The 67,341-nt window shown below is 45.2% G+C and overlaps 3 protein-coding genes and 1 long non-coding RNA gene across 14 annotated transcripts; 2 read left to right on the forward strand and 2 right to left on the reverse strand.

The window, feature by feature from the left end:
• Positions 1–11,202: 11,202 nt before the first annotated feature.
• LOC124653510 lies at positions 11,203–18,545 on the reverse strand. 9 transcript variants are annotated; one of them, XR_006987930.1, is made up of 14 exons: positions 18,319–18,545; positions 18,175–18,227; positions 17,982–18,029; positions 17,754–17,846; positions 16,839–17,013; positions 16,566–16,645; positions 16,437–16,476; positions 16,214–16,279; positions 16,032–16,090; positions 15,513–15,617; positions 14,111–14,248; positions 13,961–14,022; positions 12,998–13,811; positions 11,203–11,590 (listed from the first exon to the last, which is right to left on the reverse strand). It is a non-coding gene; the product is annotated as an uncharacterized LOC124653510 (long non-coding RNA). The 9 variants fall into 9 exon arrangements; XR_006987932.1 differs by having other exon boundaries at positions 12,998–13,037; positions 13,754–13,811; positions 16,437–16,645; XR_006987937.1 differs by lacking the exon at positions 13,961–14,022 and having other exon boundaries at positions 12,998–13,037; positions 13,754–13,811; positions 16,437–16,645.
• A 3,812-nt stretch (positions 18,546–22,357) lies between these two features.
• LOC124653995 lies at positions 22,358–26,140 on the reverse strand. 3 transcript variants are annotated; one of them, XM_047193042.1, is made up of 6 exons: positions 25,635–26,140; positions 25,179–25,200; positions 24,890–24,991; positions 24,552–24,613; positions 24,381–24,461; positions 22,358–24,025 (listed from the first exon to the last, which is right to left on the reverse strand). In XM_047193042.1, the coding sequence occupies exons 1-6, from the start codon at positions 25,742–25,744 to the stop codon at positions 23,977–23,979; spliced, it is 426 nt and encodes a 141-aa protein (XP_047048998.1). In that variant the 5' UTR covers positions 25,745–26,140; the 3' UTR covers positions 22,358–23,976. The 3 variants fall into 3 exon arrangements, with proteins under 3 accessions (XP_047048998.1, XP_047048997.1, XP_047048999.1); XM_047193041.1 differs by having other exon boundaries at positions 22,358–24,061; XM_047193043.1 differs by lacking the exon at positions 24,890–24,991 and having other exon boundaries at positions 22,358–24,061.
• A 7,672-nt stretch (positions 26,141–33,812) lies between these two features.
• On the forward strand, positions 33,813–34,466 carry LOC124651551 (osmotin-like protein). The gene has a single exon (XM_047190619.1). The coding sequence runs from the start codon at positions 33,813–33,815 to the stop codon at positions 34,464–34,466; it is 654 nt and encodes a 217-aa protein (XP_047046575.1).
• Positions 34,467–49,809: 15,343 nt separating this feature from the next.
• Positions 49,810–50,457, forward strand: LOC124651879 (osmotin-like protein). The gene has a single exon (XM_047190900.1). It carries the CDS (start codon positions 49,810–49,812, stop codon positions 50,455–50,457), a length of 648 nt encoding a protein of 215 aa, XP_047046856.1.
• Positions 50,458–67,341: the final 16,884 nt, after the last annotated feature.

The raw sequence follows: 67,341 nt of genomic DNA on the forward strand, positions 1-67,341 counted from the left end.
GGAGATAAAAATTATGAATGCCAATAGAAGGCGCTTGAGTAGCGGAATTTGTTTTAAGATGCTCACAAGAGGTTCGACATATCGAGCATAAACTGCACGAGGTGTACGAAAAAAGGATTATGTATCGACAACTCTCTCGGTAGGATTAGCCTAAGGTAGGGGATCACAACACAAAGTTTTTCGAGAATAGGGTATCACAAAGAAGAAGGAAGAACACGACCGAGGGTTTCAGAAGGCCAGATGGATCCTTGTGCAAGACCCATGATGAGATGGTGAATTGGCATAGTTTTTTAACCACTCCCTATATTCTTCAGAAGGCTCGAGCAACGATGATTGTCCTTAATATTATTGCTGAATAAATTAATGAAGATATTAATCAAGCATTGAAATAGAGGAGGCACTCTTACAAATGGGGCCAACAAAGGCCCCTTGGCCGGATGGGCTCCCAACTCTTTTTATCAAAGACACTGGTCGTTTTTAAAGGGTTATGTTTCCAAAGCTGTCCGAGATTTCTTGGATGGTATAGGGTGCCCTGATGATTTTAATGATACAATCTTGGTCCTATTTGCTAAAGTTAACTCATGAGAGTTACTTACTCAGTTCCGTCCAATCAGTCTTTGCAATGTACTGTACAAGATTACATTAAAAGGGGTTCCTAATAGTCTGGAAAAGATTTTACCCATTATTATCTCGGAAGAGCGGAGCGCCTTTGTTCCCAGACGGATGATTACGAATAACATGTTCACTGCTTATGAATGTGTATATACGATCAGGATGAGGAAAAGGAAAAAAAAACGTTGTGCGCCATCAAGCTGGATATGATAATAGCATAGGAGGGAGTTTTTGAGATTAATGTGGTTGAAGATGGAGTTTTCAGAGACTTGGGTTAGTATAATAATGAGATGTGTTATGTTGGTAAGGTTTTCGGTCAAGCTAAATGGCGTGGTGTCAGATCTATTTACACCATCTAGGGGGGTCTGTTAAGGAGATCTGTTGTCCTCGTATTTATTCTTGTTTTGTGTGGAAGGCTTCTCTGCTCTTCTCCCACAAGTACAAAGAGATAAGGAGTTGGGAGGTGTAAACTTAGGAAAAGAAGGTCCAACAATTACACATCTCCTGTTTGCACACAACAAGGTCGTGTTCATGGAGCCTAGTCAAACTAGCATGACTGCCCTTAAAATGGTGTTGCAGAAATACAAAGTATATTTGGGCAAAAGAAAAAAAATTAGAAATCCTCCATTTCTTTGAGAACGGTTGCAACGAGACAGCTCGTACTGATCTAAAGTCTACTATTGGTATAACATGTAGGGCTCTCTCTGAGAAATATCTTAGTCTTCCTACAATTGTAGGATGATCAAAAGATAGAGCTTTCAAATCTCTGACAGACCTATCAAGAGGGAAGTAGGTGGATGGCAGGGCCAGGGGCTTTCCAAGGAGCGGAAGGAAATATGCCATGGGCGGGAATGGAGTTTTGGCACATGGGAGCATATGCTCCCTTTATTTTGAAATGCATGTTAGATACATTTTGAAATTTTAAAAAATTGAAACGAAAAATTCGAACGTACATCTTCACGTGCTACGCGCTCACAAAGTTGTTTCATAAAAATCCAACTTGTCGTGTGACATGTGTAAAAAAGACAAAATTCAATGCTGAAAATAAGGCTTTTCAGGAGATAAATTTTCTCTTTTTCACATAGACCACAAAACATATTGGTTCCTCGCGAAACTTGACGAACGTACGTATATTGTGGTGATGTACATGTAGAATTTTTTGTCAACATTTTTCGACATTTCAAAATATAATTTTTTGATAGAGGGAGCATATGCACCCGGGAGCCGAATTGAATTTCCGGCCATGGGCTGCTTTCAACTTTCAATAGTTAAATTCCATGAGCTCATATTGTTTTCTTCACGCTTCCAGTGGGAGCTATGGATCATCAGTGCAAAATTCATTAGGTTAGCTGGCAGGTATGGGTGCAACGAAGCATATTAGGGGCATGGGTTTCAGGGATTATGCACATTTTAACCAAGCTCTCTTAGAGCAAGTACAATAGAGTCCAGTCAGCTGACTATAAGATATTAAATAATATATTTTAGATGATTTGGAGGAGAGCAAAGGGGAGAGAGAGAAGAGAGGTGGGCTTTTAGAGCAATTCCAATAATATAGCCAACTGCTGGTTATAACAAGATGTCATGTCATTTCTAGTTATCATATACTACCTCCGATCCAAGGAATAAGGCGCACGCGTATTTCAAGACGAACCTTGACCATAAAAATTGGGCAACAAAATCTTGATTATATTATATGTAATTAGTATCGTTGGATTCGTATTAAAAAACACTTTCTAATTATGTTAATTTTATACAAACAATCTTTATATATTTGAAGTAATATTTAGTCAAACAAAAAACACGTAAAACGAGGGCGCCTTATTCCTTGGGATGGAGGTAGTAGCTAACATGTATAATAGTTGGCTATAATAATGCCTTACTTTACTAACATATGACCCACATTTTACTCACACAAAGTACCTAGGAGCACGTGCAAGATCTGGCTATTGCATAAGAGCAAGTACAATAAGGTACAGTCAGCTGGCTATAAGAGATAAAATATTATAAGTTTGCTTAGTTGGAGGAGAGAAATTATGAGAGAGAAGAGAAGTGGGCTCTTATCTAATAGCCAGCTCTAGCACGTGCTCTTAGGCACTATGTGAAACTAAAAGGTGGACCATGTATTGTAAAAGTACTACACTTTTATAGCTTACTATTGTACATGCTAGCTATAAGTTGACTATAGATAATGTGGCAAATTGTTATAGCCGGCTACCGGCTACACTATTGTTCTTGCTCTAAGGCTGGTCATAGTGGGGAGTAACTTAGACTAGTAACATATACCATGTTACTAGTCTAGGTTACTACCTTCATAGTGGGTAGTAACTTATATGTGATGTCATGCATTGTGTCATTTATTATGTTGTAGACTCATTTTGCTTTGGGGTGTGTGATGTTATGGTAACATAGCTACTTACCACCTCACTCTCTTTCTTCATTTATTGACATGCCATGTCACCAAAATACCTTGAGATGTGTGATGTTACTACCTATGTTACTCCCGCTATGAGCAGTCTAAGAGCCCACATTCCTTCTCTCTCCCCTTCTCTCTCCTCCAACTCATCTAAAATATATTATTTAATGCCTTATAGTCAGCTGACTAGACTCTATTGCACTTGCTCTTATGCAATAGCCAACTCTTGCACGTGCTCCTAGACACTTTCTGTGAGTGAAAGGTGGGTCATATGTTAGTAAAGTACTTCAATCTTATAGCCAACTATTGTATATGTTAGCTATATGGTGACTATAAATGACATGACATCTTGTTATAGCCAACAGTTGGCTATACTATTGGAATTGCTCTTAGCCAAGCAGGCATGGAGAGTTGTCACACACCCAGACTTACTTTTCTCTAGAGTCTCCATGTGAGGTACTTCAAGGATGACGATTTCTTTTCGGCAAAATGCCCTAAGAGGGTGTCTTATACATGGAGAAGCATCTTGCATGGGAGATAACTATTGAATGAAGGTTTAGTGTGCAGGATTAGGGATGGCCAGAATGTGAATGTTTGGGAGGATAATTGGATCCCAAGGAATTCTACAAAGAGACCACTTGGCCATTGATTTGACAAGAAGGTGGTCAAGGTTAGTGAGTTTCTGTTAGAGGTTGGGAACTTGGGATGATGAGAACATAAAAGAAAAATCGTGTTTGGCTGACTATCTTGCATGGAGTTACACTAAGAATGAGATCTTTAGTGTCAAATCAGCATATCACCTCAAAACTCAGTTGAAACACAACTAAGCAGACAACCCGAGATCGTCTAATAATTACGATGAGCATAGAGGATAACTGTCTCTTTGGGCTGTTGATGTGCTAGATAAATTGAAGGCCTACTACTGGTGTTTTTGAAGTCAAAATATTAATGAAAGGATACGATGTGTGGTTCGCAACATAGATCAAACCCCGAAGCACATGTTTTGGGTATGCCCTCACACGAGGAGATCATGAGAACCGATCTATGAATCCTCTAGGTTGAAACCGCACGCCCCTCCCTCTGTAACTCATGGCATCGAGATATGCAATGTTGGATTTTGGACATGTTGGGTAACTTGGGCGATGAAGCGCTGTCACCTCTGGTTTGCAAGAAATGATGCTAGAGATACTGGTTCGATCAACAGAATACGGCTCGAAGAACGTTGTTTCTACTAGAGTGGAGAGCCTCCAGGTATGAACCGGTGGTTACTTCGACTATCAAACATGGACACATGTATGTGCCGATTCTGGGATGACACAAAATTAATGCCGATGGGGCCTTTCCTCGTAATTCGATTCATGGAGGTGGTGGCATGGTCCTTAGGGATCACCATGGCAGATTCGTGTCGGGAGCCTATCATTTTTTTCCCTTTCGTGATCGACGCAGAGATGGAGGAGATCCTAGCTTATCGGCAATGGATTCAACTAGCAAAGGAGGCAAGCCCCGCCCAAGCGGCCGTGCGCCACGCGCCGCAGATCAGGTGCTCGACAACCTTCTCGAGAATGTGCTCCTGTTCCTCGCCGCCTCCCTGGCCCGCGCCGCTCCCATCACCTGCTCCAGCCCTCGTCGCCGTCCGCAACGTCCTCACAAGCATTAACATATCAAGCCCCTGATTCTTGAGCCTGACGTTGCTCAACAGATTTTCAATTTCGTTCGCATCTTTCTTTTACCTTGCAGGACGTGGGGATGGAAACGTTGCTTTAAGCCAGCGTGGAGCTGTTGGTCGTTCCTCTCCTCATGCACTTGTCCTTTTGGGCATTCCTGTTAGCCAATACTATGAGGGTCTGTTCGGTTGTAGAATTAGGTGGAATGGAATGGAACCATTCCATTCCTCGGAGCCATTCTCGCGTTCGGTTCAGGGATAGGGTGGAATGGAACCGTTCCTCGAAAGGGAATATTCCGCCTAGATGCGGAACGAACCCGTCCGGGCAAATCGGCCGGACGAGGTGGAATGTCTCGATCTGCGTGCTAACTCCTTTCTCTCCCCTGTGCTAACCTCTCTCTCCCGTGTCTCCCTCACTGCGGGGCAGGCGGCGACGGTGGCCACCAGGCCGGGCCAGGCACACGGTGGCGGAGCAACGCGGGGCCGTGGCGACCAGGACGGCCCTCTCCTCCTTCGGCAGCCAAGACGGCCCTCTCCTCCTTCGGCGGCCAGGCGGCGGCGGGGCAGGGGCGGCGGCGGCCATGCGCGACGGAGGCGGCGGCGGGCGTCGTCCTGCTCCGGCCGTGCGGGCTCGCTGCCCTCCTCCCCGGCCACGGCCCGAGCGCGGCGGCGCGGATGCGACCGGCCCACGGCCCAAGGCGCGGCCGCCGGCGGACCGGAGCGGCGGGGGCCGGCGGCGCGGGTTGGCGGGCGCGTGGGCGCGACGCGGAGGTCGCCGGGCGCGACGCGGAGGTCGCCGGGCGCGGGCGGGGGTCGCCGGGCGCGGAGTTCTTGGCCTCCAGGTCGATGGGCAGCGAGGACGGCGCGTCCAGGAACTCCTCCACTGTGTTCTTCTGGTTTTGGGGAATAATTAAGTTAATTAAGTATTTAAATTAAATTAGGGTCTAATTAATTAAATGTTTAGACTAATTATATTCTCTTCCATTCCACAGCTTCTGAAATCAACCGAACACCTAAATGAGATGGAATGGAATGGGATGAGATGGAATGGAACGGAACCATTCCATTCCATTCCACTACATCCAACAACCGAACACACCCTGACTGATTCCTCCTGCTCAAGGACCGCCGGCAGCCGGAACACCGGCCGCGGCTGCGCCGCTGCGGGAACGCCAGACAACCAGTCGCGGTGATTGGATCGAGGACCGTCGGCCGCAGGCGCGGGTGCGTCCACGGGAATGCCGTGGAGTGACTCAAGGACCGCCGGCAGCGGGAACATCGGGCGCGGCCGCTGGAACATCGGGCGACTGGTCGCGGTGATTTGCTCGAGGACCGCCAGCCGCTGGCGCTCCTCCTCCACCCAAGCTCCAAGGCCGTGAGGTGCCCTGAGCGTCGTGGTGCCACGCCGGAGCTCCAAAGCCGCGAGCTGCTCCGATTGTGTTACTCCTCCCCCACTCGAGTTCTCCGGCCGCGGTGCTCCTCCGGCTGAGAGCTCCAAGGCATCAAGCTTCTTCCCCCGTCGTGTTCCTTCGCGGAGCTTCTTTGTCCGCACTGCACCTCCGGCCGAGCTCCGAGGCCACGAGCTCCTCTACAGCCGTACTTCTCCTCCGCGAGCTTGTGCTGATGTTGTTCTTCTCTGGGATCTATTTGACTCGTTTTTTTTCTAATTTGGATGTTCTGTGAAGAAATATATAGCGCTTGTTCTTGACTTCTTGGTGGATTCTACCACAATTATTTTCACTATCTGGATTAGTACAGATTCTCTTTATTTCTCTTTTGATTTGAGTTGTAATCTAAATGAAGCAAAATGTTCTATTTGGATTAGTACAGTGTCACATTTTCACTATCTGCACCACTAATACAAAGTGTTTAATTTAAACTATGACAAAATCACATGTTTAACTATCTGCAACATTAATACAAAATGTTCAATTTAGATTATAGAAAACCATACTTTTGACAATCTACACCATTATCACTAAATGTTCAATTTAGACTAGCTAGTACAAAATCTGACCGTGTGCACCTTTTAGTGCAAAATGTTTAATTTGTTACCTTTTTTTTCTATCTACACCATTGATAAAAAAATGTGTTCAAAACTTTGATTCACAAATGTTTAATATGTTACCTAGTTATTTAAAACCATTCACTGCAGATTGCTAAAAACAAAGTCCTACCGTGCATTGCATAAGAGCATCTCCAGTCGCGTCCCCCAAATGAGGTTTGGGGGACCGCGGACAAGAAATGGGGAAAAAAGTTGTCCAGTCGCGTCCCCCAAAGCTAATTAGCGCCTCATTTTGTGTCCGGCGCCCCGGTAGAGACTCTATACATAGAGTCTCTACCGGGGACGCCTGACACATAAACAGCGTCCACATGCATGCATGCAGCCCTAGTCCCGGATGCTTAGTCTCTTTCCCACACTTTCTCTCACCTACTTTTCCCACATGGGGTGGTCCCCTCTATTAAAATGCATGCATCCGGACGCTGTTTGAGGGACGCGGCTGGGAAGGGTCTCTTTTTTTACAGATTTTTGGTCTCTTTTTGTCCGGCGTGGTCCCAAACGTGCCCCAAATCATTTGTGCCGGACGCTTTTTGAGGGACGCGACTGGAGATGCTCTAATATAGCCAAGAACATTTAATGTTTCTGCACCCTGCACTGAAATCACAGTTAAAGCAGCCCGTATGCATACGTGTCACGGATGTATACACATGTGCATTAAGCTGACCAACACAGATAAAGGATTCGTATAGACTGCTGGCTATATTACATGCTAATCTCGCGGCGGTAATCAACGCCTGGGATGTCGACCTCGCCCGTTGCCAGGTTCCGAATGTCCGGATCGACGCTCATATGTTCTAATTTAATTAGTGATCATGTATTTTCAGGGTATTAGGTATTTATGTGGACTTTAGGAAGTTGTTAGTCCGAGATTTTGCGCCACGTAACTAGCAGTGGAACGCTTCCTCTTGAGTTGACGTATAAAATGTCAGCTTATATTTTTCTGCGTCTGTCCCAGATTTATTAATTAGCAATGTTTAAGTTGTTTCATAGAAAGTACGAAAGTATGTACAATAAAGTTCTAAGTAATCTGTTTATTAGATAAACTAGCATGGTGGCCCTCGCAATTGCGAGGGAATCATATTTTGTATGACACAAGTGTTTGATAAATAATACGATAACTTTATGTGTATTCATGTTATGTGATACTAGGAAGTAATTAATATGGTTTCATAGCCAATTTAATGTGATTTGTGCTAAATGAAATATAACTTGTGGTTGATTACATCAGTTAAAAACAACCCATATTAATGACCATCTGTGTCATTTGTACATGGTTATAACAGTATATCAAATTATAGTATTCCTGCTAGCTTTTTATGTGACATTTGATCATATGAGATTAACTATCAGTTTGCTAGTCATGATACTAATCAGATGTGTAGTTACAAAAATATGTTTATTGTGGTCCAATTAATTTTTTTTGATTCACTTACATTATCAACATGATGTTTCAATGATCTTTTGAATGGAATAGAATGATAAGTTTTCTTACTTTTGTAAAAAAAAAATGGATGCTAGTTAAATATTAAGTGTTTTTATTTCACCTTCTTAGAACATATTAAAGGGGAGGAGATATATACACTAAATGTATGTTTTCCGTTGGTTATAAATATATGGTATTTTTGAGTCAGATTTTAAGTTTGTGAGATGCAGCTTAGTTTCTATATTAATATACCACTACATAAAAAACAATACTCCCTCAAGTTCTAAAAAAATCGTCGTACTTTTTTCTAGATACGAATGAATCTATAGCTAAAATATACCTTTGTATCTAGATAAAGTTGGAAAGTTTTTTTTAGGAACGGAGGGAGTATACGATATAACATTTTTGGACTATAACATCATTTTTTATTGTGGCAATTAACAATTTAGTAAATCTCTCTCCCTCGTATATCCCCACTATTCAGTCTAATTGTTCTTCTCTCTCGCTCACACCAATTTACCATATCTCTCTCGCGTAAGGTAATGTAGTTTGACTACGCCAGCATTGGCGATATAATTTTGATATCTTAATCGATCATCGATTTTACTATATTATTTTAGGACACACCCTATTAAATATTTGAGATCTAGAACCCCTTTAACATATTTATCTGACATTTTAAAATGGTCGTTGTGTGTATTATTGGTGGTCCAATTAATAATTAGGTACTGAAGTGCACATTACTCAATTTACTTTGTAGTCCGACAAATAATTAGGATGCACCATGTAATAGTGTTGTAAGGTTTTATATATGTGAGTTCTAGGAGTTGCATTTGTGATCGGATATCAGATATAAATATTATAGTTAGTATTGATGTTAGGATAAATTATATGCCTAGCATGTGTTAGTTTATATCAGTTAAATATGTATGTTTGAATCAGCAGCATGACCGACTTTTTTTTTTGAACCAAGAAAGGACCCGGTGCCGCTTATCCATTCATTAAGAACTGCATACATAAAGCAAGTAGGAGGACATCAAAGAAATACAAAATTCTACATAGGTCCCTGGATATTACACAAAGGACACTGAAAAGGGATAGTAAAAATCAATCCGGTCCGACTTAGTTACTAATTTATGGGGATGCCAAACACAATATTTTGCATTGTTGTGTGTAATTTCTCACGGTAACTTTTCTAATTTTCTTGAAACCTCTTTAAAAAATCCTATTGATGTGGATCCCACTCCCGTGTTAACCATGGACTCTACCAATTGATTGTTATTTCTTTTACGTAACGAATATGTGGCTGTGTGCGTAAGTGAGAACATGTCACGTTATTGTTTTTTTTCCCAGGGCATGTCATGTATTGTTAGGTGATTGCTTCATATATGTACATGCTCATGGTCCACCAAGTAGATTAGGGGATTTATTTTTAGGGAAGTAGATTAGGAAACTTAACATATATCTAACTAGTATTTTCATGTACACTTTCCAACATGTATCGTGTCAGACCGGAACATAACATGTTTACGTAAAATAATAAATCTTGGTCACATATTTAAGATCTAACTGTCAAAATAATTAAGATGATGTGGATTAACCTTATGTCCCTATTTTAGACCTCTGTATTTTACTTTTAGTATATACTAGATAGATAGATTGTGCATGTTAATGATTTTATGCATGTGCGCTTACATAATTATACGCGGACAAAAGAAAATATTTTGTTATTAGAGTTAATTAGATAATACAGTTATATTGTAACGTTATATTAACTTAATATGTATGGTTCTAGTGGTACAGTTATGTTAATTACTTATTATGTGATTTGAAAAACTGTGATGCCATAGGTGCCAGGTGGCAGACGAGGCAGATGGAAGATTCCACCGGGGAGGGTGTCCGCTTGATCTACGTCATCCTACCGCCACGGGCAGGGGCGACAAGGCCCACCAGTCTCCGTCGCCGTCTAACGTGCCACCAAGGTCGACAACGGTAGCCCATGTTGCCACAGTGGATGACGGCAGGTGCCACACGTGGCTTGACGTGCCGCCACACCACTCTTGCCAATTCCTTTCACGTGTGGTCCTTTTCTCAACTAGATTTTAATGTGCGCCTTGGCGCACGATCCCGTGAAGTTTGTGACAATTTTCATTATGTAAACATCGATAGAAGTTAAGCAATTAATGAAGAGTGAATAATTATACCTTTAATTCTCCTTAATAAAGGGAAAAATTATTAGAACATAACATATCATGTGGATTAAACACAACAGTAAATTAGAAAAATGCACTACATATAAATGTCAAAGTAGGAAAATATTATACACAAATATGAAAACATGGTCATCAGAGAACGGTAGTTAAACATAGGGAAACATCAAAGAGTTTGCTTGGCCGCAGGAAAACCAAATCTGATCCCGGGTGCATATGCACCCGGTATGTATAAAACATATTTCTAAACCATAAAAAATTTAGGAACAAATTTAGCATGTAGCGGGACATGTTCTATGTGTGCACGTAAATTTTCACATAAAACCAGAAAAATAATGCCTCGAAAAACAGACTATTTAAGCACCTAAGATTTATCTTTTTTGCACAAGGCATGAAACATATTGGTTTTTTGCTGAAACAACTTTGTAACATTGTAACATGTGAAGGTATACACAAAGAATTTTTATTTGTATTTTTGTAACATTTTTAAATATATTTAATATGCGTTTCAAATAAAGGGTGCATATACACCCGGGTGTAGAAAAGGACGAGGGTTGGAGAAACTATGTAAAAATGATATAATATAATTTTGCTCCCAAATTAATTAGTCTTCTTCAACAACATGATGCGTGTACATAGGGCATGTGTCTTAGTGGAATGATAAAATTCACACCAATGTGATTTGTGTACGTTGGGCATGTGTCTTGGTGCACGATCCGGTAAAATTCATACCAATATACAGTTTCTATAACATTGATAAAAGTCAGGTGATAAGATGATAATACGATTTTTCGATTTTACAGAACAGAGACAATAGCATAAAATTAGGATAAAGCCCATGAAATAATAAATATAGTAGCACACGATTTATGTACAATCAGGAAAATAGAGGAATGTTCTAAGGCTCACAGACCCGGTAATCAAATATTAAATAAGAAAAACTACCCGATGGGTGAAACACTATGTAACTGGTCACCAGTACAACATGTCTTACTACAGGGTGTTGACTGTATACAGTAGTTAATAGCCTATACACTGTTTGCTTGATGGATAGCCAGAATTTTCCAACAGATTGATGTATATGACATACCAATAGAGGAAGGTCACCGTCACTTCACACTTTGTGGGTATAGTGTTGTACAATGGATCTGGAAGCTGCCATGATCAAGACCCTGGATGAAATCTCAACGACAACCATGGCTTAAACCTGGTAAGAAAGGACGGGGTATCATATTAACCAAGGTTGCATTGTACATAAAGAATATTTGTGCTTTCTTGGTTGTAGTCCGAGAAAGTAAATCTTTTTTTCGATTGATCCATCAGTCCGTGACCGTCTGTATTTTAATTTCCGAAAGAGTCTGGTGGGAAAAGCAAGAATATATCTCACAAAGGATATGTAAGGGAACATAATAATATACATGCAAGCCATTGATTTGATATTTCTGTCAACCACTATTTTCTGGAAAATTTCACCAACTTTTCGAAAGGTATGCAGTTTTTAACCAGTTCATTGGTGTGTGCATTCTTTTGATCTTCTTGATATGAATTTTCACCATCGAGTAGAATGAAAAAAATATAGTTAATCTTTCTCTGGGAAACATTGTCTGATATCTCACATTCAAATTTCCACGAACAATTGTGTCATCTCTGAGTGTGAGTAAAAAAAATAGCTATAAATATTATAGAAACACCATGTGAAAACCATGTCCATGGAGGCATACCTATTATCCAAACATATATCAAATCACCACTTCATAACATAGACATTCAGAAAATAGCAACGTTCCTAAGACTAAGTAAAAAGTGTCCATCCGAAGTTGTAAAGAAGTTTATTGTCTATAGAAGAACTATATTCTGAACAGATCAATAAACTGGCCGCTATTTGAATGTGTCCAACCAAATTGCAAACATAAATATTATATGGAAAGTCTGGAACATGGTCTACAATTTTTATTCAGGGTGTGCCTCAAAATTATGCTTGTAGAAATAAAAGACTTAATTCTAAACTCACTGCGCCAAACAGCCCAAGGAGAACCTTAATAGAAGATGTTCGAACATCAGCACTGAACAGGCTAACACTTCTGAACCTTAACTCTCAATGTTGGCATGCACCCGTACTAATTTTCCAATTGTTACTGTAAACTAAACAACATGTCCATCTTTTCATTTACATTGTAATTCCAGAAATGGACACTTGTTTGGTTGCCACATGAATTGTAAATGACAGTAGAATTCAATATTGAATTTATTTGGTTGCCACAGGAATTGTGAATGACAGGTTTTAGCTCGGAATTGTGATTACGTATGGCATCATTTTGCTGGATTTCCCAAATGAAATGAGGGCCCAGTTTTGTGGCAACCAAACAGCCCACCTATGGAATTTCAAAATGAATTCCAGGATTCCGGGCTCAAATGATGGATACCAAACGACCTCTAGGGAATTCCAACTCTGATTTGTCTCTTCAATGGAGTATAGGGACAGAGAAGAAACAAAACATAGCTTAGCAAACCCAGCTAATTAACCATTTTTATCCCATCGTAAATCCATCTATTGGCCAGATGCTTTGGTTCTACCGAGAACCAGACACAACAAGGGAATGCTAAGATAACAGACCTTATGCCAAGATGGAGGCCGGCAACCTGTACTCCAGCAGCTGCGGCGACCCAATGACAGCGGAAACATATTTCAGCATAAGCAGTGACTCAACAGGAAATGTTGCTGAAATGAATAATAGAAACATCGTACAAAACATGACCTATGGGTTATATACTTTAGAACAGCATTGGCAAATGTTTGAAGGATATATGAATAGGTAATATCTTACACAGGAGAAAACTCGAAATAAAAATTAAACAAAAACAACAATGGTGGCCTTTGAAGCTTATTTTTTCTGAAATAGTGAACCACTTAGTTATGCCATACACAGAACAGTACATTTAGGATGATCAAACTAACAGAAACTATATGGTAAATTAACAACTGAGTATTTAGCTGTACATGTTTGGATTGCGACCAAAAAAATATTTTTGATGCTGCTTAGCAAGGTTAGCAAGTAGTGCATACATGAGCCTCTAAACTCTAAATTAGTGTCCATCCTATTGGTGACAAATCACTATCGTGCAAACCAATTTGCACAATAAAAGAAAATTGCAGTTTTCTTCTTCAGGGTTACTTTTGTCACAGGCTACAAATGCAGTGTTTTATCCTCACTAATACAAATCTAGCGTAATTCTGTTTCAACAAATAATCAAGCAAATATGTATAGGGCATAGATGCGGATGCAGCATGACAAAATCACATCATAGGATGGCAAAATACATCCTAAACAATGAAGATCCCAGTGTATTAGTTCACCCAAACTAAACTCACATGCCCTGGCTGTACTGTTGGGACCTTGGGGATGTCTCCATCTTTCTGTTTAAATAACCTGAAATTGATAAGTCAGTTCACCAATTTAAGGACTCACTTCTAGTGGCAAAAAGGAGAAATTGATACAGAAGTAAACCAGAAAACATATTAAATCTAGCAAGCAGAAGCAACAAAGAGAAGGAACATATCAACTTTGGAGCGGCACACCTCGCAGCCGGTGAGCAGTAACTTCAAGCAACAGAGACATGGGCCAGCGACCGACCTCAGACCTACTGGCAGGAGCCCAAGATGGGGGACAAATAAACTGTACTGGAAATGTGGGGGAGTATTTAGAGATGCATAAATACAAAAGGATACCTATATCTTGCAATCCAGGCCTGTAGGTCATCATATACTCTTCTTTCCGCTCTCTAGGAGACCTTATGCATCAACTCCTCGAGGATACTCCCATATCTGTAAAGACTTGGTTCGGTTCCTTTGAATAAACAGTCATTTCTGCAGCACCAAAAAGGTAGTGTTGAAAGATTTGAGTTCCCAACAGGATATTTGGGAGTAGAAGTTTATAAAAAAGCCTGTAACCAGCCAATCACAAGGGGTTGCTACAGAACAATAAAAATTAAAAATATGAAAACTTATTAGGTATATTATCTGACATACAACTAAGTAAGTTGACCAAGTAATGAACGGTAAGATTAGGGCTCTATTGGCCAAGGATTTCGTCTCCTCATTCCCTAACTAATTTGTGAGCTAAACAAATATAAGCGCCAGTGCCAAGCTACTGTACCTACATGGTAGCATAAGCGCACAAGTAATACAAAATCCAGTATTATCAGGAACGGTAAAATTAGTTCTCTAAACTATTGGGCTTAATAAGAAAGCAACTTCAAGCACCCATAAATCGGTAAAAAAAGTTTCTCTTCACGGTTCAACATAAAAACCAGGAAAATCCATGGACACGTGGAGGAGGTGGAAGCACCGACCACACATGCCACCAGTGGGGAGCATAGAGCCAGCAAGGAAGATAAGGAAGTTTTGGGTCTCTTGAGTCTCGTACTCAAGCTTATTGGAACTTAAATTTTCTTTGCTCCGATGATGCAAAATAAAACAATTTTGTAGAACTGAAATGAGACTCAATTATCCGGGTTCTCTCAGTTATCCACTTTTCCACTCTTTTCTCAGTGCTCTGGAGAAAGCAAAATGAAATGCGCACAAAAATTCTATAACTAATAAATAAATGGCACCTCTTATGAGACATGTATAGGATCTTGTTGCAAAAATGTGCAGTGTAAAAGATAACTCAATCATGCTCTCCATCGGTATAAATTTTGTTTTCAGTACCCATGAATCTACAATGTATAAGACAAAGAAATATGGGAAGATATAGCTTCAAACCAATCTCGTTTGAACCAACAATAGATCTCAAGCTTGAACTATGGTTCAAAGCGCACAGGAAAAATACAGAAGTTGACTGTATGAAAGAAAACTAACACCTAAGATTCAACATTTACCTACCAAAAGAGTCAGAATTGAGGGGAATCTTTCTTTTACATTGCTCTAGTCAGCTACTACTACTAAATTTTGAACTACCCAATCAGAATATTTAACCATGATTACTATAGGTCTGCAGCTGCACATTTTCGAGTAAATTCAATGCCACAGAGATGAGCACCACGACAGCCTGCAGCCTAAGTCTTGTCTCCTAACCATCAGCCGGTACTGCGCAATTCAAAATAAATTCAATGCAAAAGATATGAGTTACCTTTTTGGTGAAAAACTCTGGTAGTTGGCATGCATCACTGCAACAGCCTGCAACCTCTGTTGTGCTTCCCAACGACGGCCGCGAGTTCGGTGTTTAGCTTGACCTCTAATTATTACACGTTATGAATGGTGAGTAAACAATATTAACCTGATTTCAACAACTCAGAAGCCTAAGCACATTATTCCCAAATATCTAAAGGTGACGAGGAACTTATTTATAGCTATTCACTAAATAATATAATGCAACCAACTAACTGCTCCAGACATAGAACAATTCAGCCCAACATGTGATAGAAACTTGCCATTTCAAAATTTTCGTATCATTCCAGGAAAGTCCCACGACACACATAGCCATTTTGAATCCAGATACAATGAATCAAAGAAAGAGCTAATATAAACACATGATAACCACTATATGCAACATAATGGAAAATGGCCAACAAGGGGAATTGTGTATGACTCAAAATGGAAAAACAAAGGAGTTACCTAAGGAATAAAGCGACATCAACTGTTAGCTTACATGTGTCTCTTGGCTGGCCATTACAATAGATGGACATCGCTTGTTTCTGGAGACTCATCCTGATGTTAGAATAAAAGCAAGGATATAATATATACATCATGAATGATCATATTAGGAGAGGATAAAACAAATAGTTGTAGCAAAATAAATTTCCATACACTTACATGAGTGGAAGTTCTTACCTTGTCACATATTTTGTTCACTGACGTAATAGGTAAGAGTGCATCTATGTGCTTACAAAAGAACCACTGAAATAGCAATGTTCCAAGCATAAATTAATATCACACTCCAGATTTTCAGCAACTGTGCTCAGTGATCTAACATTACTCAAATAGCCAATCTGAAAGTGCACAACCATAATTTGTGCATAGTATGATGTATTCAAGATCCATATGGACCACTTACACCCACAGGAAGGTAACAAACTGTTCCGTGCCCATCTATTCTGCAAGAGAAAGAATTTTTATACAAATTAATGCCAAGATTACAGTCAGGACAACATGTAACTGAAAGACATGCTCAAACAGATGCTACTGTATCTCTTCCTCCCAGTACGAATCTTGTTGTTGTTGCTCTCAAAATGGTCACGCAACATGCTCTTCCTCCTAGCAGGCCTACAATTCAACACGCACCAGTGACATTATCAATTTTGAAGTGAGTTTGTGAGGGGAGATCACTGAGCAATTTCATCAAGCGGTGGCAAGCACAAACCCATCTACGAAGGAACAAATAGATTAACTTCATTGAGCATCAAGTTTCTGTGGAGACTATTGTGTAAAAAAGGTTTCTGTGGAGATTCGGATCTACCTTGGTACAAGATGGAGCCCGGAGCATGAGGAAGCCTCCTGAGGATGAAATTGAGGAGCGGTGAAACGAGCTAGTGCTTGCAGAGCGGTGGTGCCCAATACCTACTGATCCAACAATCCACACACGGACTGACTCCAAATTGCCGGTGGCCACATTCATCCTCGAAGGCCAGAAACTGAATTTTTAAGAACCTGATAACTTAGTGGCGCGTAAAACTAAATTTCAACATGCATAACTGCAGTAGATGAGACAGCCTGAGAGAAAATATGATAGAAAGGAACTAAAAGGTCCATTGCTGAATGTTTTATGCAACTGGAGGAAAATTAGAATTAAACTGGACACAACAACCAGATAGGTCCTCATCATGCACAAGCTTGACAACCTACTCGGTTAATTGGCTGCAATTTCTACCTAGATTATAAGCTACAAATATCACTCCATAAAAAAAGTTAATGTTCAACTTACAATACTTGTTTTATCAATAGTTCCAACATGTCTCCTAGGTCAGTTCCATTTGAGGTTGGTTTTCTACAAGCGGCAAAGCAAGAAAAAAGCAGCGAGGGAAGTGATTTGAGCTAAATTGCATTTTAACTATTACATGAAAATGAGGACAAATCAAGTTAAAATTTATGCATATAAATGTTTTGGTACATCCTTCTTAACCTTTCGGTACCAGGATGCAAATTTTCATAGGAGAATGTTGCAATCACTAATACACGGTGTGCCGAATCAACCTATTCCAGTATGACCATAAAACATAAAATTCATAATATTTAGAGTTGCATATTTATAAAAGACCAACAAACTGGCAATAAAAAAATCATCACAAATGCTGCTCATTCTCAATATTTTAGCCAAAAGACAACAATGACCATTGTCAATACACAAATAAGGATAATTATGTGGTCGGCTCACCTCATCTCTCCACGGTGCAGCAGCCACAGAGCAGGAGATCACATCTTTCATGGTCGCAGCCCAGCGATGCTGCAGCGGCGTGTGCTTCTCCTCCTGTCTTATGCAATGTGACAAGGTAAAAATATAGCAGAACTCTCATGAAGTCAGACAGTAACCCACATGGTGTGAAACTATCAAGGTACTACAACATATGATCTGTTTACTGAACTTTGTACTGAAAGAATGCACCTTTGTCAGGAACATGGACTTTTATATCTTAGAGTTGTCATCTGATGCCTATCTCAAACATAGGACAAATATATTTTGTAATGAATAATTCATCTATATAGCAATAATAGTTTGCAGACAATGGAGAGAGGATTGTACATGCAAGGGACATCTTGTAGCTGATTTGAGAAAATAAAGTGGTTGTACAGGGTACCTGAGGAGACGTAAAATCTGTGCGAAATCAAGACCTTCCTTGCATCTCCTTTCCTAACAAATCACACAATAATTTGACGAAATTGGTTCATGAGGAAGAAGGGAATGCAGGGAGAGAGAGAGAGAGAGAGAGAGAGAGAGGAACCTAGTGGGAATCAGAGGCGGAGTAGGGAGGTCGATGCAGTCTGGCCTACACACTCCACTACGCTGAGGACGTCGACATGACCCTAGGCCCTGAAGTCATCTTCTGATGTCCTCCTTCCGCTCATGTGCGTAGCGCAAAAGGTGGGGATATAGGAGTCGGAGCTCGGCCAGCTCCTCAAGGACCCCGGCGACGGCGGCTAGGTCGGTGGCCCCATCCCCGAAGGCTGGTGGGCTCGCTGGCCTCGCGCGCACGGCCTCGCGGACCACATCGACGACGGCGCAGTCGATGGCGGCGCCCTCTGGAAGAACCGCGTGTTGTGTCCGAGCAGCGCCGTGATGCAGGTAGCCCTTGAGGGAGGCAAGGCCCCGGGAGGCGTAGATTGTGGGTGGAGGAGGGGATCCTCCCGGCCGTCGCACGCGCAAGGGAGGCGCCATTGAAGACGAGGGAGAGAGAGGGACGGGAGGAGAGAGGTGGGGTTGGGGAAGAGACCGACGGCTGCGGGTTTGGTAGGGTTTCGCCCCACCTTTCCCCTCATTTGAGCCAATCACATGGCGCCATGTGGACCAATCGGTGCAGATGAAAAAAAAAGCCATTGCCCAACCCATCTGTGCCTAGTGGCGGACGTGGATGCCCTGTGAGGCCCCCGTTGGGGGGCATCTATTATATCTCTTAATTCAGTGGGGCAGGTGAACCCTTCTCGGATATGGACTTCTAATATAGTTTGATCGCTATGAGTCGTATTCGTGAGACTCGAGAAGATACAAAGATCACAAATTATTTTACACCATCCCTGGCCCCCCTTGCACGAATCCTAGGCCAAAGGACCCATTGAGTCAACCTTTAGATTATACTTATCAAAAATCAGCAAGGAAACAACAGAGAGAATGAGGGAAATGAATGTAACTTCAGTGGTGTAATGACATTCTATTGTGTCGATACTACTTATGTATTCAGTGTTTGCTTTGTTTCATCATGATGTATCTTAATTTGGTAATAAATTTCACAATTAAGTTTTATGGGAAACATATTTCCTATACAAAATAGTACAACCGAATTAAGATACAATCATCTAAACTAAAAATAAGGTACGACCAACCAAATGATAAAATGAAGAAATGCAACTAAAAATAAGATACAATTAAAGTCACCATTGCATGCAGCTACTGGTCCAACAGGGCCGTTTTCCCTTCCCTTTGTCATCTTATGTTGCTTCTTTGGCACAACGAGCCTTCTATCGCTTGATGTCCCTGTAAGCCTTATAGAGCTCTTTATCATAACGTTCATTTTCTTCTTTCTCATTGCGTTGTGCCTCTTCCCAACATTTGCCACTTCTCAATGCGATTCATATTTATATGCTCATTTGCCCATGATGGCATCTTTGTCTCTATTCTGTGATAATATGCAGAAAGCGATGGTGGAGACTACAAAACAATAACAAATATGTTTATCCCAATGTGGCAAAACAAATCAATACAGAAAATGGGCCGCCTTAAAATCATGTCGACTGATACAAACATTCTTCAGAGTGTCCAGATCATGAGCATAATTGGCACATGACCAAAACCTCATACCCTATGTGTCTGGGAACACATCAGACACTTTAACCTTGCAAATATCACCACACCAACACCTTGGAGGTTCAACCCCTTCTGATTGTGATGCAAACCTCACCTTCGGCTTCTCTTCGAGATCAGACGATAGCCTACCCATGCTGACTACACATAAAATAGGATAATTTGGACAATGCTGCTTCTTCTTCGATGGCAAACAAGAGTAGGGAAGGAGTCCTTAGATAGCCTTAAAATAGCAGGGAAATTAACGGGAAAATTGGCACCAAAATGAGCAGGAAATTACACTTTTGGTGGTCATTTTGTTGTAGCAACGATGGAAACATTGGCACCAAAAAAGAAGCAGCAAATCTGCATTCGAGTATCCGGCAACGGGACGTCGATGCAACAATCAGGGACATGGACAGCAGGGTGTCGGCAGTGTTTTTTCCTGCCTTTCCTCCATCCCCTTTGGCAGGAGGTCTTTCCGCCACCCAACGTGGCGGCAGGTGGCATCCCGCGAGCACATCGAACAAGGTGGCGGCAGGAGTAGTAGGTCCCTACTAAAAAAAAGTACTCCAATAGAAACACTTTCACTCATGTTAGGCCAAGGTCTCGAGCTGTGTGATTTTGGTTGGGGGCGGAAAGCTCTACAAGCTCTAGCATGTCCTTGTTCTACCACAGATCAAGTTACTTCTGATTTTATTTTATGATGCAATGGTGCCATTCCCGGATTAACGAAGCATTCACACATTACCTTGTAGACCATACATAAGCAACACCGGATCCTAATAAAGAAAATTTAGAACGGAAAAGGGAACAAAAGAATTGCATTGAATTACTTATTTCGTGGACTTATGTGGTTCTTAGGGTTTCCAAAGACAAAAAAAAAGTAGAAAAAAGCCCCACGTGGATGGCTTTAGATTAATAAAGCCACATCGGCCAGCCAAACATTGTATGTTGAGTACATCAGCTTGAGTTTTACAGAACCAACGCCCTGAAAGTATAAATGGTAGTCACAGAAATTCAATTCCTACGAAAAATGAAAATGCACAATTTGATATTTGATGTGGTACGATATTTCGGGTGCAATACGTGGCTTTTGGTTTTTTTTTTTTTGAAGGATACGTGGCTTTTGGTTGTGCCATTAGAAAGCACCTGAATATTTCTAAACTATTACTATGTGTGAGTGGTAGTTGTAATTCGAACAAAGCAGATTTTTATCAAGTTCAACTTACGAATTTTTGTCTCTAGAATTGCTTGCAAAGTATACCATGGGAATACATATCTTGAAAGATGTAGAGGTAATCTTCAAAGTGGTCATCCTACAAGCATATTAAGTCGCAATGCAGAGTTCTTTTTATGGTGGGCTACGCAAAAAATGGCAAAATCAGAATACTAAGTATTGAAATTGATATTATGTATGTTTATAGGATACATCATTTTCTACAAACGGATTTTTTTCAACTCTTTTAACACAAGTAAACATTTTTTTGAATTATATTTTTTTCTGACTGTGTTTTTTGAATTATATAATGTAGCATGATCACTCGAGCTCGAAGGACAAAAACATCCACCCGTGGAAATGTTTCTTTTTTTCTTTTAATCAAAGGGGCACATTTTATTCATTTACCGACAAGGATACATCGATCGTTTGGTACATCACCCAGAACAGAAGGTGTAGGATCACCATCCCACATGAAAGTTTCTCTAGAATCATAACTAAATCTGGAATTACAATATGTGATCATGTTGGTTGTACGTTGCTGACTACAAAGTTTGCAATTGGGTACGTCGTTAAAGCATAGACATGCCTACCCTCTGAAGTTGAAAGGGCCGTAATAGTTGAGGGCATGAGCCGTGGCCATGTAGTGGGCTGAGAAATTGCAGGGATTGGGCCGGATTCGTGGCTTTGGGTTTGAGAAAGGGAGTCCACGAGAAAATGGAAGAACAATCAAGAATCTGCGCTTTTCTCAAAAAAAAAAATCAAGAATCTGCGCATTAACCAAACAGAAAAGAAATCTGTCAGGTATCAGTTCAGCATTGCTACCGGGACTGCGATCACGTAAACTTTACTAGTGGTTGGGGCGCCTCCTTACCGGTCATCTGCAGTCCAATCCGTGGTATGCACGATGCCACTCTATCTCCTGTTGTCCGTGAAAATAAGCAACCAATTTTGGTGAGTAGCTAAGTGTACATTGCATGTTTTTCAGCTTTTTTAGTACAGAAATTTACTTTCCGAGATGCAAGTATTATCCAACCTGTTTATGTGGACAAGCAAAGAGTCCATCTACATTACTTGTATCAATGAGTGCTTTAGATCACGAAAAAGCGATCAATCAATGTGTAGTTGCATTGCAGAATTTCTGAGATCTACAGTCTGCCGAAGTTCATGTGAGAAACACATACAGTTGAAATCCAGTTAAGAACCAACCCATAGCGGTAGCACCGGTGAGGAAACGTGCAACAACCGGTCTAACACTATCATCTTCACTGAAAAACCACTTTAATGTTCAGAGCGAAAAATGTAGAGGAATTGATGCACAGTAGTATTTAAGTTGGTACCAAGAAGACACAATACATGACACTACATAGTTGTACATTATGGCAGACCAAGGGGCATTAGCATTTTCGTGGCAAAGTAAAATGTATACCAAAACAAACATGGTCGTCGGCGTTGTGCCTCCCTCCCCCTCCTAGGTCCACCCAGTTCCCTGCTTTCTTCTCCACTGCTATTTTCTCTATGTTTTGCCTCTTTAGCTTCCTCTCATCGTCTTCTGCTACTCTGGCTTGCGCTCATGCTCTGATCAGTGATAGTAGAACTCTATACCCACTTCAGTTTGGCAATAACAGGATTTCATGTCACGTTGTTGAGGGAAGGCTTTGGGTTAACCAGTATAGTCGCCTACACAAAGTAAAAATCCATAAGGAAGTGAACCACAATGTCATGTTTTGCTGCAGATGGAAAGATGTGACTACAGGATATGAACATTTCATTATATTGACTTCTTTATAAGAAATTCCATGTATCACTCTTGTATTTTTCCACACAAACTAAATCATTGCCTATGTGTTTAAGTAACAATGCATGATTTCATTCATAAAATTATAGTAGTGCACTTAACAAGTTAACAAGTGTGTACCGGCGGTTCTTTTCTGCGTGTTTACTATGGACAAGGGCGGATAAACCACATAGTTTGATCAATGAGCCTACTTGAGTTGACAACTTGACATGCTAACTGAAAACCCATGTAATCTCTAGTTCAGGATGCAATACATCATATTTGTACTGCCATACTGCTACCACGCCCTGACCCAAAACTTTCTAACAAGTTGTTGTATATGAATAAAATGTACTGTAAAATGAATAAAACACTGGGGAAAAGAAACCATACCTGAATCTGAATGTTATGGAAGCATTGGTCGAAGTGGGAAACAAACAGAATATGAAGCGGTAAGGTTGCAAAGAGATAACTATCTTACTATCCTAATGCAATGATTTCAAAACCTACCAAACCTAATCTAGTATGGAAAGTGTAGTGGACAAAAAATAAATATTTGATGTTATTGTAGAAAAAACCAAGTGGGTAGTTTGCAAGTGTTAAGTTAGAAACTGTTTCCCAAATAGCTAATGAACCCCACTTTACAAATAGGGAAAAAGTAAATGGGAATCTTGAAATGCACTCAAATAAATGGAATATTTGCTTGCATATTTTCCATTAGTACGATGTAAGAAACAGTTGTATGACTTGGTCCCTACGGTACTGGTGTGGAGAATAGAGGAATAGCTCGGCAGTATAATGAGATGAAAAACATAAGAACATCAAATCTATATCTTAAATCACAGCATACAATATTGTGTAAAAGTATCAAATATATCACCTTTGGATCAGTTAAAGCAGCTTCAACAGTATGAGTCCAAAACTCCACTGGCACATTTGATTGCAGAGAATATACAAATGGAAAACACAAAATGTTATTTTGTTCAAAGAAAAAAATCCAGGGCATTGTCAGGTAATAAATTTTATAGTTTGTGCTTCCTCAATAATCTTCGGCTGCCCTTCTTTGTATAATGTAGTCTCTATTCGTAAAGGTGAATAGCATTTCCATGTTAGTCACCAAATACCTTTACAGATTGAAGCAACGCCACATTAAATAACCTGCCAATTAGTCCAGAAAGAGGCTCATTTGTTATCCTGGGAAAACACAGCATGTTATTATGGTGTAATTTGCATATATGCTACATATGGTATTCAAATCCATCACATAATAAACCACCTCAGCACCTTATAGGCTAAGAAACAAATTTTATGAAAGCGCACAATTCACTTAATCAAGTACACTCAGTAAGCAGTACGATTTGTCTACTTGTACTAACCCATCCATCATACAGTGGAATTATATCTCTGAAACTAAATAAGGTCTTAACTTTGATATAGTAGCCGACCTCCATTTAACCTACACTAAAACAGAATGGCTCACAAGTGATTGCAGCAAGCAACAAAGTGAACTCACTTGTAGAAAAAATGTCGTATTATAGAAGCTTGTCGTATTGTAGAAGCCATAGAATGGAAGGAAAACCAAACCACACAAAAGTTGCAGGCCATAAGCAATTACTTAAAACCGGCTGCAACAACACATAGACCTTATTGTCCTGCTCTATGCAATTTCCAGTGGGGACAAGACCTCGTCAGAGAACGCACACTCGGCACCCCCAGACGACCACTGGTGCCAATCCATACATCATCCTGACAGGAAAAACTCTGTAAATAAGTACCCTACAAGAAATTCAGACAACTATAACACTGGAGCATGAAACTACATTCGTAAGGATCACTAAAATTCCATGAAATGATGCAAACATGAAAAAAAAAAACATCTCATCACCACTTTGCTACTGACAATTTTCGCATGATTCTCTATCTATATAGTATGATCATACCAAAAGGAACTTGTGATTACTTGAATAAAAAAAAGATGATTTACAAGGCCATGCAAACTACACTGAAGTACATGTAACTCACCCTATCAAGAGACCACGTAGATAGACCTACAATGGGAAAGACGATGCTCATACAAATATCACTCCGAGAACTACAATTCAATCTTTCAGTTGTTCCTACAGTCTGATTCACGAGAGATAGAAAAAGACAAGTGTCAGTCTCATTTAGCTTTAGCTCATCCACTCAGCTCGACTTTTAATACGACATGAAGAGGAATTCCAGAAATCCCTATAACGTGGGCATCATAGTAAAGCCACCGGAAACACGCCACAGCAAGTCCAAATCAGTGAGTCTCTCTCAGATTGGTTACCTTGACCGTCTCTTCGGTGAATCTGTAAATACAGAACAAAATGTCAAACGTACAAAAGAAAACATAGAGATATCAAGAACCTAAGAGGTAAATTGATTGAGAAATTATCACAAACAAAAATCTTAATTTGCATTGTATTTAAAGCAAGTGGGCTTTAAATCTGAGAAATATTGTGTGATCCATGTCTCAAACAATCCAACAAAATACATCTTCCTAGGGATTTACTCATATATTTGATCAATGACATGTTGCACAGGCCAGTCACATAGGCACATCCAAATTTCAGAATAAAGGAATTGTTGAATAGTTAAGGAAGCATCAAAGGGATTCATCTCCCCCTATAGACTGATTGGATTTTTCATCGAACATCTTGCATGCATAGTCAAAAAGATTCTACAAAAACAAAAATGAGAGGGAGGAAAAGAGACAAATCAGGAGAAAGAGAGTTGTGAGTACCTGCAAGAGAAGGATGTACTGGTTGAGAAACTGGTAGAGGCGTCAGGGTGTAGAGCTGTGGTGGAGGAAGCATAGTCAGACCAGTCAGCGCACCCGAAGAATAGGGTCATGGATGGAGGCAATGGAGCCTCTTCTTCAATTCTCGCTTGCGCTAATCTCCTGTTTTGCAATCCCTTTCCTCTCGTGTGGCATCGGAGCGCGTGGATCTAGAGAGTTGAGGGACGAGCCGCCACACGTGACGAAGAGGGGCGGGGATGGAGGAGGAACTCGGGGCTAGGTAGGACTGGACGGCGTCTAGGATGGCGGCGCCCTCGAGCGGACCTGGGCCATAGTATGTCGGTGTAGGGGCAGTGAGGAACTGCAGGCGGAGGGACAAGGAGGGGCGGCGGCACGCTGGGTAATAGACGAGCGTGATAGAGTGAAGCTGTTGGTGAAGGGGAGGACTAAGAGAGTGGTTGGCTGCCTCGACGGAGGTGGGGAAGAGAGGTCGCCTAGTGGAGATTGGGCAGCGGCGGCGGTGACTGCAGTGGAGATGACGAAAGTGAGAGAGACGGGTGTGGGGCTCGATGTAGAGCAGGCGTCAGGCTGTCCAATAATGAGGAGGGAGAAGCGAACACATTTTCTCTCACTGCACGGTGAGTCTGAAGAAAATTACAGCTACCGAATAAGACAAATACTCTAAAACTGACAGTTGGGCCATAGACTTGGATGGGCCACGCGCAGTGCATTGCGAGTAGCACCAGCACGGTGTTGCTGCACACTCCCCTCTACCACACCGCAGACCGCAGCACACGGTGTCTTGAAAGCACATCAAATCCAACGACAACAAGGCAATGACAGGTCGGCCCACAAAATGCTTTGGCCCATCAGCAGTGTGTACCGGGTAGAGGAAATGCGGTCTTCCCCAGTTCCACTTAACCATCATGCGTCAGACGAAAGAAGCGATGAGGAAGCACTTCCGCGAACCAAAACGCTATCGTGGAGCGCCCTGGCATAGGCCAAACACTCACGCACTTGCTTGTTCTCAATTTTCCTGATGTAATGAACATGCATCCTTGTATCTTTGTTCGAAGATAAGTAAAATGCGCCATAAAGACTTTCCCTTCAAAAAAAATTTCAGGCATTTGTGTAAAATCATGCACCAACTACGTCTGCATCTTACCAACAGGTCTTCTTGCGGTTGCAACACGAAATGTGTGCCTTTTTGACATGTCTCCTCTTCACTTACGCTTTCACACAATTCCTTCTTCCTAAAAATATTTCGCACTAAAGGGTTCCGAGAAAAACGCTTCGCCTCCTTGAAGGCGATTAGGGTTTCCTCGAGTAACCAGGCGGCGCACGTCGGCGATCGTCGGGGCGCAAGGAGGAGGACGCTTCTGTTAGCGTTCTCGGGGTTTGCAGGGGGAAGGCGGCTGTCATGGATCCACAGGATTCGGCGGCAGCGGCTGGAAAGGAGACGGCGGGAGGAGGATCGTCCTCGACTACTGATGAAAGCAGATCGGGGAAGAAAACCTCGGTTGAGAACATGATGAAGAATCTCAAACTGACTGCTGCGGAGGCGGACAGATTAGTAGATGATGATGATGAGGAAACAGAGAAACCCATGTGGGCGCTGGCGGGTAAGATCTTATCAGAGCCAAAAAATTTCCATATCAATACTATCTCCGCCGTCCTGCGACCAGCTTGGGGGAACCCTAAGGGACTGCTATTTAGGGATGGAGGGAGGAACATGTTTATTGCTGAGCTTGATTTGGAGAGGGATCGTGACCGTATTTGGGAGAGATCACCATGGATGGTGAATAAATGTGCGGTGGTGCTGGAGAATTTTCACCACTGGAGTCGACCCTCGGAGATGAAATTTGACAAGCTGCTGATCTGGGTAAGGATTATTGATCTCCCATACAATAAACTGAATGAAGTATGGGGAGAGAGGATTGCAAGCAAGGTTGGAGAATTTGTCCAACTTGATATTAATAAAGGAGGCCTTGTTAGTGCTCAGTACTTACGCGCCAGAGTATGCATCAAGGTGAAAGAACCAATTATGAGATGGGTGGGGCTTGAGTCAAAGAAATTGGGGAGAACCTTTTGGTACTCTGTCCAGTATGAATTTTTGCCGTATTTCTGCTTTTCATGTGGAGTACTGGGTCACTCTGATACTATCTGTCCAGTGCCAGGTGAAAGAGATGAGCAAGGAAATTTACCTTGGGGCCCCTATCTGAGAGCTCCGATTGATTTCAGGAAGAAGTCTGGTCACCCTTTTGCAGAAGGAGGCTATGATGAATTTTATAAGGAGTTTAAAGAAGAGGGTGCAAGAGAATACCAAAGTGAAAACGGGAAGAATGTATCTGATGGTGTCGCCCCAGTACGGGCACCTATGGGTGGTCGAGGAAGGGGTGGAAACATGAATGGTCGAGGTGGAAGACCTCCAGTTTATCGGAAACTAGCAATGTCATCTACGGACCAACCTATTGGAGCCCAGCATGCTGAAACTAATCCAATTAGAGATATGGTTATGTTTGAACCAAATATTGCTGGGTCCAAACGTGATGAAGCAGAATTGAGGAGAATGAAGGAGGGTTTAACTCCGGATGCAAAGAAGAAGAAGAATAATCCCCATTTGGCGTCGGCTGCAGAGCAGCCACGCCAAGACCAATGAGTTGTTTAAGTGTGAACTGTCGGGGGCTTGGGAACGACCCGACAGTTCGAGAGCTTCGCGGTTTCGTGAAGCAAATGGACCCGGCCCTGTTTTTCGTGATGGAGACGAAGATCGAGGGAAAGAGAGTAGAGAATATGAAGAGCACCTTTGGTTTTGCTGGAGGTTTTGCTGTGGATAGTGTGGGGCTGAGTGGAGGCATTGGTCTCTTCTGGTCTTCAGCTGTTACTGTGGAGGTGAAAAGCTTCAATAAATATCACATCGATGCTATTGTTCAACCTAATGACAATTCAGTTCCAAAGTGGAGGTTTACAGGTATCTATGGTGATCCAAGAAGGGAAAATAGACACCATACTTGGACACTCATGAGGAGATTAAAAGGGCTCCGGAAGCTTCCATGGCTATGTGTTGGGGACTTCAACGAAACCATGTATGGCACGGAACATTTCAGTGAGCACGCTCGGGATGAATGGCAAATGAGGGCCTTTCGGGAGGTAGTAGAGGATTGTGATTTACAAGACTTGGGCTACGCTGGTCAGGCTTTCACATGGGATAATAGAAAGGATGGTGTGGCAAATGTAAAGGCCAGGCTAGACAGAGCTCTTGGAACTGAAGACCTCTGTCAAATGTTTCAAGTTCTGCGTGTTAAGCATGTGAATCTGGTTCAATCGGATCACTGCATGGTGGTGATTGAGATGAGTAAATACGTGAAACAACGGAGCTCAAAAGGGCGGAGTTTTAAATATGAGAATGTGTGGCAAACCCATGCTGATTATGATAAAATTGTTACTGATTTGTGGGGTAAAACGGAAAGAGGTACAGGCCTGTCTGGTTTTGCAAATTCGCTATCTAGTCTGCAAACTGGTTTGGAGTCCTGGGGAACATCTACTTTCGGTAATTTCAAAAGAAAGCTTCAAAATTTACGGAAAGAATTAGATCGTGTGAGGAGAAACTCGATGGGAGGTGGTCCATCGGCTGAGGAGAAGAGACTCATGGAAAAAATTAATGAAGTGCTCTACCAAGAGGAAATTTGGATTAAGCAAAGAGCGCGGGTCAATTGGCTGAAATCAGGAGACCGCAATACTGCATATTTTCATGCACATGCGGCTCAAAGAAAAAGAATTAATGGCATACATATTCTGTATAGAGAAGATGGTTCAGTTTGTGAGACTGCGGATGATATTAAGGATGAAGTACAGAACTTCTATTCTGGTTTATATATCTCTGAAGGCATACCGAATTTTCAGCAGGTTCTGGACTTGGTTGAAGAGAAGGTAACTGCAGAGGATAAAATTATGCTTGAGGAAGAGTTTACAGCGGAAGATATTAAAAAAGCTCTTTTTCAAATGCATCCGTCCAAAGCTCCTGGTGTTGATGGTTTTACGGCAGGTTTTTATCAGCGACACTGGAATCTGTTTGGAGAAGAACTTTGTAAAGCAATACTAAATTTTCTTAATGGAGGGGAGTTACCAGCAAAATTAAATGATACAGCTATTACTCTCATTCCGAAGGTTAGAAATCCTCAATCAATTAAACAGTACAGACCAATCTCTCTTTGCAATGTACTATACAAGATTGGTACAAAAACAATTGCAAACAAGATGAGACCAGTTCTGGAGTATACGATCAGTCAAGAACAGAGTGCGTTTGTACCGGGGAGACTTATCCAGGACAATGCTCTGGTGGCGTTTGAGAGTATTCATACAATGAAGAGGAAAAAGAAAGGCAAGAAGGGACACTGTGCTGTAAAATTGGACATGATGAAAGCTTATGATCGAGTAGAGTGGCCTTTTCTTGAAGCTATGATGCTGAAACTTGGTTTCCCAGTGAATTTGGTTCATTTAATTATGAAATGCATATCTACTGTCAATTTTTCAGTTAAAGTGAATGGAGGCTTATTGGAACCCTTCCAACCCACTCGGGGTATTAGGCAGGGTGATCCCATTTCGCCTTTCCTTTTTCTGTTCTGTGGAGAAGGGCTGACTACTCTTTTGCACAGGTACAGTTTGGGTTTTGTGGATAGAGGGGTGAGAGTTTGCAACAGATCACCCTGGATTTCACACCTCCTGTTTGCTGATGATAGCTTAATTTTCATCAATGCGAATGGGGCAAGCGCCCGGAGACTTAGTGAGATTTTGCAAATATATGATGAGGCGTCGGGCCAGAGAGTAAACAAGGAGAAGAGTTCTATTTTTTTCAGCCCATGTACCTCTGATGCTCACCGGGTTGAAGTCAAGACGAATCTAAATATCCAGGTTGAGGCATTCAGTGAGAAATATCTTGGACTACCAACTGCAGTTGGGAAGGTTACGAGTGAAGTGTTTGAGTTCATAGCGGATAATGCAAGAAGCAAAGTTAATGGTTGGGCGGAAAAGAACCTATCATATCCGGGGAAGGAAGCCCTTATTAAATCCGTTATTCAGTCTATGTCGACATATAGCATGAGTTGCTTTCTCCTTTCTAAAGGCTCCTGTCAAAAGCTAAATTCAATATCGGGCAGATTTTGGTGGGGAGGAAACTTAGACAAAAGGTCTATGCATTGGTTATCTTGGGAAAAATTATCAGTTCCGAAGAGTAATGGGGGTATGGGATTCAGAGATATGCATATGTTTAATATTGCTCTTCTTGGAAAACAGGTGTGGCGTCTTTTGACTAACCCTACATCTTTGTGCTCTCAAGTTCTATTAGGAAGGTACTGCCATAATACGAACTTGATGGAAGCTTCTGCACCAAAAACAGCTTCAAAAACCTGGCGTGCTATCTTGGCGGGAAGGGAAGCTGTGGGACTTGGTATGATTAAAAGGGTGGGATCTGGTGAAAGTATTTCTATCTGGAATGATAATTGGATCCCAAAGCTGCATTCTATGAGGCCTATGGGTCGTCGTAGAGATACTGATATAGAGAAGGTAAGTGAATTGATCACGAATGAACGTAAATGGAACACTGATATGATCAAGGATCTGTTTTTTGCACCTGATGCTGAAGCAATTATGAAAATTCCTTTGCGGAGCAGTTGGGGTGATGATAGTATTGCATGGTCGAAGGAAAACCATGGTATATACTCGGTCAGATCAGCATACAACACGCTGATGGATCGTCAGGTGAGTGTTCAGAATATAAGTGGGGGTGATAATGCTTCTACATCCGATAATGGCGCCGATATGTGGAGCCGATTATGGAAGCTTTGTGTGGTACCTAAAGTACGTGTCTTTTGGTGGAGAGTTCTTCGAGGAATTTTACCTGACTACAGGACTCTTACACGGCGGCATGTCATGGAGAACAGTACTTGTGGTATTTGCAAAGCAGAATCGGAAGATCTAATGCATGCTCTAATTGAGTGTAGTCATGCCAAGCAATTCTGGAGTGCAGCTAAGGAAATTCTTCTTTTGAAATTACCTAAGCTTCACCCTCTGACTTGGACGAAGGATATCTTATGCGATCCAAGGTATACCCAGGATGAGCGAGCAAAGATTATAACAGTGATGTATAATATCTGGACTTCCAGGAATAATATTACTCATGGAGAGGTGGGGTATAACCCAGCAAAATCAATGGAGTTTATATCCGAGACATTGAGTCTTTTGGAGATGCCAAAGAAAAATCCGACTAAGGAAGCTCGGCGGACTAGTAAATGGAGTAGACCGACCCAAGGTTTTGTGAAACTGAACCTGGATGGGGCGATACGGGAGGAAGATGGCAGGGCAGCCACGGGAGCAGTTGCCAGGGACAATGTGTCCTTCCGTGGAGCGATAGCCAGGGTGTATGATGGGGTTTTGGATGCCCTGACTGTTGAAGCTTTAGCTCTGCGTGACGCATGTGCTTATGCAATTCAGAAGGGTTTTGATAGAGTGGTGCTAAGTACAGACTGTCAAGTTTTGTTGAAGCATTGGGGAGAAAGGAATCGTCAGAGATCTATGATTAGACCTATTTTAGATGAGATTAGTGAGATGAAGAGCGCCTTTTCTTCTTTTCATTTTATGTATGAGGGTCGCGAAGCTAACCAAGTGGCTCACTGTTGTGCTAAATTTGCTGCTATCAATGGTGAGCCAAACACTTGGGATGCTGAACCACCGCCTTGGTTAGTTCACAGCCTTCGGGCTGATTGTAATAGTGTGTAACTGGTGGCTGCAAGTTTTTTGACGCACTCTTTTCCTTACCAAGGTACCGAAGGGGACTGGAAGGTTTTTAATGAGGCGGCTTGCTAGCTTGATATATATATATTGCTTTCAAAAAAAAAAAATATTTCGCACTTCCCTAACCACGATCTGGGTCAAGACTCTCCACGCGAGGCACCATTTTGCACTTCCCTAACCACGATCTGGGTCAAAAACTCTCCGCTCGAGGCTTGTGAATTCGCCGGTGGATTCATGGACCCTGGTTTCTCCTCATCGGCCTCAGCTAGTCAGCATTCAGGAAACTTCTCCGCTAAGATTTTCCCAGTTCACGGTACTGGCTAGGCCATGCATCTGAATGTGCGCAGTGCAGGAAGCTGCCCGTTAGTTTCCTATATATGATATATTCCTTGTATTTCAAGGGTTCCTGATTAGTCCCCTACAGAACTGAATTTCTGTTTTGTCCCCAACACCGCGAAACCTATTACTGATTCTTGTCTGCTCCTAAAAATTGCCACGGATGACCAGTGAGCATTCTTGGCTGAGCAAGAACTAGGCGGGCAAGCAATTACTAGCATCAGCCATATCTGTATCAATCCATACGAAACAAGTATGGTGGTTCTGAACAATTCATGTCCACTTGACATACCTTTGCGTTTTTGGGTAATGCCCCAGTACGCCACATCCGGTAGAAGCTAATGCAATCTCCAGTAAGGAATTAGAATGCTTGACAAGGAAGCACGGTACATTCTCCAGAATAGAAGCCACTCGATCGCCATGACGGGACCAATCCAAGAATCGATCGAAACAGGCTGGAATACATGCTAGAAACTGTGTGAAGCTCAACTGTGTGAAGCTCTCCTTCGTAGCTAAGTAACCAGAGAAACTCCATGGTTCTAACGCGCGTACAGCAGTTCTAACATGTGAGAAACTGAATCCTCTCGGTCAGGATTCAGGAACGCAAGTTCAACTATACAATAAGTCAATAAGAGATGAATTCCACACCCAACAGAACATGATGAACACAGGATTAAGTCTGTTAAAATATCAGTGAATTCGGTCAAACCGATCGCACGAGTGATCGACTCTTGGTCGTGTGTACGTTAGCGGAATGAATGCTCTTATCGAAGAGGATTCAGTGCAGAAATAACGAGCGAAAGACTCGGTCAGGACTCAGGAGAGTTTGTTATGATTCTGTTCCGGTGGATTTTGACACTGAATTATGCGTTTGCTTGTTTTGGGCGTCCGGGTGGCGAACAGTGTGCACGAAAGAAAATCAAATCGTAATGCTCACCAACCAGCTGGATCGTCCACTCACGACGACCTTGCCGCCTATATAAACCAGCCTGCACCTGCGTTCTAAAACCCATAACCAGTTCACCACCCTGCAAAGCCAAGAAGAAACAAGAGCAGATGGCTGCCATGGCCGAGCGCCTCGCCCTCGCCTTCCTGCTCGCGGCGGCCGCCGTTGCGTCGGCATCGGCGGTGGACACCAAGCTGACCCTGCACAACCTCTGCCCCTTCACCGTGTACCCGCTGGTCACCGCCAACCGGGGCCACCCCTCCATCGCCGACAACACCATCCAGCTCGGCGCCAACGGCCGCGGGCTCGTCTCCTTCCCCTTCCCGGCCACCTCCTGGGCTGGCCGCGTGGTGGCGCGCACCGGCTGCGCGTCGCCGACGAGCTGCGAGACGGGGACGGCGCCGCCGATGACGGTGGTGCAGCTGGTCGTGCACTCCCCCGATGCCGGCCCCGGGGCGGACCTGGCCACCTACAGCGTCAGCCTCAAGGACGGCTTCAACGTGGGCGCGGCGGTGAGCCCGCAGTTCATCGGCGGAGGGCAGTGCCCCGTGCTCGGCTGCCCGGTCAACCTCAACGACGGCTGCCCCGTGAACCAGCGCGTCGTCGACAAACACGGCATGGTGGTGGCGTGCAAGGGGGACTACGGATACTTCAAGAAGCGGTGCCCGCTGACGCGGGTGGGCGGCAGCGACGTGGAGCCCGTCCCGCAGAGGTGTCTCGCGCCCCGCGAGCTCAAGGTCATCTTCTGCCCGACCGCCATCTGATCTGACCATGCTCGGCGCCGGCGCCGCCTCCGCCCAGACGGCCGGAGCTCGTCGTCCGCGACAGTTAGCTGGTCATTTACTCATTATCGTGACATTGATGCATGTGTAAGGTGTTGTGACATGAGAATGCATACGTGAAAGCAAACAAAGATCTTAGAGTTCGAGTTCCTTCCTTTTTATTTCGTTTCTACTGTTGCTTATGTTATGGTATGCATTGTGAAAGTTTAAAAGCGTTTCTACTCGATACAAACAACCCGTGCACGCTACGAAAATGAGGGAACGTATCGCGTGCAAATTGCACAAGTTCGGAAAATCTACAATGCCAGGCCATCCCATCCCTCAAGTACTCTCTTCATAAACCTCCCTAGGAATATAGTATCTTCACTTTTTTTTTTTTTTTGCGAATTATAGTATCTTCACTTTTGACATGCCATACGTTCATTGATGGAATGGTTGACGTTTCTGTAGAACTTGATGCAGATTATGAACTGGCGATTTTGATCCATTTTTTTCAGCAATATTCTTATTATCTTCTTCTTCGTGACTTCTTCAAAATGTGAGCTTTGAATAATTGGATGTTATCGTCAACACCCATGGATCATATGGAATAATTAGCAATCATACTTGTGTAATTCAGATTTGGATTGTTTCATATGCAAACCAAACTAATCAGGCATATATCTTAAGTTAAAATTTCTGGTGTTCCCATTTGGCCCATTAAATTTTTTTGCGCGGAAAAAGGAATTCATTAAATCATGAAAACGTCAGTCTTTGTGTACAATATCATCTAAGACAGAAGGAAAGCTTCTCATCTATAACTGAGTCCATCTAACTCTTCGTCAAAAAAAGAGTGTGATCTAACTCCCTACCTTTTTTTTTTTGACCTGATCTAACTCCCTACCTAGCTTTGCCATGACAAGGCCAACTTCATTCTGGCTTCTAGTTATCTTCCTGATTGTTATCTTCCTTTCTCCAAATCCTTCTTTTATGTGCGTACCAGATCGACTAGGGTTGATTGATCGTTCCCATTTTCAGGTACATGTTCAAAGCAGTGGCACAGTGAATCTCCAAGTTGATTGGTTCGTCGACCAATTCAAAGTCAGCCTCAGACCTCATCATATGCCTCCAGTTCCGCTCTAATGCCGAGGCACAGTACCGCAAGCTTTTGCAGGCAGTAAATATCACGTCTTCGTCTCCTGATCGCTCAAGGTAGCTACCCTCAACATTCAGTCTCAGCCTTTGTGGCCTTTCCCACTGTTTCAGGTTTTTGCCATCTCATCCTTCGCCGTCCACTTCGTTGCATGTCCTCAACATGAGATTACTTGATTACCCTTGCAGGCATCTGTTGTTGGATGATTTTTGATCATTAGAAGAGCGTCGATGTAGCTACATAAAAAAACGTTTTGAAACTTCGATCGGTGTGGAGTTGGTTTGTTATGCGTCAGCTGGTTGTGCACATGCCATGCCCTCCACAATACCAACAGGACCATCATGCACTGCATCTCATTTAGTTTGGGTAGCAGCTCGAGCAGCCACCCCCTCCCTGAATTCTCCAACATCTCCTCAGAAGGTAGGTTAGTAAGGCATAGAATGTTTAATTTAAATTTTATACTATGCCAACCCCTCGCTCGACGGCAGGTTAGTAAGGCATAGAATGTTTAATTTGGAACACCTCTCCGGCGTTCCTGAGGTACTACGCTCCGTCGACCTACTCCTGGAAGGTACCAAGATGCTGGGGCGCCCTCGTGTGGTGGATGAGGAGTCGTTGGCAGTTCCGGACGGCCCAGTGAGGATGCTCTTCCACACGCACGCCCCTGACAAGATCCCTTCCTCGATTCTGTTGTTCATCAACATGCAAGGCTTTCGCCTCGGGGTGTCTGTGGAGTGTTCCAAATCCAGTGCTAGCGAGTTGCCCAAGCCCCCTCCCCCAGGCCCGAGTAACGGGGAGGATGACCAAGAAGAGGATGACACCGAAGATCAGAGCCGCTCTGCTCCTCACTGGAAAAGAAGCAACCTGAAGCGCAAGGACAAGGGACCAATGGGTGATGTTACGAGCAACAAGGCGGGTGGCGAGGATGCTGGCAAGGATGGGGCGGCTGACAAGAGTCCGCCACCGACCGAGCAGCTGCAGAAGCCCCTCCCCTTCCAGGCGCAGGTGTTTCCCTCCAAGAAACCTGGCTCCAAGTCTTCGGTGGGGAGCAGCAGCGTCCCTATCCCCTCGATCAAAGATCACTCAGCCACAAAACCGGCTTCTGCCCCACCCAAGTCCAACCTGAAGCCGATTCCGTTCAATCAGTACGGCTCTAACCTGACTGAATCGGAGCTGTTCCCCAATGCTAAGAAGTGCCTCTCTCCAGTCCCACAAGATGAAGAACCACCGTCGGAGAACCTGGCCCAAACCTCCAGCGAGTCAAAATCAGAGGAGCCCATCTCTCCAACCATCCTTAAACGTCAGAGGCTGTCGGAGGAGGACAGGGAGGCGGTGGGTTGGGAGAGCCCGGAGGACTGGGAAGCTGATCAGGAGACGCTTGCGGAGAAGATCGCCAAGCTCAAGCGCAAGCAGGATGGGGAGGTAGACAACCCACCATCCCGCAGCAAGAAGAAACCTGGCGTCAAACCCTCGCGTACCGCGGTGACTTCTTCGCCAGTCACTGCGACGCGCCGCAGCACCAGGGGCAAAGGGGCGAGCTCGGAGCATGTGTTGCTTACGGCATCCAAGCGGGCGGCAGAAAAAGATCAAGGTACGCCTTCCGCGCCATCTGCCCCTGATTCTTTCTTGGTTCTTCCTTCGGTTTCGGACACACATCTCTGGGGAGTTGCACGGGATGCGGGTTTAGGGTTGGATCCCTCGGCTGGTTCGCTTTCCCCTCTGTTATCCCTTGTTCGTGCGAAGGAACTTGCCCAAGCCAGGATCACCGAGGCCATCGTGAAGGCCAAGCTGAAGGAGGAAGAAATTCAGAAGCAGAAACTCGCAGAAGGCGTGGACGATCCAGCAAGTGTTGCGCAGGATCTTGCCATGGACGACTCCTCTAACATGGCTGGGGCTGATCCAGAGCGGATCACGCTCGCAGAGATTGCGCGTACCTCTAGAGGCCCGAGGAGGAAGAAAGAGGTGCAGTTCACGGGCCCACGGCCTAACTTGAGGGATACTCCAGCTCGCCAAGCACGAGCTTCTGCGGGGGTTGCATAATGAAGGCCCTTGGTTGGAATTTCCGGGGTTTTGGTCGGAGTGGCCGAAAAACCCAGCTTAAAGATTACATAAGAAAAGAAAGGATCGATATTATCTTCCTACAGGAAACTATGCGCCAGGACTTTACAGATCAGGAACTGCATAATTTGGTGGAAGGGGAACAAGTTGTGTGGCACTGGGCTCCTGCCAATGGTAGATCAGGGGGCATGCTGATGGGGATCAGAGATAGTATGTTCGAGGTGGGCGCGCTGGCTCAGGGTGAGTTCTTCCTCAGCGCCAAGCTGTTCCATAGACCGACCAAGTCCAAATGTGAATTTATTGGGGTCTATGGGCCAGCAGATCATTCCCGCTCTGCTTCTTTCCTCCAAGAGTTGGAGGGAAGGATTGATAATAGTCAATTCCCGATCATGTTGATGGGGGATTTCAACCTGATTCGGGGAGTCCAAGACAAGAACAATAGCAATATCAACTGGGCGTTGGTGAACCTTTTCAATGATGCGATCGCTAGATGGGCCTTGCTAGAAGTGGTAAGAACGGGTGCTGCCTACACTTGGACTAATAAACAAACAAACCCGGTGAGGAGTGTCCTGGACCGTGCGTTTGTATCCCCAGAGTGGGAACTTCGTTTTCCTTTGGCACGCCTAACCGCTGAAACCAGGATCGGTTCGGACCATACGCCGCTGATTCTGGATTCAGGGGAGAATGCACCTCGCAGGACGGCCAGGTTTGCATTTGAGAACAGCTGGCTCGCGGTGCCAGGTTTCTCGGAGAAGGTGAAGCTGTGGTGGGCGGAGTTGCTCGCTACCAATTCGAACCCTAGGGATCCTATTGACATTTGGCATGGGCAGGCCAGTGGGCTGCGCCAGGCGTTGAAGGGCTGGAGTGCCAACCTGGGAAAGGAGCGAAGGGCAATCAAGGAGGAGGTCCTAGCCCGCATTCAAAGCTTGGATAGAATTGCTGACGAGCAGGGTTTGGACGAAGGGGGATGGGCGCTGCGATATCACTTAGAGGACCAACTGATCCAGTTTTTCAGCGAGGAAGAGGAATATTGGAGACAAAGGGGGAAATTGAGATGGACCCTCCAAGGGGATGCAAATACCAAATATTTCCATGCTGTGGCCAACGGCAGAAGGCGCCGGTGCCACATATCTAGTCTGAGAACTGAGGATGGGGATATTACTGACCATCAGGCGATCACGCAACACGTGTATGACTTCTACCGAGCTTTGATGGGGGCTGAGGAACCTAAATTGCTGTGTCTACGGCAAGATTTCTGGGCAGCAGGGACCAGGGTCACGGAGCAGGAGAATGAGGAGTTGCTTCGCTCCTTTTCTATGGAGGAACTGGAACAAGTGCTCAAGGACACCAAAACTGACACAGCCCCAGGCCCAGATGGCTTCTCTGTGAGTTTTTTCAAACACTTCTGGCCTGGACTCAGAGGGTTGGTCCTTCAGATTGTTAATGGTTTTGCCCTGGGAACGGTGGATGTTGCCAGGCTGAATTTTGGAGTGCTGTCTCTTATCCCAAAGGTAGTGGGAGCTGACTCGATTAAGCAGTACCGCCCCATTGCGCTGATCAATGTAATCTTCAAGCTGGTGGCGAAGGCGTATGCTACTAGACTCTCTCCTGTAGCGCACAGGATTGTCTCCCAAACCCAGACTGCGTTCATTAAAGGCAGATTCATTCATGATGGAGCCCTTGCCCTCCATGAGATCCTCCATGAGATCACCAGTAAGAATTTGCAGGCTATAGTGCTGAAACTGGACTTCGAGAAGGCCTATGATAGGGTGAACTGGGACTTCCTGAAGGAAGTGCTCCTTAGGAAAGGATTTACTGGGGCCTACATGCATAGAATTATGCAGCTGGTTAGTGGTGGCCAGACTGCCATTTCGGTGAATGGTGAGATTGGCCCATTCTTTCGTAATAAGCGTGGAGTAAGGCAGGGGGATCCTATTTCCCCGTTACTTTTTGATCTGGTGGCAGATGCGCTTGATGGAATGCTCACCAGGGCAAAGGAAGCTGGTCATCTTGCAGGGGTTGTTCCCCATCTGATTGAGGGGGGAGTGTCCCACCTCCAGTACGCGGATGACACCATCATCCTCATCCAGAACACGCCTTTGGGCATCACGAACCTGAAATTCCTTCTCATCTGCTTTGAGCTGCTTTCTGGCATGAAGATTAACTTTCACAAGAGTGAAGTACTGGTGCTGGGTGCGCCACATGCTGAACAGGCCAGGGTGGCCAACCTGCTGAATTGTACACAAGGCACCCTTCCCTTCAAATACCTTGGCTTCCCGCTGTGTGATCGCAGAGTCACTATGGCTGAGATGGAGCCATTGGTCAACGCAGTGGCTCTGAAGATGGAACCTTGGCAGGGCAGGTTTATGTCGTCCGCCGCCCGCCTAACGCTTATCAATGCTTGTCTGTCTAACCTCCCGATCTACTCCATGGGTTTGTTCCTGCTTTCGGATGGTACACATGATGGTTTTGACAGACACAGATGCAGATTTTTCTGGGAAGGTCAAGGAAACAAGAGGAAATACCACATGGTGGCCTGGGAGGACATCTGTAAACCCAAGGCCCAGGGTGGACTTGGCGTTATAAACACAAAACTCTTGAATCTCGCCCTTATGACAAAATGGATTTGGAGAATGCTCACAGAAGATGACAGCAAACTGCTCTGGTTGCAGCTGCTTAAGGCCAAATATCCCGTAGACCAGTTCTTCTCGTCTTCAGCGGTGGGAGGTTCGCCCTTCTGGCACAGTTTACACAAACTTAAGGCTGTCTTCAAACAGGGGGCGAGATTCTTCCCTGGTAGCAACTCTGATGTTCGGTTTTGGACTGACCACTGGACTGGGGAAGACGCCCTCAGTGTGAGGTACCCTAGGCTGTTCCAAATCTGTGCGGATCCAGAGATCACAATTGAGCGGGCCTATGAAGGCGACGGTTGGCGCATCTTCTTTAGGCGCTCTTTTGGTCAGGAAGAAACCACCCTTTGGTTACAATTGGTTCAGGAGTTAGAAGACGTGGTTCCGTCGGAAGGTGGAGACAAAGTAATCTGGAAACTGGAAGCCGCTGGCCGTTTCTCGGTCAAGTCCCTATACAAATCTTTGGTGCAGGGTCCAGAATCGCCGTTGAACCTGGAGATTTGGAAAGACAGGATTCCCACGAAAATTAAAATTTTCTTGTGGCAGTTGTCCAGAGGCCGCCTACCCTCCAATGACCAGATCCTGAAACGCAGAGGTCCCTCCGATGGGCTGTGTGCTCTATGTGGGCTCCCCGAAAATGTCAATCACATCTTCTTCTAATGCGCTTTGGCGCAATTTGTCTGGGCTGGAGTTAGGGACATGCTCGGAGTGACATGGAACCCCTCCTGTGTTACCACCTGGGAGAGTTGTATTCATAACCTGAATAACAAGTCTAAACGCATTCTGCGAGTTCTTTTCGCGGCAATCTGCTGGGCGCTTTGGAAAATTCGAAATAAATTCACAATCGAAGCTGTTTTTCCAAAACAACCAGCAAACTGCTTTTTTCTAACCAGACTTAACTTGCAGCTATGGCGACCTCTCCAAAGGGACAAGGACGAACCACTGTTGACCCAGCTGGAGGCAATGCTTAAAGCTCTCTTTGATCAGACCTGCGCGCCACCACCTGCTCCACATAGCCAGTCAAGCAGGCCTCCTTAGTTTTTCGTTCTAGTTTCATCCTGGGTTGTAATATGCTACTTTAATGGCCAGTGTGGCCTGAATCTTCCGTCCTTTGTGTTTCTGTGGGGTGTACTCTAAACATTGTATCTGTTGCGCCCCAGGGCTTTATTAATTTAAAGTCGGACACTCTGTGCCTTCGGTCTAAAAAAAAAAATGTTTAATTTAAATTTTGAGCATATTTAATATTTTCCATAAAGTTGGTCATGTAAATGATGTGTTTATATAATATAAACATGACCTGACTTATCTAATGCACGGTACAAACAAAAAATAAATACGGATGCACAAACAAAAGACTGGGCCCAATGCTTGAAACCACTACACATAAATAGCTAGTTAAAGCTTTCTTACTCGTAAAACTTTATATACCCATCTTGATAAAACTAATAAACATTGTACTCCCTCCATCCCGAAATGTAAGGCGTCTAACAATCTAAGGTCAATCAAAAGTGAACATTCTAACTTTGATAAAATTCTACAGAAATATATAAATATTTACAATACTAAATCAATACCAATAGATCCACCATAAAATATATTTCCCAATGAGTACATTCAATATTGTAGACGTAGATACTTTTTTCCAAATATTTGGTCAAAGTTAGTATAATTTAACTTTTGACTAATCTTAGGCGCCTTACATTTTGCTATAGTTAGTTAGCCTTGAGAATACAAAAAAAAAACTAGTATTAATCTTCAGTTTGTCACGTTGTTGTGTTCTTAGTTTTTAGCGTACGAGTGGAATCCTACTGTATCGACTTCGTGGCGGGATACTAAATATACTATAATGTGTATCAGGATACGAGTAAGATACTATCAGACTGAGACACCATCACGATACGTCTTGGATTTGCCATGGTAATATTGTAAAATTGTAAGATACTACGATACGTATCTGGATTCTGACAACCATGCTTACGTGTTCAACCTCACATTGAGTTGTTTTGTCTTCCTGAGGTGGTATTAGCATGTAGGTTACTGAAGATGTTTGGCTCTTCAAAACTTATATGTTCTTCAAGCTAAAGGATGTCCTTACATTTGATTGATGCAGTTTTAGAGCTCCCCCATTGACCAAATCTTGAACTCTGAGATTTGCGGAATATTTTATGATTGCCACACTTTTCTTCGAAGTGTTTATTATTTGCCACATCACCATCACATGTCAGTGAGACACAAAATGGCAATTGATAGAAGTGCAAAGAAAAGTGTGGCAAATTGTAAAATTCCCCGAGATTTGCACACGCTCTCCTCCTTACACTCTTCATAGTATTAGGTGGTTTGTTTGATTTGGTAGGCCTGAACAACATCCCTTAAAATTAGTTGAATCCAAGCCTCTAGAGTGCCTAAATCACTGCGAAAGGGCAAAAGGACTCTTTTTCGATAAAGAGAACATATTAATATAAAAAAGATATCAATTATATTCAGCCTCTGCAACAACGCACCGCCCTAATGGCACTACGGATGCACACAGCCAAAAAAAAAGGAAAAGAAAACTAAGAAACAAAAGTCACGCTATAGTATCTCGGGCCTAACAACAGCAATACATCCACCGCCAAGACAACACCTGAAATACAGACTCTCCAAAAACGATGCCTCCAAGAAGGGAACAGTGCTCTAACACCGTCGTCGCACGATCAACGATCTTAGGTTTTCACCCTGAAGATAGTCCCCGCTCTCAAAACGATGCCTCCAACAAGGTCATTGCTAGGCACAACCAGTTAAGGCCAGACCTTGGGTTTTCACCCTGAAAGGTAGGACTCTGAACTTCACCTGTGTTGTCGCACCCAATTTCATACCGCTGTTGTGAAGCCCGGAACACCAAGCAAGTCCCTCAACAACGCGGAGACTTGAACCTCCCTTAGCTAGTCCTCCCCTCTGGCCTTCATGAACTTCTCTTCTTCCGACTTTCATCATGGATCCATAGTTACTTGATGTCAACACAGAAAAAGAGCTTCGCGCCGCTCCCTCCAGAACCAATCGGTCGGAATAAAAGCATGGGTGCGCACGACCGAATACCACCAATCCAGCAAACTCCAGGCAAAAAAGCACCGTTAAATTCGCCAGCGGAGTTTTCCGGAACTCAACACTCCGGCCAGATCACGAGTTCAGGCCTCCGGTAGGTCTTCCTCTTCACACAAGAGATACCCTAGGACCACCGTCTTTATTCAGGTCGGACCCCCCACATCGGCGACCATCCCGGGCTGGCCACTCCAACCCTCCACCGGCGACACCGTCGCCGGCTTCCATGCTTCTCCATCTCACCGCCGGAAAGCGGTGATAGATCGACAGATCCACCACCACCAACCGCAGGCCGACCCTCTCCGGCGAAGAAGAGGGCCACCTCCACCGTCGTACCCAAGGCTGCTGCCCCAGGCGACCTCGTGTCGCGGGTGAAGCCCGAGATCGCCTCCACTCACCGACGAGAGGCGGGGGGAAATTGGCGCAGGCCATGGGTCTGGCCGCCGCCCACCATCAGCCCCTGCCGGAGTGCTGCAGAGAGCCGGTGGGAGGAGGGAGACCGCAGCGCTGGCCGTCACCGCCCATCCCATCCGCGTCGGTCGGTCCACCAGGGGAGAGCCGACGGGAGAAGGGGGCGCAGCGCAGGCCGCCGCCGCCCATCCCATCCGCGCCTATCGGTCTGCCATGCGTCGAGGAGGGGAGATCCGGCCGCCGTCCACCACGCATCGACGAGGAAGGGCCCCCGCCGCCGCCCCGTGGGTCTTTGCCCCGGTGGCGCTACCGGCGGCGGCGGCGGTTAGGGCTGGGAGGGTGGGGTGCGGGCATTCAAATGACTCTTTTGGTCGCAAGAATTACAAAACATGTAAATAGGATAGTCACATAGTTCACGATTGAATTGTGCAACTTTGAGAGATCATATTTTAATACTGAGCCTAAATTCGATCAAAGTACCAGCTAGTATTTTTACTAGTAAACAAAAATTATATTACGCGGGGAGAAGTACTCGGCTTCGCGACCTTACGGAAGCTCCTGGGCACCTACCGACCACGGCAAACCAAGCTCTTTAATAAGTACAACATATGTTGCCTATTTGGCGAAAGATTGGAGTTTTAAATTCTTCGAACTAGGCTTTCGCCCCGCTTTATAAATAAAGCCGCAACGGCCGAACCGATACAAGGTGGAGAGGAGAGCCTCTTACAAAGCAGATCAAAGAAAAACAAAAAAGAACACAGAGACCTCAAAGTTGCCACGAGGACATTGACGCGGGACCGAGTCGAAACGGGGCTCCACAACGACGCCCCCAAGAGGGAAAACGACGCATTGCGCCGCCGCCGTCGAGACCATGAGGTCAAGGGCTTTCACCCGGAGCCGTACCGCGGGGCGGATACCCACAACGACGCCCCCAAGAGGGTTGCGATACCCGCGAGCACCACCGTCGTTGGTGCCGAGGCGGCTGAGCTTTCGCCGGAAGCATCCACACACCACGCCCGACAACTCAGCCGCCCGCTGTCCCCAAGTTGGGCACCCCAAACACGATCCGGGGGTTGCCGAGGCCGAAACGCCGCCAACACCAGGATCCCCACCGTCCGCTCCACGCCATCCTCATGACCGAAGAGAAGACCACCACCACCGCCGCGTTGCCCGCCGAAGAGCCAACCGCGCAGTCCACCTTCCAGGGCCGCCGCCCCGGCATCCCCACGAACTCGAGCCCATGGATTAACCAGCACGCCGCAACTCGAATTGGGCAGGGTAGGGAGGCACCATTGACAGCAGCCATCAAGCACACGGCAGCCCAAGGGAGGGGATCCACCCTCCGACACCCAAGGTGCCCGCCGTCCGGACGCAGTAAATGGTCAATGTGGCCTAAATCAGGCCCGGCCGCCTGCCAGGCCTCGATCACGCCCCATTAGCCGTGCCACCACACTGCTACGCCTAGGTCGCCGTCGCCATCTACCTGCATCACCGGGCCGGACCAACCCTTGCCACCATCGACCTGCCACGAGCTAACCGCACACCACGAGCGGCGTCGCCGCAACCTCACTCCTCGCAAAACGGCCTTGGCCGAGACCACGAACCGCCGCCAAGAAGCACCCCTGCCACGACGCCCGGGGACAGAGCCGCTCCGTTGTCGACGCCGCCATGCCGCCGGTCAAGTCGGACACTTTGTCGGCATCGAAGAACTCGCCACCGAACTCGAGCAAGAGCCTCACCTCGGCCCTCCCGGGCGGGAAGATGGACTGCGCGGCCGCATCTGCCGAGGACCGCCGGATCTGGGCCCACCTGGCCCAGTGTCTGGCACCAACGGCGGTGCAACCTGGGAGGAGCCCCGCCGGCGCTGGCTACCTCCACGGCCCTCCTGGCCCTGGACGCGGCAAGCCTGGCCCAGATCGGGGCCCGCCTGGCCCAAACCCGGGCCGCCGCCAGCAGCCTCCTCCGCCGTCGCCCTCCGCCATACGCTGCGGCAGCCCGCACCTCCGCCGAGAGCAGCCGCCGCCAAGCCTCGCCGTCGCCGCCGGACCGAGCTCCACAAGCCCCTAGGAGCACCGCCGCCGACCGCGCCTGCCTCGCGCAGGGCCCCTGCGAGCGGGTAAGGTATGTCCCGCCGCCGCCAGCACCGCGCGGGCTTTGCCCGGCGGCTCTCGCCGGCGGCGGCGGAGGAGGAGTGAGGAGGGGAGGTCGGGACGCGCAGGAGTTAGGGTTCGCCCCTGGCGGCGCCCGCGGGAGCGACGCGCAGGAGCGGAGCGGTTTCCCGATCGGACGACCTATTCGCTGAATACGATGGGAACTAGTAGTGTCGGAGTTTTAAATTCAAATTTAGCCAACGTTTTTATTGGTATCAGTATTTCTCAGGGTAAAGGAATTTCCTGTTTCTGGTTGGTTTCCGAAATTCTCGTCCGAGGAAAAAAAAGAACAGTCTGTAGGGTACAAAGTTGAATTTTTGTTTGGGTGGGTGTGGTGACTAGTTTTGTCCTCAACACCGCGAAACCTAATACTGACTCTTCCAGTATTACAGAACTAAATAAAAAGGTCTAGTAAGTGGTTACTCTTCCAATATTACAGAACTCAATAAAAAGATTTGAAACATAATATTGAATCTTGTCTGTTCCTTTTTTTTTGACAATCAATACCACATATATTCATAGCAACAAATAGTACATGTAAAAATACATGAACCGACTCCAACGATTACAAAATAAAGTCTAAAATATAGTAACAAATCTTCGAGGTCTTCAATTTCTTTCTTCTTCTAGAACACAATCGTGTACTCTTCTGAAGGCAGCCAAAGATAGATAACGAACCATAGACCTATAGATACTGACGAAAGTTCTCCCATAATTTTTTGAGCCGCAATGCCAAGGCTGCGTGCACGCACACAACCATTAAAGCAGTCATACAACATCAGCAAGAGTACCCCAGTATATCAGGAAATAATAACCAACTAGCTTTGTCGTCGTCGACGGAGAGCCGAGAGTACGAATCACCATTGTCGAGGACGTAGCAGCCGGGACAAAAACTGCGAGGATAATCCTCCTCGCGGCAACAACGACAAAAGATCCAAAATCGATCTGCCGAAGCAAGATCCGAAGACCCATACCTAGAAAATTGTGATTGTTCAACACCACCATTGACGCCGGGAATAAGATCTCGTCGACGAACGAAAGGCTGAAGATCACTTATTGCAGACGATGCCATCTCCATCGAGGGGAAACCAACAAGAAGACGGCTACCAAAATCTTAACATAATCTAATGAAAACAATACTTTTATTCAAAACTCCACGCATAGATCGGGTTCCCCACTCCTCCTGACGCCTGCGAAACCGATCGGAGGAAGGGGAACCAATCTATGGAGGAGGATGAACTGGAGGCGGCTAGGGTTAAGGCGGCCGCTGAGAGGAGAGACCACGGGAGGAAAAGAATATACGTGTCTATCTCGGCGTACAGTTGGTCAAACTTATTATTGCTAGCCCTGAATCTTGTCTGTTCCTGAAATTGCTACGTACGACCAGTAAGTATTGTTCGTTGAGTAAGAGCCAAGCGTTTAAGCGATAATGCTATCAGTAAGCAACTGATGCTATTAACCATTCATGTATCCTATGTCTGGCTCTGAATCCTCCATGTCCACTTGCCATACCTAGCTATACACCGGACAAGCAAGCGTTTGCATTTTTGGTTCATTAGCTAGCAGGAGAACGTCAGTACGCCGCATCCAAGAGAAGCTAATGTACCCTGCAGGAAGAAATAAATGCATCTGCTCGACGCTAGATTGCCAGAATAGAAGCCGCTCGCCATGACGGGACCAAAGCCTAGCATCGACACAGGCTGGAATGCATACTTGAGAAAAAGAAAAACAGTGTGATGCTCTCCTTCGTAGCTAAGCAACCAAAGAACTCCATGATTCTTCCTAATAGGCATACAACAGCTCTCATCGGACCGATACATTGCAGAAAGGAACGTGTACGAAACCGAAGCCTCACGCTAATTTAATGATCACGAACACGCGTATCCAGTCGTTGAATAAGAGTTAGAGAGATGAATACCACATCCAACAGAAAAAATGAGGATCCAAAAGGCAGAATACAGAATTAAGTCTGTCCAAGAAGCAGTGGATTTGGTCAAAAATCGATCGCACGAGTGATCAACCAACTATGCTCGTGCTCGTGGGTATGTTAGCGAGAATCAATGCTCTTATGGAAGAGAATTCACTATGGAAATAATAATGAGCGACAGAGTGATCGAAAGAACTCTGAAATATTAGGATTCACCGGTTTGCTCCTCGTGTCGCCTCCTCCAAGCGATCGGGGAGGCGAAACCCTAACCCTGCACCGCCGCCGCCCTCCTCCTCCTCTCTCCCCTGCCTCGCCGCCCCCAGAGATGCCACCGGGCTGTGCTCGCGACGCCGGTGAAGGGGGCGGCGAGGATCTGAGCTCTCGGCTCCCCCCGTGGTTGCTAGATGGAGGATCTCTGCGCGGGGTTTGCCATGACCAAGGCGGCGGCGCGATGAGCTTCCCCTTCGCGGGCGGGCTTGTCCGACGGCTTCCCCGGTGGGGGCTCAGGATCTTAGGCGGCGCCCTCTGGTGGCGTGGCAGCGCGGGCTCTGCGGCGAGCGGCGTGCGCAATGCGGGTCCTCCTCCTCGGTTGTGTGGACGGCGGGGAGGCGCAGGGTGCTGGCCGTGGTGCGGGGGCTGCGGTGCCGGTGCCAAGGACCAGATCGGAATGATGGCGTCTCCCCCCTTCGCTTGGCGCGCCCCACCCTCCTGGCGTCCAACTCCGACGGTTTTGGTTGGCGGATCTGGTGTCGGGCTGGGTGCTGGAGGTGGTGCGGATTCCAGGAGAAATCCCTGGCTGGCTATGTCAGCCACGGTAGTGGCGACGCCCGCGGGCGCCGTGTTCTTCCTGGAGCGCCGTCAAGGTATCTTGCCCCCCCCCCTTCCCCTTCCTGATGCCCGGGAGAAATTCCAAATCCTTTGGATTGGGTGACGGCGACGCCCCGTACGCCCCGTACTCCGTCACATTCCTGAAGGTGTCGCCTTGGGTCAGTTGGGGTTGTGGGTTGGCATTGTTTCCTGGTGGTTGGCGTCGTGGCTGTGGTATGGGTGGTGGTGGTGCTGCTAAGCTCAAGGGTCTGGCTCCTGCAATCCCTTTGGATGCTCGCTGGTTCGTGCTATGCACTCGCTCGGGTGCGAGGTTGCGGGACGACATGAGCACGATGCTTCTCCCTTGCAGGTGCTGCCCCGAGGCTCGGCTATGTCACTTCTCGTCTCCTTCATAGCTCCTTCTCTTCAGCGTCCTCGCCCTGCAGCTTCGTCTCTTCGTGTCTGGTGCCGCGGCCGGCGGCAAGGCTTCTCGTGGTTTGCTCGACGCAGCGTTCGGGTGGGCTCTGGTGTTGGCTCAGTTTGGCAGTCTGGTTCCTTGTCCCTTCTCTGCTCTGGGTGAGCGTGTCTCCATGGGCGGCGGTACGGAGCTCTTCAAGCCAGGGCGAGGGGGAAGGGATCCCTCTCCGGCCATGGAAGAGAATGGACAGGCGACGACTCGCCCTCTTGGTACAACCGTGAATTCTCCAAGCAAAGCCGATGATCCCATCCCAAGTTTCCCCTTTCCCGCTCCCTGGTGCTTCGATCGCGTTGGAGGGCTCCACGGGCTTCATCTAGTTTCTGGTGTACCTTATGTTTGCTGATGTTTGTGTGAGTTGTAAGTTGTTCTTCGACATCTTTGTAACCTGACCATGTGGCTTTATTAGTTTAAAGTTGGGCACTTTGTGACTTATGTTAAAAAAAAAACTCAGGACTCAAGAGTCAAGACTCAGGAGAGTTTGTCACTGGTTTGTTTGTTTGTTTGTTTGTGCGAGTGGTGAACAGGTGTGCACGAAAGCTAAGTGATGGTCCACTCACGACGATCTTGCCTGCATAAAAACAGGCCTACACCTGCGTCTAAAACCCACAACCAGTTCACCACTCTGCAAACCCAAGAAACAAGCTCCACCAGGCTATGGCTGCCATGGCGGAGCGCCTCGCCCTCGCCTTCCTGCTCGCGGCGGCCGCCGTACAGGCGGCATCGGCGGTGAACACCACGCTGACGCTGCACAACCTCTGCCCGTTCACCGTGTACCCGCTGGTCACCGCCAACGGAGGCCTCCCCTCCATCGCCGACAACAAACTCCAGCTCGATGCGAACGGCCTCGCCTACTTCCCCATCCCGCCCACCTCCTGGTCCGGGCGCGTGGTGGCGCGCACCCTCTGCTCGTCCCCGACGAACTGCCAGACGGGGATGGCGCCGCCGGTGACGGTGGTGCAGCTGGTCGTGCACTCGGCCGAGGCAGGGGCCGGGGCGGACCTGGCGACCTACAGCGTGAGCCTCACGGACGGGTTCAACGTGGGCGCGGCGGTGAGCCCGCAGTTCGTCGGCGGCGGGCAGTGCCCGGTGCTGGGCTGCCCGGTGAACCTCAACGACGGGTGCCCCGCGGACCAGCGCGTCATCGGCAACGGCGGCGTGGTGCTGGCGTGCAAGGGCGACTACGGCTACTTCAAGAAGCGGTGCCCGCTGACGCGGGTGGGCGGGAGAGACGTGGAGCCCGTCCCGCAGAGGTGCCTCGCGCCCCGCGAGCTCAAGGTCGTCTTCTGCCCGACCACCATCTGAGATCTGACCATGATCGGCGCCGCATCCGCCCAGACGGAGCTCGCGCGTCGTCGGCGACAGCTAGCTGGTCATTAATTAGTGTGCCGTTGGAGCATGCGTAAGGTGCTGTGTCGTGTTGCGTAAGGTGTTGTGGAACGAAAATAATCCTCGTAATACACATGTGTCCCGGCCGTATATATGCTCGCAATTTTTTCCGTTGAGAAACCGTATATTCGCACGTACACCACTTGCGGATTTTTTTTTAGCAGTGCTCCACTTGCGGATGATTGTGGACGACGAAATGCTGGGCTTGGACATGGAGAAATCAAATGGCCGGCGCAACGAGGCCCAGATATCAACTGGGCTGATCAGCAATTCGACGTATCCGAGAGAGCGAGGGCAATCCCTATACACAGATCAGGTCGGCACCGACCTAGTGCCGCACACCCCCGATTGCTGTTATGGGCTGGCCCATAATCGTGGTTCTTTCTTCCTCGCCCAATTGAGACGATTTTCTATCTGTTTGTTTGGTTTTTTTTACACGTCCTGTCTATTTTTTTATCAGTTTTTGGAAAGAAAAAAAATCTGTTTGCTTGGTTCTTTTCTGGTTTTTACACGTCCTGTCTGGTTTTTTTGTCAGTTTTTTAAAATGTTCGGTTAAAAGATGTTCATTTTTTTAGAATGTTCAGTTTTCAAAAATCATTTAGTTTTTTAAAAAAAATGTTCAAAAAATTGTTTTGATTTGAAAAAAGGTTAGATTTAGAAAGTGTTCAAATTTAAGTTTTGAAAAATTCAACTGTTCAATTAAAAAATGTTCCATAAAAATGTTCAAATTAAAAAATGTACAAATTTGAAATAGTTTTGAAAAACTGTTCAAATTTTGCGAAATATCTTTTCTCGAAAAATGGTTTTGTTTTTCTTAAAAAAATGTTAGATTTAAAAAAAATAGAAATATAAATAGAAAAGGGGAAGAAAAAGGAAAAGAAAACTTACCTGATGGAATGGGTCGCGACCGACTGAACCGTCCCGGATTGCGGGGGTGTGTGGTGCCTTGCGCCTACCGATGAGGTTGGTGTATAGCATCGCCCGCGAGCGAGGTAGGTTTCTCTCATCGGTTCGGGCCTAAATTAGGATGCAACATCTCAACTAGCGGGACTAGCTGCGACGTTGTTTTCATAGGATTTTTCTCGCTCTTCTTCTCATGTAATCATGCAACAAGATCTAGGGAAAACACCTATTTAGATGCTTTTATGCCTTATAAGGAAAAAAATCAAATGTCACAAATAATCCCAACCAATCTACCGCATCCAAGAAAATGTTGTCTCGAACCTAAGTTTACATCTAAAGAGCGAAGAGCTCTAAAAAAATCTTGAAACTTAAAAACTTCAATCTTAACCCATACCACCCGAGTGGAAAGTGATTAAAATGTCAAATGAAACATATGAGGTGCCTGGAGAGGAAGTGGATGAAAAACTTCCACCTCCAAAATTGAAACTTCTACTAAAGGAACTAAATATAAATTTTTAGATGTACGAATAGCATCCTATCATTGTTAGCGCTGACCTTGCAGGGAAAGATGAGGATCAGCTCATGATCGTGTTAAAGACTAATCGTAACGCTTTTGGGTATTCAACGGATGACATGAAGGGGATTAGTCCCTCGATAGCCACCCATCGAATAATTATGGAAGAAGATGCTAAACCTATTGTGGAGTTCTAAAGGAGGCTTAAGCCGCAAATGAATGGAGTGGTAAGAAAGGGAAATTATACGCCAATTAGATGATGGTATCATGTATCATGTGGCTGAGATCGATTAGGTTAGTCCAACTCATTATCTTCCTGAGAAGGGAGGATTCACACTTGTACCTAATGAGAGAATAATGAGCTAACCCCTATTGGAGTTGTTGTTGCGCATAGAATATGTATTGATTTCAGGAACTTGAATAAGGAGACTCGAAATGCCCACTACCCATTTCCATTCATAGATCAAACATTAGAAAGGCTTGCTAAGCATTCCTACTTTTGCTATTTAGATGGGTACACTATCTTTTCACGAATAGTGTTGATTCTGACGATCATCTCAAGACTACTTTCACTTCCCCTTTTGTTTTGCAGCGGTGTGAATATACTAATCTTGTTCTAAATCGGGAGAAATATCACTTCATGGTAAGTAAATAATAGTACTTGGTCATAAAATCTTAGTTAAAGGTATAGGGATTGACAAATCAAAGATAAGAGCAATAGAAATACTACCACCTTTAGGAGATGCTAAAGGTATCCGAAGTTTTCTTGGTCATGTAGGTTGTACAAAAGGTTCATTGAGAATCTCTCTAAAGATTGTAAACCTTTGCTGGTGTGCACTCGTAGTACGCAGACGCGTTGTTGGGAAACCACAAGAGAAAGGTGTGAAGAACACAGCTGCAAGTTTCCCCTCAGTACGAAACCATGGTTTAATCGACCAGTAGGGGAAAGGCGTGACTTCTGAAGGTGTTGCTAGCTGACTAGTAGCAGGGTGCACTACCAGCGTAAGAAGCAACGTGGAACCTGCACACAACACAACCCAAATACTTTGCCCCAACTTACAGTGAGGTTGTGAATCTCACTGGTTTGCTGAACACAAAGGATTAGATGTATCGAATGGAAGGAGATGTTTGCAGAAAGTAAACGGAACATGATTGCAGTTGAATTTATCAGTAAAGGAAATAGGACCGGGGTCCATAGTTGTTATCACCAGAATTTGACCGGATCAGAGGTGGGCCGCGATTGAAGATGGGCTTGAAGAATATACATGGAAGAAATACATGAATTGGCCTTGTATACAAAGTTTGGGCTAGTTTGCCCGTGTATCTGTACCATAGTAGGATACGTGTCGGTTAGATAGAGTTTTGGGCTCGTGCCCGGTTGGGATTATTCCCACATTAGAAAGTCTACGGACTATAAATATGTATCTAGGGTTTATGAAATAAACAACAACACACGTTCACCACAAACCAATCTAGGCGCATCGCCAACTCCCTTGTCTCGAGGGTTTCTTCCGGGTAAGCACCATGCTGCCTAGATCGCATCTTGCGATCTAGGCAGCACACGTTTATTCGTCGTTCATGCGTTGCTCGTCGCTGAAGCCTTTTTGATGGCGAGCAACGTAGTTATCATAGATGTTTTAGGGTTAGCATTGTTCATCGTATCACATGCTATCGTCGTGCGACCCTTAGAGCATCTAGCCGCCCTTACACCTATCTTGGGTGTAAGGGCGGCACCCGCTTGATCATTGTTTAGTAGATCCGATCCGTTATGATTGCTCCTTGTTCTTCAAGGATTAGTTTAATATCTGCATGGTTAGGCCTTACAAACGGGTTGAAGGATCCGGTGGCGCGTAGGGTGTAGTTTGCTAGCCCTAGACAGGATGTTCCGAGGATCAACTTCGTGTTGGTTTTTAGGCCTTGTCTAGGGTCGGTTTACGATCACCGTGCGTGGCCGCCAGGCTCAATCACGAGTAGGATGTTCCGATTATGCGGTGAAAACCCTAAATCGTAGTAGGTCGCTTTAGCTTTATCTTGATCAAGCAGGACCACCATCTGATCGTACACCTGTCCACCCCGTCAGAAGAACGCACCAGGTCGTTGCGTCAGGAGATTAACTTCATGGTGGCTCATTCGCTGCACCGCCATTCTGAGAGCCTGGTGAACACTTTGGAGCGTGTCGCTCTGCGCGTGATCCGAGGAAATCATGAGCCATCGAGTATTCTCCGTCGGGACCTAGCTCGGGGACTTACCAAGGGAGATGCCACTCCGGATCCGCGTCCACTGCTGCCGTTCGCGTTGGCGGCGACTCGGAAGTGCCGAGTTCATCGGCATACGTCGTCTACAAGATCGGTGGTGACCCTAGTGACTACCAATTCTTGCATGAGGCGCCTAAGGAGATCCCTCACGGATACACGTGCGCATACGTGCCGACGCTGCGATAGCTGGGCACTCTCGAACCAGGCGCGACGGCAGGGACTTCGGAACGGCGGGAGGAACTCGGGGACGGATCTTGAGAAGCGGACGTGGCTAGCTAAGTATGCCACTCCGACAAACCTCCAGAGCTCGGCTCCTGCAGTTGGCTCGAAGCTGGAAAAGCAAGCATGGCTGGCTAAGTATGCCACCCCGGCGAATCTTCAGAGTTCGACGCCTGCAGCCATCACCGCGGATCAGATTTGTACAATCCTGAAAGACCAGTTCGGCATGATGCCGAAAAGGAGGACAATCGGCTATTCCAAGCCGTACCCCAACGAGTACGAGTTGATCCCGCTACCACCCAAATATCGGCTCCCTGATTTCACCAAGTTTAATGGATCAGATGGTTCCGGCTCCATCGAGCATGTGAGCCGATATTTGGCACAGCCAGGCACGATCTCGGCATCGGACGAGCTGCGTGTGAGGTTCTTCGCACGGTCCCTCACAGGATCGGCTTTCGGGTGGTACACATCGCTGCCACCGAGACTCAATCCGGACTTGGAAGCGGTTGGAAGAACAGTTCCACGTGCAGTATCATTCGAGAGGCTTCCGAGGCTGGCATTGCCGATCTAGCACAAGTACGACGAAGCGCGGGAAACAGTGGCGAGAATACGTCCAGCGCTTCGGGACCGTTAGGAACCGATGCTATTCGGTTCATGTGAGTGAAAAGAAGCGATCGAGTTGGCGGTGGTGGGTCTCTCATCATCGATCAAGGACGTGGCCTCCCAAGCGAGACTACCCTTCACCGGCGCACATGGTGCGAAGGCTGTCGGCATATGAACAGCGCCACCCGGATGTTTACCAGGATAAATTCAAGCGTGCGGTGGTCCTGGTTGAGGCGGATGAAGATGAAGGTGCTTGCGGGAGATCAAGAGGTAGCGATGGGCTGAATGGACTCGGGGGCAAGCCCCGTGTCCTGTAAGTGGGTCAAGCCACAAGGTCCTCCAAAAGGGTTTGACTTCGACGTGACCAAAGCTGAGCAAATTTTCGACCTCTTACTCAAGGAGAAGCAGCTAAAGTTACCCGAAGGCCACAAGATCCCCACGGTGCGAGGAGCTGAACGGAAATCCATACTGCAGATGGCATAACACGTTCACCCACGCCACCAACGACTGCAGGGTGTGGCGTCAGTAGGTCCAAATGACGATAGAACAAGGGCGTCTAATTTTCAGCCAGTACGTCATGAAGGTCGACACACACCCCTTCCCCGCCGTTAACATGGTGGAGTGCACTTACCATAGAGGGTGCCAGCCAGGATTCTCGTGCAATATCAACATGGTAGGACCTGGGCACCACTCTAGTAAGGACGGAGACGAGGGCAGCTGCTCTCGTAGCAAGGACACAGAGGAAGCCGCTCCACGCGATCGGCTCCGTCACGATGGCAAGCGCTACATCACGGAGGGAGAAGTGAGGAACGTAAGATATCGGCGACCTCTCTCCGATCACCTCCTCAACAAGTATGTGGGTCAATATGACCAACGCCGGCGATACAACGACGATGATGAAAGAGATCGTCCGGCTAGGGACGCCGGGAGACACCGTCGGCATGATCGCGACGAGGAGAGATATGAGCGCCACGCCAAGGAAAAGTCGAGAGAGCAAGACGACGTGGATAGGCACTGGGACTGCCCCTTCTTCAGACACTGCTGGGATTCAGGAATGAGCCGATTGCCTACAATCGGCAACTGCCTAGAATGTAGACAAAAGAAGAAGGATGCAGCTAACGTGTCCGTGTTCAAACGTCTAGGGCCTCTCCCGCCTCGGAACAAGCACGCTGAGTCCTCTCGGGTAGAAGATCTCGAGGAACTAGAGGACGATGATGAAGAAGACAAGTATCATCGGCCAAGGTGGTGCCCGATGGGCTCAGCCGTTCCCAAAAGCGTAGGGTTCAGCGACTACGTGGGTTGGAGGAAGCCGAAAGGTTATACCTGCACACGTTGAGGAAGGCGCGGCCTGATCCGGCCGCTAAAATTCAGCGAACCCCGGACGAAGAAGGTCGGCCACAAAGGAAAGAGTGGCGCCCCGGACAGAAGAAAGCCGATGATGAGACATCGGCTGGCACAAACATGGTGTTCATCCTTCCAACGGAGTTTAGTGCTCCGAGGATTAGACGAAGCACCTGTGGCACAACTTGACTGCGGCCCACGGCCGGTCATCTTTGAGAAGCCACGAGAAAGAAGCTACGGGCATCCGAAGGCCACTGTACTTGCGAGGCTACATCAATGGGCAGCTCTGTCAACAAGATGCTTGGTGGACACGGAGCGGCGATCAACATTATGCCATACTCCATGCTACGTCGGTTGGGACGCTCTAGTTCGGATCTGATCAAGACCAATGTGACATCGAGCGATTTCAACGGCCAAGCGTCGACGCACAAGGTGTTACGAACGTGGATCGACCGTAGGAAGGAAAACCGTCCCTACGACGTTCTTTATTGTCGACGGCAAGAGCACCTATGCTTGTCCTACTAGGGAGAGATTGGATCCGCCAGTTGCATTCCATCCACGATGCACTAATGCCTAATACAATGGGATGGAGATGAAGTAGAAGTCGTCCACGCGAGATGATTCAGCCGAGATTTCAACGGCTGGCATGAACGTTTGGGAGACATCGGGCCAAGAGCCACTCTCGGGCATCAATTTGGACGACTGACGAGCGCATCGACGTGACAAAGGACGGGGTTAGGCTGGTTTTATCCACCGGCCGACCGTGTAACAAAAGCAACATCTATGGACAAACGTGGCGATGCCGATCCATGGGATCGGCCCCAAGGATCTATGGAGGAACATTGCAAAACCTTCATTGAGCAATTCAACATGGAGGCCGATTCCAGCAATCGGCCAAAATTATCTTCACCATACATTCGCACTGGGTTCAACGTCGATCTAATGGGCAATGGGTTTACGTCGGGCGATGAGTCGGAAGAAGTCAACACCGGTCTCTAACCGAGCCGACGTTCACATATAGTGCCTTGGCTAACCACGAGCCGATATCGGCGGCTACCGCGGAGAATCGGCTCGGGGGGCACCTAATCAGATGAACATGTGCGATACATGTGCAGTGAAATATTGGGGGCCGATAGGAAAATCGGCCGTAAAAAAAAATTCTCATGATATAATTTCTCATGATATACAGCCGATGCACGGACATCGACTTTAGAGCTAAGGAACAAAGCCGATGCACGGCCATCGACTCTAGTACAAATTTCATGGGATCTACCAGTTGCGTGTTCAAGACACGAGGACCTCCAACTCTGTGCCAGAGGAGTTTTGGCGTACGAGACAACCTTATCAGAGGAGTTTTGGTTTCTAAAGCCGCTGGTGACCATCTGCAGTATCGGCTTTCAACGGAAGAGGGGTGATCGGCTCTGGCTGGCTCTGCACGGTAGCTTTCTCAGATATGATCGAGCTCAGGTCCATCGGTCTGAATTACGTGTCCTCATCACTGTTTTCGCCTCGACTGAGGCTCGGGGGGGCAGCTGGCCTGGTGGATGCTCTGTTTGGAAGCCGATTGGGTTGTCATCGGCTAGTCCTGCGTCGCAATTTTCTTCAAAGGTGGTGATCCATCAGAGCTCAAACTCATCGGTCGAAAAGATGAAGGATAGATCATGAGGGATTGATGCGCTGACATCGGCTTATTGAGCATTGACCAAGTTTACGATCACTCCGTAGTCGAAGAGACGAAGGACGGATTACGAGGGACCGATGCGTTGTCATCGGCTCATTGAGCATTGGCTAAGTGACGATCGGCAGAGTCAGTATGAGGGGAAATCGGCTAAATTAGCATGAAGGAAATCGGCAAAATCAAATTGGGGAATTTCTTCATTGATAAACGAGATTTCTTACATAAAGAGCTGATTGCTCTTAAAAGGAGGTACTAAGGGGATACATTGCCCCATCTACTACTACTGATCCTATTCTAAGGGTCCTATCTACGGGCCGTCGCTGCCCTCGTCGTCACCGTCGTCGCCGTCGTCGTCGGCGCTACTCCCGGCGGGCTCGTCGTCGCTGCTGTAGCGGCCGCCGGTGATACGTCTCCGACGTATCGATAATTTCTTATGTTCTATGCCATATTATTGATGATACCTACATGTTTTATGCACACTTTATGTCATATTCGTGCATTTTCTGGAACTAACCTATTAACAAGATGCCGAAGTGCCGATTCTTGTTTTCTCGCTGTTTTTGGTTTCAGAAATCCTAGTAACGAAATATTCTCGGAATTGGACAAAATCAAGACCCGGGGTCCTATTTTGCCACGAACCTTCCGGAAGACCGAAAGGGATACGAAGTGGGGCCACGAGGGGCTGCCACCATAGGGCGGCGCGGCCCAGCCCTTGGCCGCGCCGACCTGTGGTGTGGGGCCCCGTGTGGCCCCCCACGCTGCCCTTCCGCCTACTTAAAGCCTCCGTCGCGAAACCCCTGATGCGAAAAACCACGATACGGAAAACCTTCCAGAGACGCCGCCGCCGCCAATCCCATCTCGGGGGATTCCGGAGATCTCCTCCGGCACCTGTCGGAGAGGGGATTCATCTCCCGGAGGACTCTACACCGCCATGGTCGCCTCCGGAGTGATGAGTGAGTAGTTCACCCCTGGACTATGGGTCCATAGCGGTAGCTAGATGGTTGTCTTCTCCTCATTGTGCTTCATTGTTGGATCTTGTGAGCTGCCTAACATGATCAAGATCATCTATCCGTAATACTCTATGTTGTGTTTGTCGGGATCCGATGGATAGAGAATACCATGTTATGTTAATTATCAAGTTATTACATATGTGTTGTTTATGATCTTGCATGCTCTCCGTTATTAGTAGAGGCTCGGCCAAGTTTTTGCTCTTAACTCCAAGAGGGAGTATTTATGCTCGATAGTGGGTTCATGCCCGCATTGACACTCGGGACGAGTGACGTAAAGTTCTAAGGTTGTGTTGTCCTGTGTCGTTGCCACTAGGGATAAAACATTGATGCTATGTCCGAGGATGTAGTTATTGATTACATTACGCACCATACTTAATGCAATTGTCATCGCATTTGTTTGACGATAACTCCGAAGGTGGACTTTTTAGGCATAGATGCGGTTGGATGGCGGTCTATGTACTTTGTCGTAATGCCCAATTAAATCTCACTGTACTTATCATGACATGTATGTGCATTGTTATGCCCTCTCTATTTATCAATTGCCCGACTGTAATTTGTTCACCCAACATGCTTTTATCTTATGGGAGAGACACCTCTAGTGAACTGTGGACCCCGGTCCATTCTTTTATCTTGAAATACAAATCTGCTGCAATACTTGTTTTACTTGTTTTCTCTGCAAACAATCATCTTCCACACAATACGGTTAATCCTTTGTTACAGCAAGCCGGTGAGATTGACAACCTCACTCGTTTCGTTGGGGCAAAGTACTTTGGTTGTGTTGTGCAGGTTCCACGTTGGCGCCGGAATCTCCGGTGTTGCGCCGCACTACATCCCGCCGCCATCAACCTTCAACGTGCTTCTTGGCTCCTCCTGGTTCGATAAACCTTGGTTTCTTTTTGAGGGAAAACTTGCTGCTGTGCGCATCATACCTTCCTCTTGGGGTTGCCCAACGAACGTGTGAAATACACGCCATCAAGCTCTTTTTCTGGCGCCGTTGCGGGGGAGATCAAGACACGCTGCAAGGGGAGTCTCCACTTCCCAATCTCTTTACTTTGTTTTTGTCTTGCTTTATTTTATTTACTACTTTGTTTGCTGCACTATATCAAAATACAAAAAAATAGTTGCTAGTTTTACTTTACTTACTATCTTGTTTGCTATATCAAAAACACACAAAAAAATAGTTACTTGTTTTACTTTACTTAATATCATGCATGTTTTTATTTCACTAGTTAAGCATAATGGAAAACAACAAAAATATGAGAGATCTTTATGAACTTTATCTTGAATTAGGACATGATGTGTTTGAAGAGAGAATTAAAAAACCCATGGAACTTTATATGCATGCTAATGGGAATGTTATTACTATGGATGCTTTGAACACCATTGTTGCTAATGCTATGGAAAATTCTAAGCTTGGGGAAGCTGGCTCTGATGAGCATGATCCTTTTAGTCCCCCAAGCATTGAGGAGAAAATTTTCTTTTATGATTACAATATGCCTCTTCCTATGAGAATATGATGATAGCTACTTTGTTGAATTTGCTCCCACTACTACTAATAAAATTGACTATGCCTATGTGGAGAGTAATAATTTTATGCATGAGACTCATGATAAGAATGCTTTATGTGATAGTTACATTGTTGAGTTTGCTCATGATGCTACTGAAAATTATTATGAGAGAGGAAAATATGGTTGTAGAAATTTTCATGTTACTAAAACACCTCTCTATGTGCTGAAATTTTTGAAGCTACACTTGTTTTATCTTCCTATGCTTGTTACTTTGCTCTTCATGAACTTGTTTATTTACAAGATTCCTATGCATAGGAAGCATGTTAGACTTAAATGTGTTTTGAATTTGCCTCTTGATGCTCTCTTTTGCTTCAAATACTATTTCTTGCGAGTGCATCATTAAAACTGCTGAGCCCATCTTAATGGCTATAAAGAAAGAACTTCTTGGGAGATAACCCATGTGTTATTTTGCTACAGTACTTTGTTTTATATTTGAGTCTTGGAAGTTGTTTACTACTGTAGCAACCTCTCCTTATCTTAGTTTTGAGTTTTGTTGTGCCAAGTAAAGTCTTTGATAGTAAAGTAAGTACTAGATTTGGATTACTGCGCAGTTCCAGATTTCTTTGCTGTCACGAATCTGGGTCTACTGCCCTGTAGGTAGCTCAGAAAATTAAGCCAATTTACGTGCATGATCCTCAGATATGTACGCAACTTTCATTCAATTTGAGCATTTTCATTTGAGCAAGTCTGGTGCCCTAATAAAATCCATCTTTACGAACTGTTCTGTTTTGACAGATTCTGCCTTTTATTTCGCATTGCCTCTTTCGCTATGTTGGATGAATTTCTTTGATCCATTAATGTCCAGTAGCTTTATGCAATGTCCAGAAGTGTTAAGAATGATTGTGTCACCTCTGAACATGTTAATTTTTATTGTGCACTAACCCTCTAATGAGTTGTTTCGAGTTTGGTGTGGAGGAAGTTTTCAAGGATCAAGAGAGGAGTATGATGCAATATGATCAAGGAGAGTGAAAGCTCTAAGCTTGGGGATGCCCCGGTGGTTCACCCCTGCATATATCTAAGAAGACTCAAGCGTCTAAGCTTGGGGATGCCCAAGGCATCCCCTTCTTCATCGACAACATTATCAGGTTCCTCCCCTGAAACTATATTTTTATTCCGTCACATCTTATGCACTTTGCTTGGAGCGTCGGTTTGTTTTTGTTTTTTGTTTTGTTTGAATAAAATGGATCCTAGCATTCACTTTATGGGAGAGAGACACGCTCCGCTGTAGCATATGGACAAGTATGTCCTTAGGTCTCTACTCATAGTATTCATGGCGAAGTTTCTTCTTCGTTAAATTGTTATATGGTTGGAATTGGAAAATGACTACATGTAGTAATTGCTAAAATGTCTTGGATAATTTGATACTTGGCAATTGTTGTGCTCATGTTTAAGCTCTTGCATCATATACTTTGCACCCATTAATGAAGAAATACTTAGAGCTTGCTAAAATTTGGTTTGCATATTTGGTTTCTCTAGAGTCTAGATAATATCTAGTATTGAGTTTTGAACAACAGGAAGACGGTGTAGAGTCTTATAATGTTTACAATATGTCTTTTATGTGAGTTTTGCTGCACCGTTCATCCTTGTGTTTGTTTCAAATAAGCCTTGCTAGCCTAAACCTTGTATCGAGAGGGAATACTTCTCATGCATCCAAAATCCTTGAGCCAACCACTATGCCATTTGTGTCCACCATACCTACCTATACTACATGGTATTTATCCGCCATTCCAAAGTAAATTGCTTGAGTGCTACCTTTAAAATTCCATGCATTCACCTTTGCAATATATAGCTCATGGGACAAATAGCTTAAAACTATTGTGGTATTGAATATGTACTTATGCACGTTTATCTCTTATTAAGTTGCTTGTTGTGCGATAACCATGCTTCGGAGGACGCCATCAACTACTCTTTGTTGAATATCATGTGAGTTGCTATGCATGTCCGTCTTGTCGAAGTAAGAGAGATCTACCACCTTAATGGTTGGAGCATGCATATTGTTAGCAGAAGAACATTGGGCCGCTAACTAAAGCCATGATTCATGGTGGAAGTTTCGATCTTGGACATATATCCTCAATCTCATATGAGAATAATAATTGTTGCCACATGCTTATGCATTAAAGAGGAGTCCATTATCTAGTTGTCCATGTTGTCCCGGTATGGATGTCTAAGTTGAGAATAATCAAAGCGAGAAATCCAAAATGCGAGCTTTCTCCATAGACCTATGTACAGTGACATGGAGGTACCCCATTGTGACACTTGGTTAAAACATGTGCATTGCAAAGATCCGGTAGTCCAAGCTAATTAGGACAAGGTGCGGGCACTATTAGTATACTATGCATGAGGCTTGCAACTTGTAAGATATAATTTACATAACTCATATGCCACTACAAGAAAAGTTGCCATGGCCGACGAAGTTGAAGTCGCGCCGTGGTTGCTGGTGTACCATGGCCGACGATTTCTACATCCTTAGACATAGCATCAATGTTTTATCCCTAGTGGCAACAGCACAACACAACCTTAGAACTTTCATCACTCTGTCCCGGTGTCAATGCGGGCATGAACCCACTATCGAGCATAAGTACTCCCTCTTGGAGTTAAAAGCATCTACTTGGCCAGAGCATCTACTAATAACGGAGAGCATGCAAGATCATAAACAACACATAAGCATAACTTTGATAATCAACATAACAAGTATTCTCTATTCATCGGATCCCAACAAACGCAACATATAGAATTACATATAGATGATCTTGATCATGATAGGCAGCTCACAAGATCCGACAATGATAGCACAATGGGGAGAAGACAACCATCTAGCTACTGCTATGGACCCATAGTCCGGGGGTAGACTACTCACTCATCACTCCGGAGGCGACCATGGCGGTGTAGAGTCCTCCGGGAGATGATTCCCCTCTCCGGCGAGGGTGCCGGAGGCGATCTCCGAGGATCCCCGAGATGGGATCGGCGGCGACGGCGTCTCGGTGATGTTTTCCGTATCGTGGCTCTCGGTGCTGGGGGTTTCGTCACGGAGGCTTTAAGTAGGCGGAAGGGCAAGTCGAGAGGCGGCACGGGGGGCCCACACCACAGGGCCGCGCGGCCAAGGGGGGCCGCGCCGCCCTAGGGTTTGGCTCCCCGTGGCCCCTCTTCGTCTCGTCTTCGGTCTTCTGGAAGCTTCGTGAGAAAATAGGCCTACGGGCTTTTATTTCGTCAATTCCGAGAATATTTCTTTACTAGGATTTACGAAACCAAAAACAGCGAGAAAACGACAATCGGCACTTCGGCATCTTGTTAATAGGTTAGTTCCGGAAAATGCACGAATATGACATAAAGTGTGCATAAAACATGTAGATAACATCAATAATGTGGCATGGAACACAAGAAATTATCGATACGTTGGAGACGTATCAGCATCCCCAAGCTTAGTTACTGCTCGTCCCGAGCGAGGTAAAACGATAACAAAGATAATTTACGGAGTGACATGCCATCATAAACTTGATCATACTATTTGTAAAGCATATGTAGAGAATGCAGCGATCAAAACAATGGTGTATGACATGAGTAAACAAGTGAATCATAAAGCAAAGACTTTTCATGAATAGCACTTCAAGACAAGCATCAATAAGTCTTGCATAAGAGTTAACTCATAAAGCAATAATTCAAAGTAAAGGTATTGAAGCAACACAAAAGAAGATTAAGTTTCAGCGGTTGCTTTCAACTTGTAACATGTATATCTCATGGATATTGTCAACATAGAGTAATATAATAAGTGCAATAAGCAAGTATGTAGGAATCAATGCACAGTTCACACAAGTGTTTGCTTCTTGAGGTGGAGAGAAATAGGTGAAGCTGACTCAACATTGAAAGTAAAAGAATGGTCCTCATAGAGGAAAAGCATCGATTGCTATATTTGTGCTAGAGCTTTGATTTTGAAAACATGAAACAATTTTGTCAACGGTAGTAATAAAGCATATGCATCATGTAAATTATATCTTATAAGTTGCAAGCCTCATGCATAGTGTACTAATAGTGCTCGCACCTTGTCCTAATTAGCTTGGACTACCTGGATTATCACCGCAATACATATGCTTTAACCAAGTTTCACAAAGGGGTACCTCTATGCCGCCTGTACAAAGGTCTAAGGAGAAAGCTCGCATTTGGATTTCTCGCTTTTGATTATTCTCAACTTAGACATCCATACCGGGACAACATAGACAACAGATAATGGACTCCTCTTTTAATGCTTTAAGCATTTGACAACAATTAATTCTTTTCTCATTAGAGATTTGAGGATATTTGTCCATAACTGAAACTTCCACCATGAATCATGGCTTTAGTTAGCGGCCCAATGTTCTTCTCTCACAATATGCATGCTCAAACCATTCAACTCAGTGTAGATCGCCCTTACTTCGGACAAGACGAACATGCATAGCAACTCACATGAAATTCAACAATGAGTTGATGGCGTTCCCCAGTAAACATGGTTATCGCACAACAAGCAACTTAATAAGAGATAAAGTGCATAATTACATATTCAATACTACAATAGTTTTTAAGCTATTTGTCCCATGAGCTATATATTGCAAAGGTGAATGATGGAGTTTTAAAGGTAGCACTCAAGCAATTTACTTTGGAATGGCGGGAAAATACCATGTAGTATAGGTAGGTATGGTGGACACAAATGGCATAGTGGTTGGCTCAAGTATTTTGGATGCATGAGAAGTATTCCCTCTCGATACAAGGTTTAGGCTAGCAAGGCTTATTTGAAACAAACACAAGGATGAACTGGTGCAGCAAAACTCACATAAAAGACATATTGAAAACATTATAAGACTCTACACCGTCTTCCTTGTTGTTCAAACTCAATACTAGAAATTATCTAGACCTTAGAGAAACCAAATATGCAAACCAAATTTTAGCATGCTCTATGTATTTCTTCATTAATGGGTGCAAAGCATATGATGCAAGAGCTTAAACATGAGCACAACAATTGCCAAGTATCACATTACCCAAGACATTTATAGCAATTACTACATGTATCATTTTCCAATTCCAACCATATAACAATTTAACGAAGGAGAAACTTCGCCATGAATACTATGAGTAGAAACCAAGGACATATTTGTCCATATGCTACAGCGGAGTGTGTATCTCTCCCATAAAGTGAATGCTAGGATCCATTTTATTCAAACAAAACAAAAACAAAAACAAACCGACGCTCCAAGAAAAAGCACATAAGATGTGGCCGAATAAAAATGTAGTTTCGGGGGAGGAACCTGATAATTTGTTGATGAAGAAGGGGATGCCTTGGGCATCCCCAAGCTTAGACGCTTGAGTCTTCTTGATATATGCAGGGGTGAACCACCGGGTGCATCCCCAAGCTTAGAGCTTTCACTCTCCTTGATCATGTTGCATCATACTCCTCTCTTGATCCTTGAAAACTTCCTCCACACCAAACTCGAAACAACTCATTAGAGGGTTAGTGCACAATATAAATTGACATATTCAGAGGTGACACAATCATTCTTAACACTTCTGGACATTGCATAATGCTACTGGACATTAGTGGATCAAAGAAATTCATCCAACATAGCGAAAGAGGCAATGCGAAATAAAAGGCAGAATCTGTCAAAACAGAACAGTTCGTATTGACGAATTTTAAAATGGCACCAGACTTGCTCAAATGAAAATGCTCAAATTGAATGAAAGTTGCGTACATATCTGAGGATCATGCACGTAAATTGGCATAATTTTCTGAGCTTCCTGCAGGGCAGTGGGCTCAGATTCGTGACAGCAAAGAAATCTGGAACTGCGCAGTAATCCAAATCTAGTACTTACTTTTCTATCAACGGCTTAACTTGGCACAACAAAACTCAAAACTAAGATAAGGAGAGGTTGCTACAGTAGTAAACAACTTCCAAGACACAAAATAAAAACAAAGTACTGTAGGTAAAAACATGGGTTGTCTCCCATAAGCGCTTTTCTTTAACGCCTTTCAGCTAGGCGCGGAAAGTGTGTATCAAGTAACATCGAGAGATGAAGCATCAACATCATAATTTGTTCTAATAATAGAATCATAAGGTACCTTCATTCTCTTTCTAGGGAAGTGTTCCATACCTTTCTTGAGAGGAAATTGATATTTTATATTACCTTCCCTCATATCAATAATAGCACCAACGAGTTCGAAGAAAAGGTCTTCCCAATATAATTGGACAAGATGCATTGCATTCAATATCCAAGACAACAAAATCAACGGGAACAAGATTATTGTTAACGGTAATGCGAACATTATCAACTTTACCCAAAGGTTTCTTTGTAGAATGATCAACAAGATTAACATCCAAATAACAATTTTTCAGCGGTGGCAAGTCAAGCATATTATAGATTTTCTTCGGCATAACAGAAATACTTGCACCAAGATCACATAAAGCATTACAATCAAAATCTTTAACCTTCATCTTAATGATGGGCTCCCAACCATCTTCTAGCTTTTTAGGAATAGAGGCTTCGCGCTCTAGTTTCTCTTCTCTAGCTTTTATGAGAGCATTTGTAATATGATGCGTGAAAGCCAAATTTATAGCACTAGCATTAGGACTTTTAGCAAGTTTTTGCAAGAACTTTATAACTTCAGAGATGTGGCAATCATCAAAATTCAAACCATTATAATCTAAAGCAATGGGATCATCATCCCCAATGTTGGAAAAAATTTCAG

This window comes from Lolium rigidum, chromosome 5 (genome assembly GCF_022539505.1).
Source record: "Lolium rigidum isolate FL_2022 chromosome 5, APGP_CSIRO_Lrig_0.1, whole genome shotgun sequence".
NCBI lineage: Eukaryota > Viridiplantae > Streptophyta > Magnoliopsida > Poales > Poaceae > Lolium > Lolium rigidum.

What these genes read in the sequence shown, in the direction of transcription:
- LOC124651879 (XM_047190900.1), top strand. Translation starts at nt 49,810, where the DNA reads ATGGCTGCCATGGCGGAGCGCCTCGCCCTCGCCTTCCTGCTCGCGGCG.
- LOC124653995 (XM_047193041.1), bottom strand. Translation starts at nt 25,744, where the DNA reads ATGACCCTATTCTTCGGGTGCGCTGACTGGTCTGACTATGCTTCCTCC. An exon ending in AGTACATCCTTCTCTTGCAG is followed by an intron (nt 25,201 to 25,634) that starts GTACTCACAACT and finishes CTGTATTTACAG; the next exon opens with ATTCACCGAAGAGACGGTCA. An exon ending in TCACCGAAGAGACGGTCAAG is followed by an intron (nt 24,992 to 25,178) that starts GTAACCAATCTG and finishes CTCGTGAATCAG; the next exon opens with ACTGTAGGAACAACTGAAAG.
- LOC124651551 (XM_047190619.1), top strand. Translation starts at nt 33,813, where the DNA reads ATGGCTGCCATGGCCGAGCGCCTCGCCCTCGCCTTCCTGCTCGCGGCG.